We start from the raw sequence: 58,473 nt of genomic DNA, 5'->3' as shown, positions 1-58,473 counted from the left end.
TGAAAGCTTGTGAGAGGATAGCACATAGCCCGCAGTGGATTAGCACAGCTATGACGGGGGTTGGATCAGAACACAAGAATTAACGCAGCCAGGCCTGTGTGTGTGTCAGCCTGTACAGATTTGCTTTGCATGCAGCAAGGCGTTGATCGTTTAATTGAATTCGCCGTAAACCGTAGAGGTAGTTGTGTTTATGGTAGCCATATAGTGATTAAATTTTGTAAGGAAACACCCACAGAAACGTAAAGCAGGAACTGCCCTTTGACCTCACCCTAGTAGTACAGCTCCCTCGTGGGCACAGAGGGAAACTTACTCATCTGCTGGTTTCTGCTTGGATGACTAAGCTGTGACCTCTGGGGAATGTGGCCCTGCCCACCTTGCAGTGAACTTCAGGTGCCGGCTGCTATTGAGTGTGAAAGGCTACTCTCTGCCGGTCCTCTCAACTGCAAATCCAAGCGCAGTGGCTGAGATCTGTGCCAGACCCAGGTGTGTGGACGATTGCCATGGCAGTCGATACTCCTATTTTAGAAGACGGGTTAGAATGCAGTGAGTCCCTAAGATTCCAGAGGAGGGGGCGGGGAGGACACATATTCATAGAAACATACTGTCAGATTTTTAGGAGAGGCCGTGAACAAGGGCAGAGCAGAAAGAAAGGGGTCATCTTGATTGTAGCTGAAACATGACAACAGTGTCACCAGCACTGACTGTGACTCAGCCAGACTCTGATCACGACCAAAAGGAGTATTTCCCTTCGTTTGTAAAATGAAGAGACCAGTGCCTCTTGCCTTTTTGCCTATGAGATAGGGATGCCTCTTTATGTTCTTGACCACAGACTTCATTAGTCAGTCCTTCTGTCGAGCCGCCCAGAGATTAGGCATAAATTACATTTTCCCTAGAACCTAGATTAGAGAGGACTTGAGAAAATCCAGATCTGGATAACAAATTTAAAAGTCAAATAATGGGTCCCAGTGGTGCACTCCTACAATGCCAGCACTTGGGAGGCCGAGGCATTCAAGAGAACTCCTTCAAGGAGTTCAACTGGGACTACGTAGGAGACCCTGTCTCAAAGTATGTGTGTATGTATTTGTGTATATGTTTATGTATGGATGGATGTGTGCACATATCCATGGAGGTTAGCAGTTGATGTCAGATGTCTTCCTCAGTTGCCTTCTCCATCTGTGTGTGTGCATACGATGTGTTTGCATGTGTGTGCAGAGGCCTGCAGAGGAGGTTAGACACCCAGGAGCTGGAGTTAGCCGTTTGTGAGCTGTCCAACATGTCCTCCTGTATCCTGGAAGAGCAGCAGTACTCTTTAACTGCCAAGTGCTCCAGCCAATCCACTTAGTCTCTCACTGAACCTGGATCTCCCTCTTTGGCTGGGCACATCAGCAGTCCTAGGAATCCTTTACCTCCCAGGGCTGGGACTACAAGTGGGTGCGCTTTGCCCAGCCTTTGGCCTTTGTGTGAGTCCTGGGAACAGACATCAGACGCTCAACAACAAGCACGGTGACAGCCTTTTTTTTTTTTCCCCAGTCAGTAACTGAGTAGAGCTATGCCTGATCTCAATGGCACTTTTCAGGAAGCAGCGCCATGTAGATATCTACAGTTATTTTTAAATTATTTATGTACCAAATCCAAAATGGAGGCAGAAAAGAGATGAAATAATCTTTACCAAATTATTGTATGAGGAGGAGATAAAGCCTTTAGGATTCAGATATTATTTGTGTGTGTGTGTGTGTGTGTGTGTGTGTGTGTGTGTGTGTGTGTATGAGTGAAGCTGCGTAGATCAGGCTAACCTCAAGCTCACAGCATCTGCCTCCCGGTGCTGGGATGACAGGCATAGTGCTGGCACCTCACACACCTGGCCGGGGCGATCGCTTATGCTCCTCCTCATTGAGTGGCATAGTGCGCTCCTGAAGCGCATGCTCTCCCTGTCTCCCTCTCCTTGCTTTATACGTACAGCTCACTTTTTCTCCTAGGATGTGGTCTTTGTTGTTTTGGCGGTCATGACAGGTGAGTACTGGTCACCTGTCTCATAAGATATTCCACCTTAAAACATCCGAGTGCTTGGGTTTGTCGTATAAAAACCTCCCTAGGGGTCTGGGGGTCTGGAGAGATGGCTCAGTGGTTAAGAGCACTGACTGCCCTTCCAGATGTCCTCAGTTCAATTCCCTGCAACCACATGGTGGCTCACAACCATCTCTAATGGGATCTGGTGCCCTCTTCTGATGTGTCTGAAGACAGCTGCAGTGTACTTATGTATAATAAATCTTTTTCTTTTTAAAAAGCCTCCCTGGGGGTTATGTTTTGTTTTGCTTTGTTTTTACTTTAATTTCTTTGTTTGAGATCAAACCCAAGACACAGTGTCTAGTTAGGATTTTACTGCTGTGAACAGACGCTGTGACCAAGGCAGCTCCTATAAGGACAACATTTACTTGGGCTGGCTTACAGGTTCAGAGGTTCAGTCCATTATCATCAAGGCGGGAACATGGTGGCATCCAGGTAGGCATGGTTCAGGAGGAGCAGAGAGTTCTGTATCTTCATCTGAAGGCTGCTAGCAGAAGACTGGCTTCCAGGCAGCTCGGGCTGGGATATTAAAGCCCACACCCACTCCAACAGGGCCACACTTCCTAATAGCGCTGCTCCCTGGGCCAAGCATATTTAAACCATCACACACACTAAACAAGTGCTACTTTCTGAGTTAGACTTACATCAGTGGGTGATCACAGACCTCCCTCCCCACCCCCCAAAAATATCACCGTCCACGTTATGTAGTTGGTAGTGACCTTGATTATCTGGGTAGCCTGGTGGTAGCAGATTTATCTACTTTAAAATTATGTTACCCCGCCCCAACAATTCTGTCCTTGGAAAGATAGTTTCATGTAACTTACATTTAAAAGGATAGGGAGTTAAGCTCTCTCTGTTATAGCTTTAAAGGGAAGAGGGGTTGAGACAGGGTCTCATGGAGTTCAGGCAGACCTCAGATTTGTTATACGGCCAAGAGAGATCCTTAGCTGTTTTACTCTGTTCTTGCTGTCCCTTCCCAAGTACTAGAATTGTAGGTATGTGCCACCACTCCTGGTTTATATAGCTTCAAGGTCAACCTTGAAGCTTCATGCTTGACTGGTGTACTTTGTCAAGTTTGGATCCCAAATGTCTCCCTAAAGGCCTGTTTGTCAGGCTTGACCTCCAGCATGTGATACTGGTGAGACCTAGTATGAGGAAGTTGGGCCCTTGGGGAAGTGTCTTTGGGAGGTACATTGGGGCTTTAGCCCCTTCCCTTCCCACACCGCTGCTTCTTGGTCTCTAGGAGGTAAAAAGATGTCTGCTACATGCTTTTTAATGTGATGAGCTGTCTCACCACAAGACCAAGTGACTATGGCCTGGAAGTACCAACAAAAATAGTTCTTCCTCCTTGTAAGCCGTTCACTTGGCACTCTGTCACAATGGTGCCAGGCTGACTAATGTACTCTTACTATTTTTTAACTTGTATTTTGATACCTTCAAGTAAAGCAATTGGGAAGCCTGGTCCTAAGGTCAGTTTGTTGCAATGCTGTACCTAATGAGTCATCAAAACGGAAAGAACATTCTAGATAATGGTAGTAGTCCCACAGGTGGCATGTGTGTCAGAGCTTAGATCAGACACATACACATCTTACTGTGTTGGTGATTCTTCAGTGCTAGTCGCTTCTCTGTTGCTGTTATAAAGTACCGGGACACCAAACCACTGAGGAGAAAGGCTTTGTCCTTGGTCACAGTTGCTGAGGTGATGAAGCCCTTTGTGGTGGGGAAGGCATGGGTAGTCAGGAAGTAGAGAGCTGACAGATGTAGAGTCAGGTTATGAAACCTTGTGGGTCCACGCCTTTAATTCTAGCACTCAGGAAAGCAGGGGCAGATGCATCTCTGGTTTTTCAAGGCCAGCCAGAGCTACATAGTGACACTCTGTATCAAAAGAAAATCCTCAAGGCTTGATCCCAATGACATAGTTCCCTCAGCAACACTCCACTTCTAAAGTTCCTGTAACATTTCTATCCAGCACCATTACTGGGAGCCAAGTCTTCCACCACACGAGCTCATGGGGGCATTTCATATTTAAACACTCAATAAAGCTCTCTTATTTTTATGGCAGAAGAGTGCTGGTGATAGAACACTTGGGGGAGTGCCTGGGTTCCATCACTGGCACCACCACATAAGTCAGACACGTGCCTGTATTCCTAGAGAAGCCCAAAAGATGAGAAGTTGAAGGTTATCCTTAGGGGGCTTGAGGGTAGCCTGGGCTAGAGACCTTTCTCAAAAAAAAAAAAAAGTATTTTACAAAGATAAACTAGAAACGTGGCTCAGTGGTTAACACACGATCACACACTGCTCATGCAAAGCATCCATGTTCAATTCCCGATACCTGTACTGAGCAGCTGACAACAGTAAGATTGATTTATTTATTACATATAAGTACACTGTAGCTGTCTTCAGACACACCAGAAAAGGGCATCAGATCTCATTACAGATGGTTGTGAGCCACCATGTGGTGGATGGGATTTGAACTCAGGACCTCTGGAAGAGCAGTCAGTGTTCTTAACCACTGAGCCATCTCTCCAGCCCAAGGCTGGAGATTTCAAAAGACTTCATGGCATTCCCAGTATCCTCTCTGCCTCCTGCTTGTGGATGAGGAGTGAGCTCTTGGCCACTGCCTTGCTTTTAGAGCTCTAATGCTGTGGACTCAGGCCTTAAAGCACAAGCCCAATGAAGTGCTTTCTTTTCCAAGTTGCTTTGGTCATGGTGGTTTGTCACAGTAATAGAAAAGCAAGCTGAGCTCCTGGAAACTCAGCAACCTTAAATACTGCGTCATGAAATGACTCTGTAAAGTGTTTTCTTGGTCAAGTCCAATCTACTTTAAAAATATACTAAAGCTCTCAGGAAGCAGGTCTCTATGAGTTGGAGGCCTGGTCTATATTCTAGGCCAGCCATGGCTACTAGTGAGAATACCCCCCCCCTCCCCCGACTCCCATGTGTATTTAAAAATACAGAAATGCTGAGCTCTGGAGTGTTGACTTGTTAGTCGTAGCTACTTGGAACCCTGGGCAGGAGTTAGAGGCCACCCTAGGCAACTTAGATCTAATCACAATAATAATATAGAATTTATACTTTATTTTTTATGTTTTTGGAACTTAAATATATAAACCAGGTTAGCCTAGAACCCACCAAGAGCTGTATGTCTCTGCTTCTGAATACTGGGATCACAGGTGTGGCTACCACACCCTGAGGCATTTAATTATTAAGCTTATTAGTGACATTATTAGCCTCATTAGTTCTATGCACTTTCAGTGAGACCTTCAGTGGCTGCCTGAAGCCACAGATAGGCCGTACTAACTCCTTTTGAAAGTGCTTCCTCCACTCACATACCAGTTGCTGTTGTCTGGATCCTTACATCCCATCAAGGCCATGTGTCCCCAGCTTGGCAGTACTGGGAGGTGATGGAATCTGTAAGAGGGGTCTAGTGGGAAGCCCTTAGGTCACTAGGGGGTGCCCCTGAAGTAGATCTTGGGGTTTTGACTTAATCATTTACTCTCCCTGGCTTGTCATGGGTAAGCAATTTTGCTCCATCATTTTCCTTGTAAGTTGATATTCAGGTATTTATTACATCGCTAGAAAGCTGCCCAACGTACTTATCATTAAGCTCAGTTTATTAATTGCATACTGTAAGAGATTAACAGGAATGGAACCGTTGCAGCTGCTGTAGCAATGCTAATGTCTCATTACTGTGCTCCCCCTTTCTCTTGAGACAATGGGACACAGTACAGTGCCTATGTGGTGAGATGGAGTGAGGCAAATCTTGCAGGCACAGAGACACAGTGGCTAGGGGTTACTTTAACACAAGCCCTGAGATACAATGGCGCTTGCTCTGCTCATTACAATAGCTACTAAGTAACTTAATGGGAAAGTCGTACATATAGCATTGATACTGTGAGTCACAGGCTGGGAATGCAGCTAGGTTGGTAGAGTGCCTGCCCAGAATGTAGGAAGTCCTGGGTTCAATTCCCCGCACCACATAAACCAGGTGCGATGACGTGCACCTGTAATTCCAGCCCCAGAATGGCACTGAGAAGAAAAGCTGGTCACTCTCAGCCATAGAGCAGATTCGAGGCCAGCCTGGGCTATTTGAAACCCTATCTGAGGAAATAAAAATTTAAAACAAAAGGACTCAAATCCTAGATGGGATGGAGTAGAATAATTTGAAATTTCATTAAGCGGGGTTGGGGTTTAGCTCAGTGGTGAGTCCTTGCCTAGGCGCAAGGCCCTGGGTTTGGTCCCCAGCTCGAAAAAAAAGAACCAAAAAAAAAAAAAAAAAAAAAAAAATTTCATTAAGCTACTCAAAATGGTATACAACTTAAGATGACTTTTTGTTTGTTTGTATAATTTTCGTTTTTTATTTTTAGACCAAAGTTGACTAAGGATAACGGAAACATCTGAAAGTGAAATTGAGGATAAGGTGGGGCTACTATAAAGATAGCTTCAGGGTCTTTATGATTTAGAAGATATTTGGGGGCTGGAGAGCTGGCTCAGTGGCTAAGAGCACTGGTTCTTCCAGAGGACCTGGGTTCAATTCCCAGCACTGCCATGGTAGCTTAGAATTGTACCTGCAGTCACTGGGGACCCAACATACCCTTCTGGCCTCTGCAGGACTCCAGACGTGTTTATGATGCACAGATGTGGGGCTGGAGAGATGGCTCAGTGGTTAAGAGCACTGACTGCTCTTCCAGAGGACTCTGAGTTCAAATCCCAGCAACCACATGGTAGCTCACAACCATCTGTAATGAGATCTGATGCCCTCTTCAGATGTGGATGAAGATAACTACAGTGTACTTATATATAAATAAATAAATAAATAAATCTTTAAAAAAAAAAGATGCACAGATGTATGCAGACAAAACATCCACAAATACATATGTGGGGTGTGTGTGTGTGTGTGTGTGTGTGTGTGTGTGTGTGTGTGAAATATGAATTTTAAAAATTATTTGGCCATATTTTTATCAAATGGTAAGAATTTTAACCTAATCAAAGCATGTGAGTGAGTGACTCAGTGGACTTTGGTTTTAATGAAACCCCATGTGGCACTGTGGACCAGGCAGGAGGCTGGCTGTAGCCACACACACACTGCCCCAAAGGAATGATGATCTCGGGTGTGCTATAAGGAAGACGGGACAGAAGAGGCAGGGAAGGCTAACACCGAGTAGCCCAGAGTGAGCTGTGTTTCTAGATGGACTCTGAATAGCTCCCAAGCAGGCATTTCAGATGTGTTCAGTTTCTTCGCTGAGGCAAAGAGGAAGGGCTTATTTTGGTTCATGCTTTCAGAGCTTCTAGTCCAGCGATTCTCAACCTTTTTAATGCTCCAACCCTTAAGTACAATTCCTCACATGGTGAAGTCCAGCCATGAAATTCTTTCATTGGGTTGGGGATTTAGCTCAGCGGTAGAGCGCTTGCCTAGCGAGCGCAAGGCCCTGGGTTCGGTCCCCAGCTCCGAAAAAAAGAAAAAAAAAAAAAGAAATTCTTTCATTGCTACTATATACTACAATTTTGTTGCTGTTATGAACCATAATGTAAATACCTGACATGTGACACCCCCCCAAGGGGTCAAGACCTGCAGATAGAGAACCGTTGTTCTGGACCATGGTTTGGCTGTTGTGTTCATGGCACGTAGCAGCATGATACATCAAAGTAGGAGTGCGTGATAGAGGGAATCTGTTCCTCTTCACTACTTCCTGTTCCTGCCCTTCTTGCCTCTCTGACTCTGGGACAGAGTGTGACTTAGGGTCATTTAAATGAGAAGTGAGACTAGATGAATTAGATGAAGTGTGGGATGAGAAGGCAGGGTAGAGGAGAGAATATTGGGAGGGATCACAGACCCTAAAGACTCCAGAAAATGCCACGTGCAAACCGAATCTTGAAGCTTTCTAAAACACATGCATACTTACCCTGTAACAGGAAAACAAAGCCCCTCTTGGATACCATAGGGTACCAAATGAAAGACACAGCACGATAGTGGTGACACGACTTGAACCACTGTGGTACTTGGGAGGCAGAGGCAGGTGGATCTCAGTCGGAGGCCAGCCTTGGTCTACAGAGTGGTCTTCAGACCAACCAAGGCCACTTAAGATCTTGTCTCAAAAATAAAAGGTCAAGCACCAGAAATAGGTTGCTTATTTTCCAGCTATTGGCCCATGGTGTTCTGTAGATCCCAAACAGGCTACTGACATCCTGTGGTTTACCTTCCAGAACTTGATGGCCAGACCCTTTTTTTTTTTAAAGATTTTATTTATTCATTTTATATATGACAAGTACACTGTCACTGTCTTCAGATACACCAGAAGAGTGCATTGGATCTCATTACAGATGGTTGTGAGCCACCATGTGGTTGCTGGGATTTGAACTCATGACCTCTGGAAGAGCAGTCAGTGCTACTAACTGCTGAGCCATCTCTCCAGCCCCCCTCGACCCTATTTTTGCAGATACCAAATACTTGTATCATAGGACATTGAAAAATCAAACTGGTACTAACCTAGAAGCTTCATTCCTATTGGCCAGCTTTCATACACCCCTGGAGGAGAAAAGAAACCGACGGTCTTACCCAGATGTGAATTCTCTGAAGTAGAAATTGAACAACCTGGCACAGACCCACCCGTGGAATGGTTATTATGGAAATAACCAACTCCTTTCCCATTTGAATTTAAGACCCACCCTACAAGATGAAATTCGTATCTGTCGCCATTGACATGGTAAATCATAGGCCCTACAAGAGAACTACTACTACCAATTGCTAAATGGACATAATATTAAATCAAGTCCTAATGGCTTATCACTATAGCCATGGATTATTGAGTCTCACGACCCTCACCGGAGAAGCTTCTTCTGTAGTAGATGGGAATTGACATGGAGACTCACCACTGGTCATTACGCACAGAAGAAGGGACTTCAGAGTGTGCAGCTCTAATGGGACATCTATATTGTATACACAGAGACCTCTCCTAAAGTGCTGGAATCATCATCGAAAGGGGAGTGTAAAGGTTGGAGAAGCCAGAGGCAGTAGAGGGCTATTCCAAGACCGTGTTTTCTGGTCAAAGCAGGGCTAGTGCACATACGAATTCACAGCAGTTGTGATTTGCATGTGTAAGACCTCCTGAGATGAAACCAGACAAAATCTTGTAGAGGAGGGAGGTCATGAGGTCCCCCCATTGCTGAGGAGTTAGGTGGCAATTGATGTCTCCTAGGAGAGGGAGAGGCGGTTCCTCTCAGGGACACACCCTCCGAGAGTCTGCCCATGCTCAGTAGATGCCCCTACACCCGTGCACATATTGGCAGCATGAAGTGGACCCAACCGATTAAAAAACCAGACAAGTGAAATTTAGAGGGGAGAATACTGGGGAGGAGAGTTAGCAGAACAATTAGAGGGAAGGGATGGGGAATAAACTTGACTAAAACACATTAATTTGATGTATATGAGCACCCTGTCGCCAACACACCAGAAGAGGGCATCAGATCCCATTACAGATGATTGCGAGCCACCGTGTAGTTGCTGGGAATTGAACTCAGGGCCTCTGGAAGAGCAGCCAGTGCTTTTAAACACTGAGCCATCTCTCTGCCCCAACTAAAACACATTTTATGTGTTTAAGAAATACTCGGGGGCGGGCTGGAGAGACGGCTCAGCGGTTAAGAGCACTGACTGCTCTTCCAGAGGTCATGAGTTCAATTCCCAGCAACCACATAGTGGCTCACAACCATCTGTAAAGAGATCTGATACCCTCTTCTGGTGTGTCTGAAGACAGCTACAGTGTACTTATATATAATAAATAAATAAATCTTTAAAAAAAAAAAAAAAAAAAAAAAGAAATACTGGGGCGGGGGGGGTTGGGGATTTAGCTCAGTGGTAGAGCACTTGCCTAGCAAGCACAAGGCCCTGGGTTGGTCCCCAGCTTCAAGGAAAAAAAAAAACTACTCAAGGGGCTGGAGAGATGGCTCAGAGGTTAAGAGCACACTGACTGCTCTTCCAGAGGTCCTGAGTTTAATTCCCAGCAACCACCACAGCCATCTGTAATGAGATCTGATGCCCTCATCTGGTGTGTCTGAAGAAAGTGACAGTGTACTCACATACATAAAATAAATAAATCAATCCTTAAAAAATAAAAAGTGAGGCTGGCATGCATGAGAACTCGGTTAATCCCCAGTGTTGCTAGAACAAAGTCACGTGACGGCTCTCTGAATTACAGATAGAGTAAGGTGCTATTGTGTGTGCCTACATTGTAATCAAAGTCTCAATTGGAACCTGTGGAGGACCTCATTTCATCTAAGGTTCCAGCTTCCTGAGACCAAGGTTGCAATTCTGAGTTATAGCACACAGCTCAGCATGAGTGTGGCCCCCGGTTTGGCCTCTAGCACTAATATAAAATAAACAAAATAAAAACCCCTACCTTTCTTACCTAAAGTCCAAGAAACAATATCCGAGGGACCAAGGCATGGACTTTGACATTTCAAGGAAGGCGATGGTGGCTCGAGCCTTTAATCGCAGCACCGGGGAGGCAGAGGCAGATGGATCTCTATAAATTCAAGGCTAGCCTGGTCTACAGAGTGAGTTCCAGGACAGTCCAGGCTACACAGAAGCCCTCTCTCAGCGGGGGAGAAAAAAGACTTTGACGTTTCATTCTCAGGATATAGTAAAGAAATGGCTGATGGGTAGTGTCAGCCATGTACACTGTAAATGTGGAGTGTGAATGTAATGATGTGTAGAACTGGGTCAGGCGCCTTCGCTCCCGCGAGTGTGGAATGTATACGTAAGTATAGGTAAAGATGCCTAGGACAGCAGCCGAAAGCGAAACCTGTAAGCGAACCTCGCCCGCTCAAGGAGAAGATGGTTAAACGGACGTATGCTTCACGATGTCAGTGAACCAAGAAGACGTTTAAATCCCCAGAGTCCTACCTGTAAACGTAGCAGATCGTGCTGGGAGTGCAGCTCAATGGTGCAGCGCTCAAATAGAAAGCTCTGGGTTCAAGCCCCAACGCTGAAAAGCAAAAACAAAACAGTAAAGCCAAACGGATTAGTCTGCAATCGCTTGGCTATAAAGAGAGCCTTACGAGGCCGAAGCTCCATTGGTCCCGTTGAGAGGCAGGGCGCGTAGTGGCACAGGCCTTTAAACCCAGCTCTCCGGAGGCTGAGGCAGGTGACGCTCTGAGTCCAGCCTGGTCTACAGATCGAGTTCCAGGACAGCCATGGCTACACAGAGAAATAAGTCTCACAAAAGAGAAGTGGTGGAAATTTTAAGAGGTGGATCCCAACAGGAAGTTTCCAGTCTCTGGGGGACATGGAAAGATTGTGGGACTCTGGCCTTTTCTGTTTCTCTCTCTCTGACCTTGAGACGAGGAGTTCTGATCTACAAAGTGCCAAGCTGCTAGACTGTGCTACTCCAGGTCCCAAAGCAATGCGGCCAACTGAGCATGTGCTGGAACAGTCAACGTCTTTGTAAGCTGATTAGTCAGGCGTTTGGTCACAGCGCCCGAAAGCTACTTGATAACCTCAAAAGACATGAAAGAGTCAACCTTTTAAGCCAGTTAATGAGGGGAAATATGAGCAGACGTTTCCTTGCTTTCCCCTCCTGCCTTCCGTGTGTGTGTGTGTGTGTGTGTGTGTGTGTGTGTGTGTGTGTGTGTGTGCAGCATGTGCAGCCCGCACGATATATACACGCTCATGCTATTATTATTTTTTTTGGTTCTTTTTTTTTTGAGCTGGGACCGAACCCAGGGCCTTGCGCTTCCTAGGTAAGGCGCTCTACCACTGAGCTAAATCCCCAGCCCCACGTTCATGCTATTATAAACAGATGTTGTGAAGTCTTACTTTCTAAGTATTCAATAAGTCAATAAGCAGGAATGATGGGTTCAATATTACTGTTCCCACTTCCTAATGAATTTAGAATTGAGGTATAGAGTTTAGAAGACAAGAAGTAACCAGATAGGAGATCCATATTAAATATTAAAAAACCAAATCATCATCATCATCATCATCATCATCATCATCATCATCATCATCATCATCATCATCATCATCATCCCACTCCCTGTGAAATCAATTCTCTCCAAAGTAAAGGGAGCACAAGATGGCTCACTGAGTAAGGGTGCTTGCAGCCAAGTCTGGTGGACTGAATTTGATCCCTCAAACCCACATAGTGGGAAGAGAGCACAAATTTCAGTAAGTAGTCCTCTGCCCTTAACATGTGTGCCACTGAGGCAGAGCATTGCCCACACATACACACAAAGGTACATACACAAACGGATAAGGAAGGACAGAAAGAAAATAAGCCTTTGGTGAGTTTCTGAACAGGATGGTTTTTAAAGAAAAATCAGTCCTGGGAGCTCAGTAAAAAGATTCTAGCATGAGAGACATTTTGCAAAACCAAAATGGAACTGCAGGAGAGTCTGCACAGAAAACAATGGGGAAACTGTGATTAAAGAGTAAAGGGAAGGGTAAAAAAACAAGTAAGCCAGGCTAGAGTGGTGCACTCCTTTCATTCTCTGTGAGTTCGAGGCCAGCCTGGTCTACACAGTAAGTTCCAGGACAGCCAGGGCTACACAAGGAACACTATCCCGGAATAAACCTTGTCTTCAAAAAATAAAATAAAAAAGCAAAGGTGGGTGTTAGTGTACAGATATTCACATACAGAAGATTACTAAGCTAAGTAAAGCTAAAGAAGTAATCAGAAAAACTGTACAGCAGTTTCTCTCAGTGATATGAGAAAAGGTTACATTGTATGGCTTGAGGGGAAGTGATGAGGTTGTCAGGTTGTCAGGCATGGCGGCAGCACGTCTTTAATCCCAACACAAAGAAACTTTACTCCCAACACCCAGAAGAATCTGTGAATTCCAGGCCCGCCTGAGCTACATAGTGAGACTGCCTCAAACTCACTCACTCACTCACTCACTCACTCACTCACTCTCACTCTACAGGCCGAGGACAACCCTATTCTAAGAAAGAAAAATACATTATCAATATGCCACAGGTGGACAATTCCACACCCGGGGTAGACTACACATACACTAATAACGGTGTATAAAGTTACACTCAGCTACATAGATAGGATGTACACGAAAAGTCAGTGAATTCTGCCCTTCAGATGTATGCAGATACTCTCAAACCCCAGAGAATTCTGGGCCCAGGTATTCCCGATGAGGGAGAGAGGTGACCTGCATTTTCTCCTTCCGCTATCCCACACAGGAGTGATGTCTCTATCCGTCTTACGTCTTCTGCACTTTCACCACATTTATTCCTGAAAAGATAGGTGATAATGGAAAAACTGGAAAGTGTTTATTGTCATTTTTTTTGGGCACATTCACCTTCTAATAACAATGACTCATTGCGTGTGCTGGGGAGACAGATGCTAATCCTCGCCTTTGAGAGCTTTTGTGTTTTGAGAACTCGGACACACTCTGGGTGCACTCTCTCTCGGACTGTGATCCCAGTGGATTGGGACTGGGGATGAGGACTACAGCTCCGCTGACGTACAATACAAGATAGCGGGAGATTCCCAGCACCCCCAGGGAAACAAATGGATTAAGAGTGCAGCAGAGGGGTTGGGGATTTGGCTCAGTGGTAGAGCGCTTACCTAGGAAGGGCAAGGCCCGGGGTTCGGTCCCCAGCTCCAAAAAAAAAAACCAAAAAAAAAAAAAAAAAAAAAAGTGCAGCAGAATGGATAAAGAAAGTCTTCCGGGACCATCTTAGACGACGGTAGCTCGGGTGGGGCGTGGCAGAAGACCGAGCAGAGAGATGGCGAGCGTATTTTGGAAGGAGGACGGTCAGGGTGTTGATGAATGTGTTTGTTGTTTGTAGGTGGGTGGGGTCAGGACAGAAAGAAGTGAGCAATGCTTCTAGCACCGGATGATGGAATAGAAACCATTTAGCGAGAGGGCCATCCAAAGCCACTGCCCAATGCAAAGCCGCAGACAATGAGACTCTGCTCAGAAGTGCTGTTCTTTGTGCGCAGAGCAGCTCCGTAGCCCACCTCAGAGCTCTAGAGCTTTTGCTTTTACCTCATAGAACTGCATAGACGGCTTACCCAGGGAAGGCGCTCACGGGACAATCTGAGCACAGTGTATTCATTGGAGATGTCAGCCAAGGTCCCTCCTAGGGATCACTGTGCGGGATCAAGATATTGAGTACACTCTGTGCATGGCAGAAGTTTAGCCTTCCCTTAATTAAGTTCAACCCATTTGGCTTTAATCCCCATACAATTACAGCAAGCTTTTGTTTCTACACTGTAACCAAAGATCAACTCAAACACAGCTCGGGCAAGGGCTTAATACACCGATCGTTAGCTTCGCGGACTGTCATCAGGCAGTCCATTTTGCAACGGCAGTTTGAGAGTCAGGAGGAAAAGAAAAACATTTTAAAATCTCTGCAGCAGTTTCAGGAAGAAGAGATTTGTTTCTCTGGGGGAGAATGTCACAGAGGTGACGTGCCAGAGGACATTGGGTCTCACCAGGAGTCGGCAAAGTGGTTATGGGTAAACAGGGGGAGGGCTGGAGACAAGAAGATTTGACAGAGTGGCTTGCCAGAGCAGTGGGCTGTGAAGGGAACAAGGTCACTTTAGCATGGAGGTGTTTCGGGGTGGCGCTTGAACGTGCAGTATTACCACACAGGTCAGCTCGCACAGGTTAGCCAGTAGCACTGTGTCAGATAGACCCTTCTTACTGCAGGAGACACAGCTGTACGTGGCTGAGGGGACTGTAACTTGTTCTGCTCATTCTGAATCTCTCCTACACATCTGTACTGCTGCAGGGTTTTCCTCTTCCTTGAAGGAGTGGCCCTCAGACGTCCTGGTCCTGCTGTCTTAAGAGTCTTGGTGACTTTAGAGTTCAGGTAGGTCCCCACGCTATGACTTCTCCTTCCTTTGCCATCGCCAGCTTGAGCAGACGATTTAGCCGGGGTCAGGCCCACATATGCTCACCTAATAAGTGACTTACCCCAAGGACATGAGTGAGTTGGAGAATCCCTCGAAAGGTCCTAGGAGCGTGAATCCAACTTTCCCAGCAGGCAGAGCGTTCTGAGAAACCCAGGAAGAGCTGAAACGGTAGCCGGGGACTAAGCTGGTCCGGCATAGGGAGGCTCATGGTCATGGCAATCATGCAGTGAGGAAGGCATCTTGTGGAGGCTGGGTCATTTGATTCTGAGTTAGCCTTTTTCTGTGAGAGATGAGAAGGACTGAAGACTGTGTGTGTGTGTGTGTGTGTGTGTGTGTGTGTGTGTGCACATGTGTAATGCTGGGTATCAAATACATGAACACTCATATGAGACGTACTGTATCAGTGTGCTACATCTCCAGTTTTGGGGTTTGAGTCTGGCTGTTCCTGGGGTTCTTCACTGCCAATCTGGAAACAAGAGAACTTAGCATCATGTATATTTTTATTTAATTTATTTATTGAGGCAGGGCTCACTATGTAGAGCAGGCTGGCCTGTGTGTTTATCACCACACCCGCCTTATATATACTTCCTTTATAAGGATTAAACCAAACATGTTTATGTCAGCATAATTTACTTTGTCCTGTTGTTGGTCATAGGGATGTCGTGGGCATGCACACAGGGTATGCATGGCACAGGGAGGTGACTCTTCTACTGGATTTACAACAGATTCGTTGTAAATGACCAGATGGGTGCCTTTCACAGACAAGGTACACATTTAGCCTTCTGAGGTCAAGGATGAAACTGTAGGAAGCTGGGGAAGAAAAGGAGTCATTCTTTTCTCAACAGGATAGCAGGTTCAGGACCATGAGTCCCTACTGGTCTTTGACGCCTCCAACCCGGCTAACTTTCAGTCATTCACTAATTGAAGGGTGTTGTGCCCGTGGTAATCCAAAGTGGGGAGTTATTTTTTAGTGTGCTCCATTTGGCTTTGGAGTGAGTGCTTTGCATGCTGTACGGTGGCAGATTTATTACCCTGTGCGTTACACTGACATCGCTTACACTTGGAGGACTCCGGCCAGTGAGACACAGTAGTGCAATGAGAGGGTACAGAAAGACCCAGCCTGGGCTCACAGGGAGGAAGAGTCATCTGCCCATCAAGGAAGGATCAGTCTATGTCAGTAGACAAAACCATTATCTCTCTTTGGTCTAATGTTCCCAGAGTTGTTACGTCACTTATACCCACAACACACCAGCAGGGGGCTCTGCTTGTGGTAGCTGCTGTGGGACACAGACTCATAGGGATTATGTCATTTTAAGAAGGGGAGGGTTCTAGGCGCTGAGGGTTTTAAGAAGGGGTGGGTTCTAGGCGGAAACTTGGGGCTTGTTAATTTCAAAGCAGGGGTTTTCGTTTTGCTCACTCTTGTTACCCCAGAGCCAGGACAGCGCATACTCTGCGCTCAGTCGTTTTGGTTCACTATGCAAGTAGCAGTGGAGGAATAGCCCAGGTGATTGCTAAGGCAGAGGGAGCACTTTTGATGTCTGTGCTGGGAAGGCAGGTTTCCTTAAGGAAGGAAAGTATAGGCCCCGTAGGATGACTCAGCCAGTAAGGGCTCCTTACTGCCTAGCCTGATGATCCTCCATTCTTAGAACCTACAAGGTGGAAAGAGAGACCAGATATCTTGCAAGTTGTTCTCAAACACACAAATAAACACAACAACAACAACAAATTAAAGGAAGGGAGTGTAGAAAAAAGGGAGAAGGTTGACGAGCGATCCGAGCATCTAGGGGTCAGAAAGGATTACGAAAGTTTTAGAAAAGAAAAACCCAGAAATGGGATGTGCAGTATGTGATGCTGCAAACAGTTGGGGAAAGACTCTGAGGACCTGCAAGTTTTTCTCTGGGCACAGGCCACTGTCAGAGGCTCCAACAGCGAAGAAGAGGCTGCTACTGTCCCCAGGAGGGGACATGACACACGGGGAAGGCATGGTCTTACAGCAGCTGGCTACGGTTTTGGAGGGACAATAACGGAGACACGGGTATCTGGTAAGATGACTGATCGTAGAGAAAGGTGCAGGGGAGAGAGATTAAAAATTGTGTAAGACGTGGTGGAGAGATGGCCAGTATCAAAGGGTCGGGCTGAAGGGCAGTGCTCCAGGAGAAAGAGCCACCTATGACAAAGAGGAAAAGCGAGCCAGAGCTTTGTGGTGCTTCTATTCGGGGTTCTGGGGGGAGAGGAGGAGCTTCCCGGGGACATGGCGGAAGGCGGGACCGGCCGCAACAGGTGTGCGGGCGCCCGTGCTGGCTGGATGAAGGGGCGGGGCGACCGGGAGGCCACACCCTGAAACTACCTGCGCGGGGAGGAAGGATGAGATCGGGAGCCTCCGCCGCCGGCCGGGCGCGCTGGGCCTGCCCCGGAACTTGGCTCGTGCCTCCCCTCGCACCCTTCGTTCCTCGTGTCCCCAGCACCCCGCGGGTCATGGTAGTCGGCTGCCGGCAGGGACCACGCGTCTGAGACCGGCGATCGGGCCGCCGAGACCATGGGGAACAATCGGGGCCGCAAGGCCAGAGGGGGCTCGCAGGACTTCGGCGCCGGACTCAAGTACAACTCCCGGCTAGAGGTGAGCGAGCACTGGGGACCCCGGACCGGGCGTTCACAGTCCCGATCCGCGCGCACCGTCACCTGCGCCGGGCCCTCGGTTTCGCCCGAGCTCCGCTCTATGGCCCGTGGGTGGCCGGAGCTCGGGTGCACAGGTGGAATTTCCTGTTCGGTGGGTGCCTGGCCGCTGGTGGCAGGGCGGGGCCGGTCGGACCTCGGCCACCGAGGAGGCGGGAAGCCCTAGGGCCCCGAGGCGTCCTGCGTCTTGCCCCCTCTCTTCTTCCGGTGGCTGGAAAAAGAGGACCTCCGATAGGGGTCCCCATTGCTCTGGGCAATCAGTGCTCTGAGTGGGTGACCTGGGCTATGGCAAGGACAAGTTGGAGACTTGTCTGTCCTTGGCCTCTGCAGAAACTCGTTTTAGTCTTCCTGGTCAAAGGCGCTTGTAAGGGGTAAACTCAGAGCAGAGCTTTGTCCACAGAGTGTGGAGCCGAGGGCGTGTTGGCCCTTCAGAAGGTGGCTGTCTGGGTAGTGGTGAAGCCTCTGTCCTGAGCTTTCTGGAAGAAGCCTTTAGTAAATGGGAAGGAGAAGCATGAGAAGTCTCTTGAAAGACCTCAAGAAGTATTTCACTTTATAGTGCACAGTGGGAGGAGGGCGTTAGTTACCTTACTAAAGACAGGACGGAGTGGTGGTGGTGCAGTGCTCTGGTGGGACTAGCGGCCAGGCATTTTTCTGAACCGCAGCAAGAGGTTGGTGAGCGAGGCTTGTTGCCATCTCTGGCAGGGGCAGTTTCCTGGAGCCGAGCTCGCTTCCCCTTCCGCCACTTTTTCATGCGCTCCTTCTCTGGTGACTTGGAGAAAAGCAGATCTCGGGACCGCGAGCCGGGACTCTGCTGCCTTCACATTTCACCGCTTGTAGCCAGAGTCCCCACAACCTGCGCTTCTGTCCTGATGCCACCTGCTGCTGCCCTGCTCTTTCTGTAATTGGGGTGTTTGTGAGTTCTTAGTAATTGCTTACTTGGCGCTCGTGCTTCCTCAGCAGGTAGCCTGTTGTTTGATGTTTGGTCTTCAGGGCGACTTTTCTTTCATTCTCAGTTTGCCCTTCCTGACTTCCCTTTCGAAAAACTGATGCTGATACTGAAAGTGGGTTCTCTGGTGGTTGAACTCAGTCTCCTGCTTAGGCTGGGCGCACAGTTTCTCCCCCGACGGGATCCAGGGTGGGGCTCACCGCTCTGGTCCCTGGACTCCTGTTAGATTCCTATTCAACAGTAACTCCACTTTGCCTTCTCCCTAGGTCCTCATTCATCTTGTCCCCATCCCTTGGGTTGCTCCTACTCACTTCTGCTGGTTTCGTTCGCCTGCTTGGTTCACTCTGTCTTTTCTCCAGTTTGGTTGCCCGACCCCTGTATCAGTGTTGGGCCAGGCACTCACTGCCCAAAGGGGCTCTCAGAGAGCAATAGGATGTGTTTGGTTCATTTAAGGAACTTAGTCTTTTGGGACATGTGAACAGACGCACACACAAAGTTCGACACGATGCAGTGTGTCTTCAAAGAGAAGGCACAGTTCACGTTCGTAGCAAGTGTGCCTTCCACCCTAGGCTTCAGTGGTCCTGGTTGCACCACCCAGGAGGGTCTGTTTACAACTGGGGTCTGCAGATCTGTCTTGACGCTTTCTCTGACCAGTCTGTGTAGCTGCTGCCTCTTGGGTGGCTTCTGTCACAGAGACTGGGGTCATGCTGGGTTCCGGGGGCACCACTACACAGCTTTTGGGTTGTGACTTGTCTGCCTTCTTCCCAAGGTTGATTATGCTGGCCCCTCATGGCTCCCGCAGAGGGTAGGAGTTATGCATATAGTAATGATTTCCTTAGGTAAGACAGTGTTCTCTACAATAGTGAGACAGACTGGGCACTTATAGATGCTGTGGGCCAATATTAGGTGTTTAGGGGCTAGGCCTTTCAGCCTTGAATGTTTAGAGTCATCTGCTAATTGCTCAAACATTCACCCTTTCATTCAGTCACTTATTTGCATAACAGGTATTTACTAAGTACCCAGTGACCAAGCACTTGTCAGGTATTGAGAAGGATCCCAGTCACAGTCCCTGCCTTCTGGGTCACCATGGGTAGAATGGACAAGCACAGAGTGGGCATTTAGAAGGATATCTGTTTAGCCCAAGCTGGTGGCCAGGGCAGATGAATTGCAGGCATCTGTGATGTAGTAACAAGGGAGGGAGGACAACATGGAGCCAAGACCCAGGGCCACCACTGCCTAACCAGGTGATCTGAGACGTTATCCAATCCCAGTAAACCTGTGTTCCCAGCTAGGAAATGGAATAACGTGTGTGACCCCGGTTTAGCCCTAGGATTCAAAGAAGTACTCTTTGCTTAGGAAACCTTTGTGAAGCCATAGTGGTTTTTAGATCAAACAATCAGGGTTTTTTGTTTGTTTGTTTGTTTTTGTTTGTTTGTTATTTTGAGTTTAAAAGGCCCTGAGACCAAAAAGAAAGTGATATTTTTGGGGGTGCAAATTGGGGGCAATCCCTGCCTTAGGTGGGTTCCTGACTTTGCAGAAGCCCTGGGCTGCCTGGCCGAGCACAGGGCAATGATCCATTCATAGAGGGTTCGCTGGGGAGCCACACCCCCAGCCATCTGCAGTGTAGACCATCTTGTTGAGCCTTTCACGTTACCCTGTCTCCAGCTTCTGTGAAAAACACACCCTCCCTTTTTTTTTTTTTTTTTTGACAAGAAATGAGTGGCCTGCTGACCCTGATTTCCTCAGGTTCTTTTCTTCTCTCAGCAGGCAAAGTGCACCTGCAGAAACCTAAGTACTGGGTGCTGGGCGACAGACACTCAGGAGGCAGCGGGCAGTGGGAGTCTGGGAATGTTGTGTGGGTGAGGAACAGCTGCTGTCAGGGGACAGGAAGGCTGTTTCCTCCAGTGGGTCTAAGACCCACCCTCTAACTCTACCCCAGGTCCTGCTGTCCTCACTTCGGAGTCCGGAAAGCTGAGGCAGAGGAAGAGAGCACTAAACTTTTAAGAATTGCTTCTATGTGCCTGAACCTTCTGTTCCCAGAGGACTTGCTTAGGGCCACCTGTGGCTAAGGTGCTATTATCACAGGCTACGGAAGGAGAATCCATCTTGCTTCCTCTCTCTCCTGGTCTCTGTGGACAGTGGCCTCGGAGTGCTGTGGTCTCGGAGTTCCCCTGGTGTCTGTCTGTTCCCTAGTGTGTGGTTCTACCCAGGCTGTTGGCTCTTCTCTCCTGAATCATGAAGTGTGTTCTTGAAATGGGAGAGAGAACCGGACAGAGTCTGGAGAGAGGCCAGGTCTTAAAGATGTTATCTGGCTCTCCGTGGTGACCACAGGGCAGGACCACGTGCAGCGCTAGCTTTTGCTGCTAGTACTTGGTGGCTTATCCTATCGTCTCAGGGGTCACGATGTTCCTCTGTATCCAAGGGGGATTGCTTCCTGGATTTCGGAATCTAAAGTGTTCGTGTTCCTTCAGTGAGGCAACATGGTAGGGCCCTGATTGGATTCACAGCAGAGAGACATTCTGATCACTTTGTCATTAGGCAGTCTGGTCAGTATGTAAGCTGACATGTTGTAGCCTGCCACGTACTGGAGCTGTGTGTGTGTGTGTGTGTGTTGTATGTGATGGTTTTTGGTTTGTGGAGTGTGACTATTCATAAATAACTCAAACAGCCCTCACGCACTTCAGGTCATCTCTAAATTACTTATATAATACAACGTAAACAGTCGTTATATTAGAGACAAACGAGTGTCTCTACCTGTTCCCTGCAGACGCAGTTTTTATTTAATCATTTAGTAATTATTTCTATTTGCTGGTAGTTGTTTGTGGTGCTAATGATTAAGCCCAGACCTTTATGCACTGACTCTGAGCAATCCTCGGGTTCTGTGTAGCCCTGGCTGTCCTGGGACTCGCTCTGTAGACCGGGCTGGCCTCGAACTCACAGAGATCTGCCTGCCTCTGCCTCCCAAGTGCTGGAATGGAAGGCGTGTGCCATCACCACCCTGCCCGTCAGACAAGTTTTCCAGAGTCGGGTTCATACTGAAAGTGCCTCCAGGTCTTTCTGTTTTGCTCTTTCTGCCTGAGGTTTTCCCAGGGGGTTTTGTGACTGTTGTCTAACTGGTCGGAATCTCAGATCCCTCTGTCTGTCTGGGGTCCCTGCTAGGTTATAATGATCATCACGATGGTGATGAGGGAAAGGTGGAGGTTTCCTCTTCTACCCTTGCCTCAGTAAATAGCTTCAGTCCGTTGTCGACTGGCTGCAGCGTTGACGGGGAGAGACTAGAAGCATAGTTTACTCTGGGGCCCAAAGGCCTTATGTAAACTGCCCAAAGGCAGTGGGAGGTAAAGATTTCAGACCTTGATCTGTGTGACTTCAAAGCCCATGAGCTTAACCACAATGCTATTATAAAACAGGGTTCCAAAGACAGGGGTGATTGATGCGTGTCCCCAGCAAATCCCAGAACACATCATTAGGGCGTTGCGAGCACATAAAAAAAAAAAAAAAAAAAAAAGAAGAAGAGGTGATCACCAGGCGCCAGCCCAGTGCACCTAAGTCATCGCACTCCAAACCTGTCTGGTTTTCCTTTTGATGGCTGAGGTAGCTGGGAGACCAGGAGCACAGCAGGGTGATCGCAACGTGGCTTTCAACGAAATGTGCCTTCATTTATTATGTGCACCATTAAATATCATGGCACTATTTTAAACTGAAAAGCAATTCACCCAAATCAGCCTCGGGCCAGCCCTCAGCTGGTGTGCGAATGTTACCATGTAGTGCACAAGTCTGGCGAAGGCATAGCATTGAACCTGTCTCTGGGCCTCATGGAGGACTGGGGACTGGCAGTCTTAAGGTCTGGTAGGTTTGCGAATGATCACACATTATGCTAAGGAGTCCCTCTGAGTGGTGACCTTTGGGGTGCCCCGCATTTCCCTCTGGGTGTTGTGCCTTTCCCTCTTTAGTGACGATTCCGACGGGACATTCAGACTTGGGACATTGGCCTCTTGGCTTCTGGAGACGGCAGTAAGCCGGGAGAGAAAGGCCGATGCCACTGATGGTTTAGCAATGACTCAGACGGAGCTAGCTGGCCCTCTGGGTGGATTGTCGAAACAGAACGTGTCCATCTGGGTCTGGAGGAAAGACTGCCCGCATGACACCATTCTCCCAGATGGAAACAGAAACCACCTCCCTCCCTGGCTCCTCACCCCACCCCAGTGCATCCAGAGTTTTGAGGTGACAGTGATTTTACCACAGACTGAGCTTGTCATTTGTCCAGTGGCTGTCCCGAATCTAAGGTGCAAGTTGGTTTGTTTTTTTCGATCCCTCCCACACCATATTTATCCAGATGGGTTAAAGAATATTTGTGAGGACCAGTGAAGTAGCTCAGCAGGTAAAATCACATGCCAAACCAGCCATAGTTTTATCCCTGAAACTCATGAAAGCTCTACATGTAATGGCTATATCCTAGCATTCCTCCTGTGAGATGGGAGGGAGAGATAGAAAAGTTGCCCAGGAGCTAGAAAGACAGCCAACCCCCAGCGTATCACATAGCAGAAAGCCCTCAGAGTAACACATAGCAGAAAGGAAAAAAAAAAAAAAAAAAAAAAAGCAAAAAAAAAAAAAAAAAGATCCTGTCAAAGTAAGGTAGAAGGAAAGAACCGACCCTTGAAGTTATACTCTCTCTCTAACTTCCTCACACACCTGCACCATAGCACAGGCACATCCACACACACATCATACACCCCTGCACTAATAAGGAAAAAAAATAAAATATTAGAAGGCTAAGAAAGTTTAGTATACATTCAAAGAAAATATGCTCAACCCGGATACACAGTGTTTTTATTCTATTGCTCTAATTAGATGTGTCCTGTTTATTTTATGTATGGGTGTTTCATCAGTACGTATGTATGTGTAATGTGTGCAGGCTGAATGCCTATAGAGAGCAGAGGACAGCACTGGACTTACAGATGGTTGTGAGCCACCATGAGGGTGCTGGATGTTGAATTCCGGTCCTCTGTAAGAGCAATAGGTGCTCTTAACCGCTGAGCCATCTCTCCAGCCAGTCAGAATATATATATGTGAGTACACTGTAGCTGTCTTCAGACACACCAGAAAGAGGGCATCGGATCCCATTACAGTGGTTGTGAGTCACCATGTGGTTGCTGGGAATTGAACTCAGGATCTCTGGAACATCAATCAGTGCTCTGAACTGCTGAGCCATCTCTCCAGCCCCTAGTCAGTCAGAATTTTTAAATGAGAGGAAGTGCTCTGGCAAGTGGCTGCTGTTTATGCGAGTTCCGTCTCTCCTTCCTTCCCTCTCTCTGTTTTTGTTTGTTTGTCTGTTTTCAAGATGGTCTCACTATGGAGATCTGACTGTCCTGGATCTCACGATATAGACCAGGCTGGCCTTGAACTCACAGGCACCCGCCCGCCTCTGCCTCCACAGTGCTGGATAGTTAAACAAACCTCTTAAGGTTTCTTTGTGATGACAAAAGTTAGGGAGGGGTTTAAAGTCAAGAGGTTAGAAAGAAGATGAGAAAGTGCATTTTTTTTTTTCTGGAATTCGTTTGCCAGGGTAATGATTTAAAATTTTAAAAATGATTTTCATCTACGTGTATGTGTGTGTGTGTGCATCCCTGTGTATATAGACACGTATGTGCAGGTGTTCTCAGAGGCAGAAGAGGGCATCAGATCCTCTGGAATTATGGGTGCTTGTGAGCCACCCCATGTGGGTCTCACCAGTGAGCCATCTCTCCAGCCCCTGTTCCCTGAAGTTTTAATCCTGTAAGTAATGCTATGGTTGTTGGTACCCTCCAAAGGCCCCAATTTTTTTTTTAATTTTTAAAATTTTTCTGGGGAGACACTATGAAAAGCATATACATGGAGGTCATTTATGGGAGTCAGTTCTCTCCTACCACACGGGTACCAGGGACTGGACGCAGGCTGTCAGGCTCGGCAGCAAGCATCTTTAGCCACTGAACCACGTCACTGGCCTTTATTAAATATCTTTATTCTTTTGCTTTCGTTTTTACGTAAGTTTTTTCCCCTATTAATCTAGTCACCCACTCTACATCCTGATGGTAGCCTCTCCTCCCTGCTCTCCTCCCAGTCCCTCCCTCCCCCTCCCCTCTCTCCTTCTCAGAGAAGGGCAGGTTTCTTGTGGGTTTCAACCTGCTCCAGTCCGTCAGCTGCAGTAGGACTAGGCGCCTCCCCTTTCACTGAGCCTAGACAAGGCAGCCCAGCCAGAGGCAGAGGGTCCAAAGGCAGGCCACACAGGCAGAGGCAGTTCCTGCTCCAGTTGCCAGGGGACCCACGTGAAGACTAAGCCGCCCACCTGTCACACATGTGCAGGGGGCCCAGGTCCGTCCCATGCATGCTTTCTGGTCAGTGGTCCAGTCTCTGTGAACCCCTGTGGGCCCAGGTAGTTGATTCTGTACGATTTCTTGTGGTGTCCTTGACCCCTTTGGCTCCTCCAATCCTTCCTCTCCTTCTTCCGTAAGATTCCTTGGACTCCGCCTAATGTTTGGCCGAGAGTCTCTTAAGCCATAAGGAAATTGTGGAGCTAAAACCATAGTGCCTCTCCTTCCGGTTCCCATCAGTTGAGAGTCTAGGAAGGGATCTGTCCCAGGGAGTTCATCTGATGGGTCATAAAGGACAAGAATTACCCATAACCCTCCCTATCTGCTCTGCACATCTAACCAACCACTGATTGAAAATATCTGAAGAATTAAGTATGCCCATATAGGTTTTTCTTGCGTTTATTCTGAAACATATAACACACTGCCAGTTTGCCTATGTTTACATCTAGAGATAATTTGAGGTATACAGAAGGATATGCAAGAGCTATAGGTAAACAGTACTTCATTTTATTCAAGTGACTTGACTTGGGGACTTACAGGTCCTGTCATCCAATGAAACCTGGAATCCGTCTTCTGTGGGTGGGGACCAGGACCTATTCCAGATGGATATGACTTCTGTTTCGGTCTGTCTTCACTTTTCTTTGTTGGTTACTGACTCTTTGAAGGGATGTTTCGGTCCGTCACGCAAGCTTCCCCTTGGTGCTGTCTCATTCCTTCTCCTTTCCATTGATTGTTTAGGTGAGCAACTTGTGTTTTTGGACGATTGATGAAAACGCAGAGATCAGGTTGTGCTATCTCATTTAGATGCTGTTCACGAGAATATGACTGATGAGGAGGTTAAGCCGGGTGGCCAGAGGTTTGGAAACCATTCCGTTTGACTGATTGGGGGAATCAAGCATGGTTAGCTAGTGAGAACAGAGGAAGAACACACACACACACACACACACACACACACACACACACACACACACACACACACACACACACACAGACTCAGGCACTGCCCTGAGCCGGAGAAATCAGACTGGTTGGATGGTAGCGCTCACAGGGGAGTGATTTTTTCGAAGCCGATCCCACTGGAGAGAAGAAGGCCTTGTAATGTTGGTGTCCAGTGAGAAGGAGATTTCCCAGAGAAGCAGATAGCTCTGGGATTGAGAGCAGGGATGTCTCCTCGAATCTGCTAGCCTGCTCTGAGGATGAAACTCCGAGGATCCTCCGAGCTGCCTCCTGAGAGTCTGGCTTGTAATTATAAACTCGGCGGAAAGGGTTTCCCGGTTTGCATGTCCAACTCTTTCACTGTAGCCGATCCTCAGATCTGCAGCTTAATTAGGGGCCTGGGAGCCACAGAGCACATGTTTCTGAATCTTACTAATTTGCGGAGGCTTGAGGGTTTTGTTTGCACATCCCCCGGGGCCTCCCAAGGCACATGCAAACCGTGGTATCTATATGCCGTGTGTTGTCCCTCAATCATAGAAAAGAAAGTAATGAATCTTTCGGTACAAACAATGCCTTGAATGATTCTCCATGGATACACTTAACTTTGTGTAGTGAAAAAAGAAAAAAAAAGCCAACACTCCCCAAATCTTTCATGTTGTGTACTTAGATTCCATTTTTAAAATGATCCAGCGGTGAAGCTAAAATACATTAGTAGCTGAGGGACTGAGGAGCTCGAGGGGGCAGGAAGAAACAAAGTGTGGCTTAAAGGGACAATGGGCTGGGTGTGGTGGCACACTCCTTTAATGGACTCCCAAGACAGAGGCTGATCTCTGAGTTTGAGGCCAGCCTGGTCTACATAATGAGTGTCAGGACAGCCAGGACTATGTACAGAGACTGTGCCTCAAACCCTTCCCCCCTCCCAGAGAAAAATAAAAAGACAAGGGGAGGGACTTTGTGGGCTGGAAGCAGGACACAGCCTTGTCTATAGTGGGCACAGGAACCTACCCCAGCAGGAGAGCACATTGAAAGACCATGTACAAGTATGGCAGGAGACCTGGGTAGTGTGGAGACCATCAATGCCACACCAGTACAGCGTTTTGAAGTGCTACGCTATGGGGAACATGGGCAAAACCAACAAAACAGTTCATTAATTCTTACGTTTTTTGCAGAACTCTAAATTATCTCAACAAAAATTGCAATAGTAAATAAAACAAAACAAACAAATAAACAAAAAAACACTAGCCTCTAAAATAGGGATGTAGATTCAGTGAAAAGTCTAGAAAACTGAATGAAAAGACATCAGGAGATGCTCGCCACGCCTCTCCTTTCTGTTGACTAGTTTGTTTTTTGGGAGTGGGGTGGGGTCGGGTGGGTTAGATCAGCGGGGTTGTGCTGTTACACTTGGCCTCGCTGGGCAGGGAGGATGGTGAGGTGGTTGGGCCATATCTCATTCTCCTGCTTCTTCCCACCCTCCCACTCTCCAAATCAAAGAGTCAATAAGTCTCTGTGGGATTGAGGATGGAGGCTATGAGGGAGGGGAGGTAGGAGAGGCTCAGGAAGATGCACTGGGCTGGGGCTTTTTTTTTTCTTTTGATGAGCACCCCACACCACACCTGGGCTTGGTCCCCCCTGGGCCTGTCAGGTCTGCTCTGGACGGGTGAATGCATGGTGGGTGGGGAAGTAAAAATCAAAGGGACATAGTAGAGAGGCCCCTGTCATTAGCAAGAATTAGCTAATTATGTTCTCTAAGGGATCATTAGCCCAGTTTTAAGAGCGAGAGACTGAGGCCCAGTGAGAAGTATTTGCCCCAAGAGCTTAGGGGGCTCAGCCCAGAATCCCCATGTAGGTCACACCCACTGTACTCCACAAAAAAAGGAAAGGTTTATGTCAGGCAGGCCCTCCCCACACTGCGTTCCTTCTCTTCTGAGAAGGAAGGTGTCTTGTGGCTGGGATGTATGGCTTCTGTCCCCAGGCTGTGTTGGCAGCGGCCACCACTGTGGGCTTCAGTTTAGACAGGAGGCAGAGAGGCATAAGAGGAGCCTGCTGTGCCCTGTCAGAGACTCTCGTTTCTGTGTGTTGTGGACAGAGCCAGGTAGGTCCTGGGGACTTTCCCTCGTGATCAAATCAGGTATGGAGACTTTCTGTTTACTTTACTCAGTGAGAGCTACTGGCCTTCTGTTGTTCTGTTCTGTTAGGCTGTAGTTGATACCAGGACAGAAAGTCTGCATCCAGCATTCACATCTTATGGAACAGTGGAAGGAAGCCAGTGATAGGGTCAGATAGCAAAGATGGGGTGCTGCTGCGTGGGGAAATGGTGAAAAGGTTCGGGAAGCCTCCCTTCTCCCCATGTGGCTAGGCCTGAAGCTGGCTGGGTGAATGGGGAGAGTGTGTTTCCCTGGTAGCCCCAGGGAATTTGAGGAATGATGCCTTAACTATTACGGGAGGGTCCTATGCCAGCCCACTCCACAGGTACCTTGCATCCTGGGTGGCTTAAAATAGACTGGCTGGAGCTGGTAAGCCAGGCCGCTTCCTTCACCAGTGGTGAGAAGTGGGTGAGCCTGGCTGCCGAGAAACTGGGAAGCGTGGGTGGAGTTTCTCAAGTGACAGTGACCCAGGCACTTGTTAGAACCTTTCCAGGTCCCGGGTGCTGCCCCTGTGAAATACAGCAGGGTCTGCAGACCGGGAGAGAGGCTGGGAAATCCCAGTGCTGATGAGCAATGTGTTTGTTCTCTAGATCACTTCTTACTAGACAAGACTGGGGAAGGGCTGACTGGCATTCAACAGGGACCACGGGTGCCCGTGATCGGAGAGGCGGGCTTTTGGGTTGATCAAATGCTGTGACTAGTGGCTGGGTGGGAGGTTTCAACCGTGTGCTTTTTCTTTCCTTCTCTTGGGTTGCAAAGTTCCTCTTGGATGAGCGTTTGGGCCGGGTTCTGGGTTGTAACAGTGATGGCTGGGTGAAGTCTGATATCGGAAGCTGGCAGGCAGGTGGCCGCTGGTTTGCTGGAGAAAGTCCTCAGAAGAGCTATTCTAGCAGAAAAGTCTTGGGGGGATATCGTGGGTTTAGTTCAACTCCCTGAAAAAATACCAGACTGTCCCAGTAGACATTCTGGTTTCCCAGTACATATGAAGTTAATTTCCCTTTTATTCTGTTAAATCTTAAAAAAAAAAAAAAGCAACTAACCAAACGAAAACAATCAAAAACCAACATACCAACTTAATTAAGAGTAGTCTTGCTAAAAAATGTAACTGACAATATGAGCTGCTGTTAAAATGGTGCCCATGGATTGAAGGTGACCTTACCTTCGGTTTGTAAGCAGCACCATATCTTAAGTGGAGTGCAATAAAATGATTTATGCCAGTAATCAGCAACTTGACCTCTGGCTTTTCTCTGACTCCACCTCTGCTGTCTATCAGAGCTGCCCATGTCCCCCAGGTTCAGCTCCTCCCGTCTAAACAACAAACCCGGGGTTCCATTTCAGGATCCATTCTCTATTCTGTGGACTGAGTTGGCCTTTTGGCTCTGTGGTCATTTCTGGGGACTCTGACCAGGATGCCCAGAGCTGGCTGGCAAGATTATGGGGATATCTTCAAAGGGCTGTAGCCTGTCTTCTTGCCTTGCCGACCACCCCAGTGCTCAGCCGTCTCTCTCACACTTTTGTTTCTTGCTTTGAGAATCACAGGAAGGCTGGAGAGATGGCTCAGAGGTTAAGAGCACTGACTGCTCTTCCAGAGGTCCTGAGAGTTCAGTTCCCAGCAACCACATGGTGGCTCACAACCATCTGTAATGGGATCTGATGCCCTCTTCTGGGTGTGTCTAAAGACGGTGACAGTGCACTCACTGTTTATATTTATTTATATAAAATAAATATTTAAAAAAAAAGAAAAATGGAAGAGAAAAAAGAGTCCCAGGAATATTTTACAGTTTTCAGTCCAGTAGTGGTGATATCACTGAATTGAAATCTGTCCCACCCGTTGAGCTGATACACTGAGTCACAGGTTACATAAGTGAACACTGTCTATCGAAAATCAGTGACAGTTGGCGGAGGCTCATGCATCCGCTACCATTGACTTAGTCGCAGATCTGAGCCACACACCTGTGTCCCCGAAACGATGACATCACCACCTCTGCCCCTTGACCTTGATCTCCAGCAGCAGAGACAGGCTTGCCCTTATCATGTGACTGCCCTTCACCCTCTCTGAGAGTCTGAGTAACCGCTTCACGTTTCCATGATTACCTCTGTCTTACCATCAGGTCACACCCAACTTATAAGACATCGAGTCTGGAGCGAAGGTTTTCGTTTTCTCCTGTGCTTTGGGCGGAATCTCTTTAGAATCTTGTGGAATGTGGTGAGGAATTGACAGGGAGTGAAAGAATTCACCCAGATCAGACCAGCATAGAAAAGTTTACAGAGCGTACTGCTATGATGTAACAGTGGGGGAAACACAGTAACAGAAGAAGCACCTGCCTTGGGCAGTTGGCTGCACTGGTTGGTAGCTTCAGTTTGAGAGCCATCCTGAAGCCCACCAACCACCACCGGACATGCAAATGAGGGCACTCGTGTTTGGTTGGATATTTGACTCGGGGAATTCTGGGTTTACAGGGCCGTGCAGGACCGTGGTTAGCCTGGTTGACCACTGTTAGTCTGACCAGTTCCCATTTCTCCTTTGGCACTGTTAAGGGTGCTCTGCCGACCAGACATACATTATTTAAATTCCCTGATAGGGACATTCCTTTCTGATCTCTAAGTGGTGATACCCTCTCTACAGTTAGTAGTATTGTTGTTTCTAAATATAAAATCACTTTCTAGTTAGTTTCTTTCTAACAGGGACCATGCTGTTAGATAGCAAATTCTTGCCTTGCCTTTCTGGATCAGGGATACTGTGAACCTCAGATAGGCTGTACCCTTATGATGAGTCTGAACCAGGAGAGGGAGCCTCTCAATGAGAGGATCCTGAGTGGATTTGAACAGTGTTGTTGGTTCAGCATTTAGCTTTCGGCCGCGTGTTGTTTCCTACATAATGGAGTAAGGTGGTTGCCAGGTTCTTGTCTACATAAGCAAATAAAATATACAAATAAGAATTTCATTTGTTGTTTGTTTTGAAAACGTCATTTCCAGAGAGATGGGTCATTTAGTAAAAGTGCCTGAGTTTGGATCCTCAGCACCTGTAGCTGCGTGGGAAGGAGAAGGGCGGATCTGCAGAGTTTGGTGGCCAGTGCAATGAGACAGGTGAGCCTTTGGTGATTTTTGTTTAAAAAAACAAGGTGAAAGTGATGAGGAAGACACCTGATGTCTTCTGGGATTCACTGAACATACATGTGCACCCACAGGTGTATGCACCTGCGTGCACACATGTACATACATAGACACATCACCCACTCCAAAGAAACTATTTCCTTCAGGGTTTCTGTACTCTTCGTTCCTGGTTTCTGGATCAGGCTACCTCTCACTCCAGGAAGTTGAATGGGAATAGATACTCTGAGGTCATGCTTGTAACCTGAGCCCAGGGCTTTCCCCTTTCCTGCCCCCAGGGTCTGTACTGGGTTACACACTTCAAGCCACTCAGTTCTCTTGTTTTCCTGGAAATTATCCTGTGCTCTTTTGTCTCAGTGCCCTGGGGCCATGTTATGTTTCTGGCTTCTCCGGGCCAGCACCAAACTGGAGCTTGTGGGTAGGAAGAGGCCACCATAGTTACGAGGCTTCTGTTTGTGGTAAGCAAGCAGCTGGCTTCGCAGCCCGGTGTTCTGTTTGTACACCTGCAGATATGTTTACATCTAAGGAGTAGAAGTAGACAGGACAGGTGTACTTTCTCTTCTGTTGTCTCTGGCTGTATAGAGATTGTGTGTGAATTACAGCAGGGTGTATAAGGCTCTCTGCCCACCTCTTCCTCCCCATTTGGTCCCTGACACTGGACTCTGGCGCCAAGCATACACTTGCCGGAAATCCTGCCTCTGGTGGGAAGAGCTTGGCTCTTACCCCAGTGTTTCAACTTTACCGTCTTTGAGACCTTGGTCCGGCCGCTCCCTCTCATTCAGCCTCAGTTTCCTCTTCAATAAATTGATGGAGTTATGTAAGAGGATCTGTCTTATGCCTGAAAATGGAGTCAGAAAGCTATGGTTATGTTAAAAAAAAAAAAAAAAGGACCAGGCAAGTTATCTAAATAATATCTCTCATGTCTTCATGTATGTAGGCGCACATGCACATGTGTGTGTGTGTGTGCGCGCACGCCCACATGGATGTGTGAGCACATTCATGTAAAGTTTCAGAGGTCGACCTCAGGTTTCTTCCTCAGTTTTTCTCCAACTTAAAGATTTATTTAGTCGCATGTGTGAGTGTTTTGTCTGCCTGCATAGATATGCGCTGTGTGCATGCAGCGCCTCTGGAGGCCAGAAGGGGGCACCAGCCCCGCCTGAAAGCGGAGTTAGAGAAGGTTGTGAGCCTCCTTATGGGTGCCAGAAACCAAACCTAGGTCTTCCTCAAGAGCGGCAGTGCTCTTCACCACTGGGCCATCTCTCTACCCTATTTTTCGAGACAGGTTCTTCCATTGAACCTGCAGCTCACCGAGCATCATCTTGTCTCCTCCCCAATGCTTTTGTGTGGATGCTGGGTTATCCAGACTGGGGTCCCCTTGCTTACACAGCAAGCACACTGTCCACTGGTCCTCCTCCCTGGCCCCCGTTTTTCATTCGTGAACATTATTAGACGACTGATGCGCATCCTATATTTAATAGAAAGAGAAAAGTAGAAGTGAGCTAAACAAAGAAAGTCGTATCCTGAAAAAGAGCAAGAAGATAGTGACTTCGGATGATTAACGAAAGGTGTGCAAGTTGCTGCTCTTCAAGGAATAAAATATTCTTGGAAACGAGATGCCTGACTTTTGGAACAAAACTTTGCCTTTATAATTAGCCCTGACGCCATACCCTGGGAGCCCTCCAGTTTTGCTCTCTTTCAAGGGCTTTGCATTTGCATATGAATTTCACATCCAGCCAGTTAGTGTCTTTAGAAGACACACTGGGATTTTGATCAGGGTTGTATTGAGTCATGAATACACTTGAGATCAGACACCTTATCGATATTGAGTCTTCCAGGCCGGCAACAGTACACATTGCCCGGCTCGCTTGTCTCTGGAGTTCCTCCCATTGACGTTCTGTATTTTCAGTGTGCACCTCTTGAATGTCCTTTGTCAGACTTGCCCCTGAGGAGTTTGTCTTTGGGAACTATTGTAACTGATAACTTTCACTATCACTTTCCAACTGCTCCTTGCTGAAATACAGAAATACAGTAGATTTTTTTTGTTGTTGTTGTTCACTGATCTTAATTCTGCAGCCTTCTTGCTAAATGATTTCAATAGCTTTTCTTTAAAAATTTTTAAATTACATTGATCAGTTGATGTGTGTGTGTGTGTGGGGGGGTGTGCGTGGCACAATGGTGTGTGGAGGTCAAAGGATCAAAGGACAGATTGTAAGAGTCAGGAATCAGTTCTCTCCTTTTATTATGTGGTTCTGGGGATAGAACTCAGGTGCTTGGTCTTGGCGGCAAAGAGCCTTTGCCTGCTGTGTCGTCCCAATGGCTCACAAACAGCTCGGTAATCATACGAGGACAGCCAGGTAGCCTGACAGAACCAATTAGTCTGGAAATGAAGCTATAGCTAATTGCATGAGCATTTGACAAAGGTGGCCCTGAGGAGAAATGATAGTTTGTCCATAAAAGATGATAGATTTATTGGAGATCTGTCCGAGAAATGAAAAGGACTTTATCCATACCTTACATCTCGAAAACAAAGACTCAGGGGAATTCTTGGGTATATAGGCCCAAATGGAAAACCTGAAACTGTAAAACTTCTAGAAGAAAATATAGGGGAAAATCCAAGCCACAGTCAGTAAAGGAAATATTTGACAAGTTGGTCATCCTCAAATAAAAAAAGACCCCAAACTTATCAAAGAACTTGCTAAGAAATTAAAACACAAGCCACAAGGGAGGAACGTCTTTGGGAAGTGTATGAAAAACTTGCATCTAGAATATATGGAATGAATTCTCAAGTCCAAGGACAGGAACATAAGGAGGGCATTAAAAGAATGGGTAGAAGATTCGAGAAAACACCTTCACCCAAGTTAAAACAGACAGCTGCGGCCTATGTGAAAAGTCGCTCGGCGTTCTCAACCATCAGAGACAGCCATTTAAAGCCACAGCGATAAACCACACGCATCTATGAAAATGCAGAGGACTGGCTGCCCTAGTTTGCTCTCCACTGCTGTGATAAACACCACAACCGAAAGACACCACAACCCAAAGCAATGTGGGCAGGAAGAGGGTTGGTTTACGAGTCCCTGTCGTGGTCTGTCATTGAAGGAAGTCGGAAAAAAGAGCTTGGCTTTTTATGGCCGAAAACCGCCTCCTAGCTTTCTCCTCATGGCTTGCTCAGCGTGCTTTCTTACACAACCCAAGACTACCTACCCATGGACAGCACCGCCCACAGTGGGCTGGGTCCACTCACATCAACCAGCAATCAAGAAAACGCCACACAGACATGCCACAGGATGGAGGCATTTTCTCAGCTGAGGGCCCCTCCTCCCAGATGGCTCTAGTTTGTGTCCAGTTGACATAAACCAAGCAGCCCGTTGGCCACACCAAGTACTAGGTAGGGTGTGAATATCTAGAATTTCCACAGCTGCTGATGAGAGTATAAATGGCACAACTGCGCCGTGAAACATTGGCGGCTCCTCAGTTCAACACGTGCCTGTCATATGGATGCATCATTCCACGGTTAGACCATCACCCTACAGAGATAGATGTGTATTCTACGCAAAGATTTCTTACAGGGCTTTGTCCCTACTGAGTAATTCCATTAACATAGTGTGGTGATTTGAATGTGTTGTCCTCTGTTTTCTCAGGGATTTCCACGAGTGGTCCTCAGTTGGGAGTACTGTTTTGAGAGGCTGAGGAGGTGGGGCCCTGCTGGAGTATGCCCCTAGGGGCTGGGCTTTGAGGTAGCAAAAGCCATGTGCCATTCCCAATTCGACCTCTCACTTTGCTTCCTGCTTTAAAGTTCTAGCTGCCATGCTTGCCTCTATACTGCTTCTCCGCCATGATGGTGATGGACTCCTCTTATCCCTCAGAAATCCGAATTAAACCCTTCCTTTTACAAGGCGCCTTGGTCATGTTGTTCTATGCTAGCAGTAGGAATGTAACTAGTACATGTTGAACTCTAGAAAGAACAAATGAATCTTGAGTGACAGGAAATAGTGGTTGCTTGGAGATGGGACAGGGAGTCAGGGAAGAACGGGAGAGAGGGCAGAAGCAAGCTTTTAAGGGTGGGGGCACATTCATTGTTTTGACTGTGATGTTGGTTTCACAAGTATAAATATATGTTTGTATTTGCTAGCTTTTCATTGCTGTGGCCAGACTACCTGACAGAAGCCAGCTCCTAATGATGAGCTTCTACCCATGTTGATAAGCTCCATCTATCAAAGGTCCCATAGTCTGTCATCTGGGGAGCAACCACTGAAAACACAAACCTGTGGAGGGGGGCACTTCAGATCCAACCATAACAATGCTCCAAACTAGAAGTTTTAAACAGGCACCATCGATTGTATGCCACGTGGCCTCAGTGACGTGTCTTAAACACTCAAAAGGCTTGCAGAGGTAAGCTTAGAATGCCCCCAGAAAAAGCTAAATGATGTAAAACGTAGGGAGGGAGAACAAGACAGAGGTGCCATGCACTCCACCATTGGTGTTCTGAAGTGTCATCACGATGTATTGAGTTATTTATACCTTTGTTTTTATCTTGCTCACCATTTGCGGGTCCTGTGAACTTGAAGACTTATCATATATCTTCAGATCTTCCTTGGACATGGCCTTTTGTCATTTCATTGGCAATGTGTTCTCTGCCAGCTCAGAATTGGATGCCAGCTTCCTTCCTCACTGTGGTGTTTTGAATAAAAATGCCCTCTATTGGCTAGGGTAGTTGAGTACTTGCTCACCGGTGAGTAGAATAGTTTGAACGGTGAGTAGAATAGTTTGAACGGTGAGTAGAATAGTTTGAACGGATTATAAGGATTAGGAGGTGTGGCCTTGCTGGAGGAAGTGTGTCACTGGAGGTGGGCTTTGAGGTTTCCAAAACACATGCCAGGTCGTCTCACACTCTCTGGGACTGTGGGTCTCAGCTCTCAGCTAATTCTCCAGCAACATGGTGCCCTGCCATGATGATAATGGACTAAGTCTCTGAAACTAAGCAAGGCCCCAATTGAATGTTTTCCTTTACAAGAGTTGCCTTGATCATGGCAACTTCACATGCCATGATCATGTTTCTTCACAGCAATAGAACAGTGACTAAGACACCCTCCTTTCCTTCTCTTTCCCTTCCTTCCTTCCTTCTCTTTCCCTTCCTTCTTTTCTTTCTTCCTTCCTTTCTTCCTTCCTTTCTTCTTCCCTTCCCAGGATGCTATGACTGTTGAGTGAGCATTGAACCACAGAGTCCCTAGGCCTAAGTGTTAAAGAAGATATGAATGAGACTAGGAAATGTTTTAGTTCAGAATCTCAAAATCTTTACTTTTGCTCGAGTAAAGAGACATCTATCCCTCCAGACCTCCATGGTGGATAGGAAGGATAGTTGGAGAAATTTAATCAGAGAACATTTGGACTTGAGGACACAGGTCAGAAGAGGCTATATCGAGGAATGGAAGAAGGAAGATGGATTTATTCCCCCACCTGCTCCCGAATGCCAGGGACCACGTATAAATCTAGTTAGGAGAATAGAACACTGTGTCTTCTTTGGAGCAATGAAACTGTACCATAGCATGATTAAGATACTGTTGGAAGTGCTCAGGAGAAAGTCTGACTAGACATTCGCATGCAGAAGTGTGTACAGCCTTTAGGATCTCACTCTGTAATGGGAACGGACAATGAAGGATCCTTGAGTGTTTGAAGAAAAACATCAATATAAGGAAATGGTACTCAAGAGAAATATAAAGAGAAAAGCATACTTCTGCAAAACAAATACAAGATACAATAAAAGAGAAATAAAAAACCTTATTAAAGTTTTGGCAGCAAACATGAACAATCTCAAAATAAAAGGTTAAAGAATGAGATAGCTAATACAGAGAAAAGATAAGAAAGGATTAATATAGTTAGGAAAAAGTAGGTCATAAAAAATGAAAGAACAGGAAGAAAATATCACAAGATATATCATAAGAAAGTTTCTTAGATTGAAACATGGAAATTTCCAAATTCAGAGGCCATATGGTACCTTCAGTGTAATGAAATTCCGAGCCAATTTAGGGTTCATTTTGATGTTTTTCAAAGAAAGACAAGCCATTAAATAAAAGATAACAGATTTATGCCCTCAGAAGCAAAATTAGAAACAGTGTTTTCAAAGTTCAAAAACGAAATGATTTTTAACCATATAATTCTATACCCATCCCAACTATCAACAAATATGAGTGTAGAAAAAAGTGTGTGTGAGTGTGTGTGTGTGTGTGTGTGTGTGTGTGTGTGTGTGTGTAATTTTTTAGAGATAGGGTCTCTCTATGAGGCCAGACTACTGTAGAATTCACTATGTAGACCAGGATGGCCTTGAGCTCAGAGGTCCACCTTCCTCTGCCTTCTGAGTGCTAGAATTAAAAGTGTGTCACACACACACACACACACACACACACACGAAATAAGAAATAAAAACTATATTTTAAACTATGTAAACTATCAAAACTTTTCCTTCTTAGAAAGCTTTTTTTAAAAAATAATTTATTTATTTATTAGATATAAGTATATTGTAGCTGTATTCACACATGCCAGAAAAGGGCATCTGATCTCACTACAGATGGTTGTGAGTCACCATGTGGTTGCTGGAATTTGAACTCAGGACCTCTGGAAGAGCAGTCAGTGCTCTTAACCGCTGAGCCATCTTTCCAGCTCCTTAGAAAGCTTTTAAAAGTGGAATAAGCTTCAGACAGAGTGACTCCATGATTGCAATCCCAGAACTCAGAGGCTGAGGTAGGAGAATCACTGAGTTCAAGCCTATCCAGGCTAAATAGTGAGTTACAGGTCAGCCTAGGCTATGGAGTTATGAACAACAACAACAACAACAACAACAACAACAACAACAACAACAACAAGAAAACCCAAATGAAAGTCGAATGAACAACAAGAGATGAAGACGGGATTTTAGGGAACAGAGGCTTCATAGCCAGACAAGGCAAAGGATGTTCTTAGGTCATGGAAGGACAGTTCCAACAGGTATAAGAAAGGACAGAGAGCACTGGGACAGGGTCTCACAGGGAGAAAACGAAGTGAGTTATTTGACCGACTTCATATGTGGAAGGTTGAGAATACAAGGTCTTAGCAATTACGTTCAAACTTGAGTGTATTGACATAAACAAATTATTATGTAGGAGAGAAAACAATAATGAGTGGAATAGTCTAGTGAAAAGACCAAGGCGATTTATGTATTCATTTATTCACTCATTTATGGTATGCATGTTTGGTCATTTTTTAAAAATTGTTTCTTTGGTTTGGGAGGGTCGTCTTGTTTTGAGACATGGTCTTGCTATGTATATGAGTAGTTCAGGCTGGCCTGCTGTTTTCTATGTAGTCCAGGTTTGCTTCAAACTGGCATTCCTACTGTCCCTTGCCTGCCGAGTGCTAGGGTTACAAATGTGCACCATTATCCCTTGTTGTATATAAGTTTTTAAAAAAGATTTATTTATTTCATGTCTATGAGTACACTGTCACTGTCTTCAGACAGGCAAGAAGAGGGCATTGGATCCCATTACAGATGGTTGTGGGTGCTGAGAATTGAACTCAGGACCTCTGGAAGAGCAGTCAGTGATCTTAACTGCCGAGCCATCTCTCCAGCCCATATATAATTCAACTTTGATTCTACAACCTTGGGAGGGTGGAGGGAAAGAAAGGAAGGGAGGACGTTATGATTTACATTATCAAGCATTACATTAGTAAATCGGGGCTCAGGTGGAGAGAGCACTTGCTGCTTTTCCTCTGTGTGTGTGTGTGTATTAAATGAATCTTAAAAAAAAAAAAGCTAGGGGGCTGGAGAGATGGCTCAGTGGATAAGAGCACTGACTGTTCTTCCAGAGGTCCTGAGTTCGATTCCCAGCAACGAAATGGTGGCTCACAACCATCTGTAATGGGGTCTGATGCTCCCTTCTGGTGTGTCTGAAAACAGCGACAGTATACTCACATATATAAAATAAATAAATATTAAAAAAAAAAAAAAAAGCTAGGCATGGTGTGTATGTTGCATGTAGTTTTAAGCTACCGCCTTTGCTCCCAGCTTCCCTTGAATCCTCTGACAAAACACACACACACACACACACACACACACACACACACACACACACACACACATTCACAGAGTTTATTCCTTTACAACTTGCCTTCTTGGCACAATTGCTGGGCACTGCTATCTCCTGACTAGAAAAGCATGCCCTTACCAATTTATTATCTCTGTCTCTCCACCTGCCCTAAACTTCAGTGGCTACCCCTTCCCCCCCCCCCCCAGCCCCTGTCAAACATCCCTGGCCACCTGTCTGTAGTTGTGGCCACAGGCCCCAACTCCCCCCAAGATCTCACATAGTTGCTGTGTTCTTCTCCCCTCCAAAGCATGGCAGAAACTCCTCTCTCCTTCCTTGTGTCTGCCTTTTCCTCCTAGGACCAGGAAGTCCCGCCCGTATCTTGCATCCAGGAATTCGCCCCTGGCCTTGTTTACTGACAAATCAAGAACCAACTGGGGAACAGGACCTTAGCGTTAGAACCACCCCCTCCGGGTGTATGCCTTTAATCCCATCTCCCAGGAGATGCAGAGACAGGGCTATCCCTGAGAATTCGAGGTCAGTGGGTTCTGTATAGTGATTTCTGAAGAAGTAGAATGAAATATTTGTAAGTGCCTGCCTCTGAGATGTACATCTGTGGGATCTATTGAGTACAAGCTTGAGACTTTGAAATATAAATAATTTCATTGTGGCAGGGGGTGGGGCCAATCATACCCATGTTAATACTGCGACAACGTGACACATCAAATGTTGGTTCGGGCAGTGGTTGAGCGTGAAGACTCTTGCTGCTCCGGGAGCTGAGAGTAAGAGGTGGATGAGTGCTTAGCTCTAAGATATTTAAACTGCTCTCCTCTAAGTCCCAAGACCCAGGAAACTGAGTTAGAGGGGCGTGAAAAACCTGTCAGAGCTGGAGGAGGCCTGCCAGGTACCATCTTTAGGCAAGGCATACTCATTGCAATCAGTGGGTCCCCACAGTCAACAGTCGGCAGTCGGGCATAGATGGAGGAGGGGCTGGGGCCCTACTTCTCATTCCTGAGCACACAGCCAACAGTTTCAGGGAAGGGAGAAGTCATTGTCTTCATTTGTATGCCCACTGGTGACTCCCAAGTGTCACACATGGCATTGGGTAAAGTAAATGGGTCACAAAAGGGAAAGTCCTACATCTGGGAATGAGACGGTAAGGAAGCAAAGGGAGATGGATGGGTGGGAGGCAGAAAAGAGAAGGCGTGGGAAGAACGTCATCAGACTGTATCCTATTCACTCGTGAAATTGTTGAAGAGCAGCCATTGAGATGGCCCAGCAGTTAAACGCCTTTGTCACCGAGCCTAACAACCTGAATGTCATCCCTGGAGCCCACCTGGTGGAAGTGGAAGAGCTGACCTCTGTTGTCTTCTGACCTTCACATCAGACAGACAGACAGACAGACACACACACACACTTGGAAAGAAGACATATTTGTTGTTGCAGCTTGACATACAGTACATGAATGACAGCAGATGTGCCTCAGAGACCTGAAACAGTTCTGCAGCTGAGGTAGTCAAGATGAGGCCATTGTTTCTTTGCAATATCAGGGATAAAGCTGTTAAGTAGGTTGGGCAGTTTCCGTCTTGCCCACAGGCTCCTGGCCCAGGTGACCAAGGGGAGTGCACTGGGTACAGTTGAGGCTGGCCTTAGAAGTCCCTGCAGGGGGTCCACGATGCCACTGGTGTTCCTGGGCTGTTTGCTCTGCCTATACCTGGCAGCCACTTATGCCAAAGACATTTTTCACAAGCCTAGGACCGGGTGCAGAGACTCCTGACATCTTGTTTGGTTTTATCTTGAGCTATACCGTGTAGCTCAGGCTGACTTCCAACTCCTTTTATAGCCGAAGCTGGTCTTGAACTCCTAATCCTCTGCCCTAATGTCCCAAGTCCGGGACTTGTAGAAATAGGACCGCCCACCTTGCTCTGGGTTCCGTTGAGCAGCGCATGCCCGCCAGCCCATGGGACATGGATAGAAATCCCTCCACTTCTTCCGCAGGGGTCGTGATTTGTATCTTGGGACAGGTGGTGGCCCTTGTGCATAGAGGCCCCGCACTCTTCGGTGAAGCCTCTTCTCCAGTGCGTAGACCTGGTTCCCCCAAGCTCACGAGTGTCGCTGAACTTGAGTGGGAAGCCATTGTGAAAGCGTTTCTGAGTCCTGGAACCTTTTTGCGTTTAGAACATGAATGGCTTTGAGGAGGGTGTGGAGTTCCTGCCTGTGAACAATGCCAAGCAGGTGGAGAAGCGAGGCCCCAGGCGCTGGGTGGTGATGGTGGCCGTAGTGTTCAGCTTCCTCTTGCTCTCGCTCATGGCCGGCTTGCTGGTGTGGCACTTCCATTGTGAGTACCGTGGCATCGGCGGGCGAAGTTCTCCCCCTTCCCTCAGTGGGCGGGCCAAAGGGCCACCTATGAAGGAGAGGAGGGGGTCAGGGATGAGGGGGGATGGGAGGAGAGGGATATGTGGGAAGGGTCCAGTGCACTGTCTCCCTCCCGGAGGCATTTCAGACCATGGCGGTGGATGATGGGGGCCTGGTCAGATCTGGCCCCTCTTGGCATTTGTCCCTCCCAGCTGAGGGCAGTGGGGTGGGCCTGGTGGAGTCATGTGATCACCACCATCATTCTTTACCTCTGGCAGACCGGAATGTGAGGATCCAAAAGGTCTTCAATGGCCATCTGAGGATCACGAATGAGAACTTTCTGGACGCGTATGAGAACTCCACCTCCACGGAGTTCATCAGCCTGGCCAGCCAGGTGAAGGAAGCGGTGAGTCTGCTACCAGGGGAAGTCCTTTGTCCTGCCTGCCCCAGCACAGTATCATGTACAAAGGACTCATCTCTGCTCCCAGATCCCTGGGCCGGGGATGGCGAGGGGCCTGGAAGCAGTCTAGGGAAGGGGCCGTGTCTGCTGTTTAGCCAGCTGTAAGCCTCGTCTTTCTCCCCCAGCTGAAGCTGATGTACAGTGAAGTCCCTGTCCTGGGCCCCTACCACAAGAAATCGACTGTAACTGCCTTCAGGTGGGTGCTGGAGGTTGGTGTGTGGTGTGGGCCTTGACTGCCCGGGAAGAGGGTCAGTGTGTCTGTCCTTTGTGCAAGCGACTTCTGTCTCCAAGGCAGGGATTGATGGTGCTGGCTGGGCAAAGTCCCCAAATACCATTTTCACAGGAGCTGTCCCATGCACTAAATTCATAAAGACATCGATTTTCCAAGTTTGGGTTTGATGGAATTGGGGTGTCCAGGAAGGCTGTGCGCAAACTTCATTTGCTTTCATTGGGGGTAGAATCCATCTCCTTACACATGTTGGGCAAACCACCAGTGAGCTACACTCCATTTCCCCGGCCCTCCATATTTGAGACATGCTTTCACTGTGTTACCTACATGGGCCTTGAACTTGTGGACTTGGGTGATCCCCTGCCTCAGCGTCCTGAATGCCTGGGTCTGTGGGCTTTAGTCACTGTGCCTGGTTCCCAGTGTACATGTGTGTGGTCCTGAGGGTTCACCACGGGACCTTACTGGTACTAGTAAGGTCCCAAGCACTCTGTGGCTGAGCCAACTTTTGCTCTTTTTGGAAAAATCACCTCCACAAGTTGCTCAGGCCACCCTCAGACTGGCTGTCCTCTTGGCTCAGTATCTGGAATTGGAGGTGTGCACTACCACACCCAGCTCCAAAGGTCTTTCATTTTGCTTGTTCAGTCGAAGCTTCCGTTAATTCAGGGTAGCAATCGGATTCTCATCGCTGTCTCAGGTCAGCAATCAGAGCCAGGAAGGTTCTACTGAGCATTGCGAGCTCAATCCTAGCCCAGGCTTCCTCCTCACACTTAAACTTGAGCTGGCCCCAGGATATGTCTGCTCAAGGTTTGAGACCAAGAGAGCAGAGGGCCAAGGGCTATGGTGGGTGGACAGCACATAGAACCCGAGGCAGGGCTAATGTCGCTCGGAGCAGCCTAAGCTGTCGTGTGTGTGTGTGTGTGTGTGTGTGTGTGTGTGTGTGTGTGTGTGTGTGTGTGGAGAGAGAGAGAGAGAGAGAGAGAGAGAGAGAGAGAGAGAGAGAGAGAGAGAGAGAGAGAGAGAGAGAGAGAAAGAGAGAGAGAGAGAGACAGAGAGAGACAGTGACAGAGAGAGAGACACGGTTACGTGTATGACTGTCATGTGTGTGTGTGTGTCTGTCTGTCTGTCGTATACAGTGTAGGACGACTCTGGAGCTCCCCATGTTCGTCTCTCCCCTGTCTCCCTGCAGTGAGGGCAGCGTCATTGCCTACTACTGGTCAGAGTTCAGCATCCCCCCACACCTGGAGGAAGAGGTTGATCGCGCCATGGCTGTGGAGCGAGTTGTCACACTGCCACCCCGAGCACGGGCACTGAAATCCTTTGTGCTGACCTCTGTGGTGGCCTTCCGTGAGTAAGGGGCAGACCAGGGTGGGACTGTGTGGGCCAGCCTGTAAAGGGGTGGGGCCGGGAGATCACAGGCCCAGGAGTCCTGGAGGACCCTGCTCACCGACTGGCACTTCCCTTCGGGTAATAAGGAGACAAGAGTAAGGAAACCGATTGTCTGGGTAAAACGTTTGCCTTCTTGTTCTTCAGCCATTGACCCCAGAATGCTCCAGAGGACTCAGGACAGTAAGTATCATGTTGACCTCCGGTGGAGAAGAAAGGTGTCTTGCTAGATGCCCCTTCAGCCATGGGGTCCCCAGAAGTCAGAGGGTACTGATGGACTTTTTCCCTTCCCCTCGGAAGCTCCCTTTCTTGTGTCTGCCTGAGCTTGCAGTGATTTGAGATGTATCTGGGGTGGAGCTAGGCCCCAGGGTGGGGCCTGTGGGGTTCATGGCTTCCTTCTGTCTTGTCTCTCCCACAGACAGCTGCAGTTTTGCCCTCCATGCCCGTGGCAGGACAGTGACGCGTTTCACTACCCCTGGCTTCCCTAACAGTCCCTACCCAGCTCATGCCCGCTGCCAGTGGGTCCTGCGGGGGGACGCGGACTCTGTGCTGAGCCTCACCTTCCGAAGTTTTGATGTCGCACCCTGTGATGGGCACGACAGTGACCTGGTCACAGTGTATGACAGCCTGAGCCCCATGGAGCCCCATGCTGTGGTGCGGTGAGTGTCCCGGAAAGCAGGGGAGGCTCTGGCTGAGGAGCCTGGCTCTGGCTGGGGTGAACCATTTCAACGGATTGTGGTGTAGGTTTGAGATAGAGTTGGTGACATTTGGCCACAGGCCACCGTGAAGTGGGCAGTGGAGGGCAGGCATGGTAGGCACCTACATGAGCTCCAGAGAGTGGGCAAGGAGATGCTTGGCTTTGTCGGTGTTAAAGGATGGTGTCCGTCCTGCAGAGAAGTGTGGGCTTCCCTAACTGCTGCTGGAAAGGCAGGACTAGGGTACAGCAGGTATGGCCAGGCCTGCAGTTCAGGAGACAATTCCCACCGAAAAGGTTTGTTACAGTTCCCAAGCAGATGGGACACGGTACAACACAGCTCAGCACAGCTCAGCTCACCTATGCATACGGAGCAACACCGGAAGCTCCAGGTCGGCTGGGAGGCGGAGGGAGTAAGGGAGACTGTGAAGATTCATTTAAGAAACGAAGCTGGGCTGGAGAGGTGGCTCAGTGGTTAAGAGCACTGACTGCTCTCTCAGAGGTCCTGAGTTCAATTCCCAGCAACCACATGGTGGCTCACAACTACCGTAATAAGATCTGATGCACTTTCTGAAGACAGCTACAGTGTACTTATATATAATAAATATTAAAGAAAAAGAAACGAAGGTAGCACGGGGAACAGGCCTCTAATCGGCTCAGTGGGACCGTCTCAGCAAACTATGGAGCCAGGGTTGCCCCTAGCTCTCTGCCTCTGGGCCCCACATGTGACAGCCTGGCGGGAAGGGTTTGGGGACTCTGATTGGCTGGCAGGCATCTGAAAGGGATTGGTTGGTACCAGGAAGGCAAAGTAGAGGCCGTGAGAGCATCAGAGTTACAGAAAATGAAGGTGTCATTAATATTCCTGTTGGGAGGGCTGGGGATAGTCCAAGGTGGGTGTCCCAGAAAGCCTGGAGGGAGCTGGTTACATTGTATCCACAATCAAGAAGCAGAGAGTGATGACTGTCTGGTATCGCCCCTCCATTTTGTACAGTCCAGGAAGTGGCATCACAGCCGTCCCGCCCCCACTGTCACATGTCCTTTGCACATCCAAAGGCCCACCTCCTGGGTGATTCTAGATTTTATCGGGTTGATAATTCTAATCATCAGGGGACCCCTCTTCTCCCACCGATAGGTTCGACCTGACTTGTGTGTGTGTGTGTGTGTGTGTGTGTGTGTGTGTGTGTGTGCATGGTTTTAGAAGGGGTTATACTGTATTAGCTTTCTTGTTTGTTTTTGCTTTTGAGACAGCAGCTCTCTATTTAGATGGATGGTTCTCACTCTGCAGCTTGCAGAAGGCACCCGATGCCCCATCTGTGCTGTAGCCACTAAAATAATTAATATTGATTAAATTTATACCTGATAAATCATTTAGATCAATAAAATAGAGGTTTTAGCTTGGCATGGTGGGTGCGTGCCTACGACTCCAGACTCTGGAGACTGAGGCAGAAGGATGAGAATTTGAGGCTAACCCGGGCACTATGCGAAGAGACCTGTTTCCCAAAATGGTCTTACTTGGTAGCACAGGCTAGCCTTGAACTCAAAACCTTCATACCGCCCATTGCTGGGGCTTCAGGTGTGCACCACCATGACTCTGTTACTGAAAGCCTTTCCACCTTGCCCTTGTGTGTTCAGGTCCAGGTTAGGAGTGGGGTCCTCTGACCTCTCTACTTGGGAGCTAAGCTGCGTGTGAAAGGTCTAGTTCATCTCTGTCACTAACTCTGTCTCTCTGCCTTGCAGGCTGTGTGGCACCTTCTCGCCCTCCTACAACCTGACTTTCCTCTCCTCCCAGAACGTCTTCCTCGTTACGCTGATAACCAACACTGACCGGCGACATCCTGGCTTTGAGGCCACTTTCTTCCAGCTGCCCAAGATGAGCAGTAAGAATGGGTGTGCTCTGAGGCTGCAGGCAGGGGGCAGGCCTTAGAGGAATTCCTGGACCCAGGGGGCTGGCAGACTGGCCCTTCTGTGGATAGGCTGGAAACTGAAACCAATGGGCATTTTGCCTTCTTTTTAAAATTTTTTTAATTTTTTTGTGGGTTTCTCAGTGTGTAGCTCTGGCTGTCCTGGAGCTCAGTAGCAGGAAGAGGCTACCACAACTCACAGAGATCTGCCTGTCTCTGGGATTAGAGGCACGCACCTCCATGCCCAGCTAAGGGACCACTTCCTTTTTTAAGTTCTATTTATTTCTACGTGCATCGGTGTCTGCTCGAGGGTGCCAGATCCTCTGGAACTGGAGTTGTAGACAGTTGTGAGCCACCATGTGGTTGCTGGGAATTGAACTCAGGTCCTCTGGAAGAGCAGCCAGTGCTCTCAATCGCTGAGCCATCTCTCCAGCCCCAAGGGACCTTAAAAAGCAATTGGCTTTAAGCACTTGCCAAAGTACAGTGTGAAGACAGGTGGTGAGAAGCTCGAGTTCTCCCCAGGCTGTACAACTCTTCTCACACCGTGTGGCTGAGGAGGTCCTTAAATCTCCCGCTCTCTCCTCTCCTTCCTCTTAGGCTGTGGCGGCCTTTTGAGTGAAGCCCAAGGGACGTTTAGCAGCCCCTACTATCCAGGCCATTACCCGCCCAACATCAACTGCACTTGGAATATCAAGGTAGGAGGGGGTGGCGGTGAGTGCCACAGGACTTGAGGAAAAGCAGGAGGGGAAGATGACGTTAGCGACCCAAAGAGCCACGTTAAGGGGACCCACAAGACTAGGCTAGCTGCCAGCCACATCCAGACTCACGCCCTAGCTCTTTGGTTGGGAACGGAGAGGATGTGGGCTACTTCCTTGTCGTCTCTGCGTCTGCTTGCTGCTGGGTAGAGTGAGGCTGAGGCTCTAAGAGGTGTTGTCAGGACGACCTCTCAGAAAGCGAGAAGAGAGCAAGCCCTCGCATAGCGGCAGTGCCTCTGGGTGCCGCTCGCATCCTCCAATCGGAGGTCTTTCTTTAAAGATGCTGAGACACTATCCTAGCCTTTCAAAGTAATGGAGTACAAATCCCCCACTCATTCATTTCCAAGTTGCAGGTACCCGCGGAAAGTGTCAGGCGGAGGACTCCAGGAATAAACAGGGGCGGGAAGAATGTGTCCAGTTGCCCACGCTCAGTGTTCTGCTTGACTCTTAGTTCCTTAATACCCTTCGGGCTGTCACACTCACCGTGTGTATCCCAGGGCTTGCATTCAAGGAACTCTTACTTAATAATGGACCCCAAATAATAGCTCTTTTGGATAAACCACAGAAAAGCTAGAGAGTCCTTCCTGCGGGTGAAAAATGTAAAATTTTGGTATCACGATTATCGTGATAAAACCGCTATGTTGAGGGTATTAAGACTTGTAGACCATTGTGTTAGTGAAATAAGCCGGGCACAAGAAAGACAAGGGTCTCATGACATCACTCATAGATGGAATCCCCAAAGGTTGGCCTCTTAGAAATCGAGAGAGTAATGGTTACCAGAGAGGTTGGGGGAGTAGGGAAAAGGGGTGGGAGAAGCAGATTAAGGATTGGGGGGATGATGGTCAGTTAGACAGGAGCCAGGCGCTCTACCGTGTATCACAGAGGGACTGACTAGAGGTCCCGGTAACTACTGTAGACCTCAAAAAGCCAGAGGAAAGTCTTTACTATTTAAAAAAAAAAAAGAATGTTTGAGGAGGTAAACATATTTAATCTGATTTAAGTATTAGGCAGTAATAATGTATATAATTTTATCATCATTATGCCAGTTAAAATAATTAAAACTTAAAAACAGGAGAGCAGGGCTGGAGAGATGGCTCAGTGGTTAAGAGCACTGACTGTTCTTCCAGAGGTCCTGAGTTCAAATCCCAGCAGCCACATGGTGGCTCACAACCATTTGTAGTGGGATCTGATGCCCTCTTCTGGTGTGGCTGGAGACAGCTACAGTGTACGTGTAATAAATAAATAAATCTTTAAAAAAAATAAAACCAGGCCCCTGGGTTCGGTCCCCAGCTCTGAAAAAAAGAACAACAACAACAACAAAAAAAAATAACAATAACAAAAACCCCCAAAAATTCTGAAAAAAAAAAGAAAAAAGAAAATTAAAAAAAAATTTAAAAAATAAAACCAGGCCAGCCGTTTATCATATCTATGTATGTATATATGTAAGAGAAGTCATGGTGTGCATGGGGTTCGTTCAGGACCCCATTCCCCTCCCGTGACTATCCCTTGTGTTAAGAAGTACCAAAGAGGCCAGGGTCCCCATAGCATCTCTCTGTGCAGGTGCCCAACAACCGGAACGTGAAAGTGCGCTTCAAACTCTTCTATCTGGTGGACCCCAACGTACCAGTGGGACGCTGCACCAAGGACTATGTGGAGATCAACGGGGAGAAGTGAGCCCCTAGGGGTGCAGCCACCATCCTGGATGTTGGGAGGGCTGGTCCCAGGCACCCCCAGTTGTCTGGTTGCCAACTGAACGTCCCTCAGCCTCACTCTTGCCCTCTAGGTTCTGCGGGGAGAGGTCCCAGTTTGTGGTGAGCAGCAACAGCAGCAAGATTACGGTCCACTTCCATTCCGATCACTCGTACACGGACACCGGGTTCCTGGCTGAGTATCTCTCCTACGACTCCAATGACCGTGAGTGATTGCGACTGCTGATGGCGGGCGGTTGGCGGGATTGGCGCAGGAAGTACTCTCTGCTCTGTTCTGTCCTACGCTGTGCTTCCTCCGAGAGGACGGAGAGTCAGATGCACCTCACTGCGGTAGCTTTAGAGGAAAGCAAGTCTGTTTACTCCAAAAAAAGGCTGGGCTAGGGGTATTGCTCTGTGTTAAGAGCGGTTGCGAGCCTCTGGGTTCGATCCGCAGCACGAGAACCAGAGAATGAGAGCAAACGCTGGTACATCCTGTGCTTCTCGGGGCTGCTTCCCACGGTGCTACAAAGGAGCCCTAGGACCCTTCTTACCAACTTCCTGGGGCCACAGTGACTTTGGTAATCTGTGCTTCCCCTGAGAATCTATTAGCATTTTAGGATTAATTTGGAGTGTTGAGACATTAGAAAACACTATTAGCTACGTGAACAGCAATTCGTTGGCCTACAGAGCACTGATTGAGTCCCATATCTAAAATGCGTGGGACTAGACGTGTGGTGGACTTCAGGTTTAAACATTTCAGCACGTACATCGTGGGTCTTGGAAATAGGACCCAAGTCTAAACGTGGAATCTGGGGCTGCGGAGAAAGCTGAGATGGTAGAGGTCTTGCTGCCTAGCATGAGGACCTGCGTTTGGATCATCAACACCCACACAGAAACTGGGTTGTGTGCCCATAACTCAAAGCCGGGGAGGCAGACACGGGAGCCTGCTTGCTAACCAGTATAGCTGAATCGATGTGCTCCAGGCTCAACAAGAAAGCCTGAACGCCCCCCCCCCCAATAAAAAGGTGGAACAGGATTGAGGAAGACCTTACATTGCCTTCCTGCCTCTGTGTTCACAGACGGATATGCACCCATAGGCACAGGAATATGTTCACGTGTGGCGCACACACACACACACACACACACACACACACAATGAAGCTCAGTGCTCAGTTTTTTCCTTGGGCCTCATCAGAGCATCACATCAGCACACCTGTGTTTTCTCTGGTCACATGAGGTCACATGGGGTCACATGAGGTCAGATATGTGCCTTCCCACCTGTGGCATCATGTCAGCTCTGAAAAAACCTCAAGTTCTGCGGCCTTCTGGGCCTGGGTGTTTTGTCTGAGGGATGTTCAACGTGCAGGTTTTAATTTCAACCCTGTATCATGGAATAACCCTTTGGAAGGCATTTTAAGTACTGAAAGTCACGTTTAATTTAAAATGTAACTGCAGGGGCTGGAGAGATTGTAAGGGCCTCAGAGTTGGATCAGGACACCCCAAGACCAAGTTCTCATACCAAAGGGGATTTATTTGCCCCAGAGAGATAAAGGGCAGGGAGTAAGGACAAGGACAGCTGATAGAGGATGAGGAAGAAGGGAACATGGGAGAAGGGGAAGGGATATTTGCCCCAGAGGGACAAAGGGCTGTCCCTGGACTGAGAGGAGACAGATGTAGCCCATAGGCAAATGGTGGTTTATAAAGGTCCAAGGGGAAAAACCCAAGTTAGGAAGAGGTGTTTAATTTTAATTGGCCATATTAATTAGGTGAGCCAAAGAGGGCTTTTGAGTGCTAGACTTCAATACTTTTATAGCTGGACCTTGTGGTCAGCCTCAGGAAGAGGAAGTAGCCCAGTGAGGGAATAGACCTTTGGAGCTAGCTTTAGGAATGTAACGGTTTTTAGCAACGGAGAAGGAAAGGGGTAAAAGGGCAAAAACCTGTCTTCAGGGTCCGCCATGCTCAGGCCTGTCTGTGTTTGTCCTCCTCTGGCCTGTTAGAGCCCCCTCAGAGACGGCTTAGTGATTAAGAGCACGTGTTGGACCCAGGTATGGTTCCCAGCACTCACAAGGTGGTTGGTTAACAAGCACCTGTTAACTCCAGTTTCAGAGGATATGCCGCCCTCTTCTGGCCTCCATGGGCACTGCATGCAGTTAGAGCATAGCCATGAATGCAGGCAAAACGAACAAACCTAAAATGAAAACCAATAAACCTTAAAAACGCAATGCAACTGGCTAGCTTCCAAAAGCCTTTCTGGATGACCAGATAGCGCTAATGTCAGAATGTACTCGTGACTGAAGTTGTGTTTGTGCGGGGTCAGTGACAACTGCTCTGTTCTCCACCCAAGGAATAATTGTCAGGTTTCTCCCAGTTTCGGGAACTTCAGATCAAGCGTTAGCGTGAAGGAAATGCTGATGTCCTTTTCACTTGGCTAGGACATCAGGATGCACGGCTCTGTGTCCCCCTCGGCTGTACTCAGTGCAGTCCGTGGTCAGTGCCACCCACCTGCTGCTACCCATTCTGGCTGCTGATACAAAAGTTCCCCTTGTCAGATTTGACTCTCAGTGTCTACATCTGCTTGCTGGCTGCTAGGGAAAGAGGGGGCAGGCATGGATTTCATCCCTCTCTCTCTACACCCCTACAGCGTGCCCAGGGATGTTCATGTGCAAGACTGGACGGTGCATCCGCAAGGACTTGCGCTGCGACGGCTGGGCCGACTGCCCGGACTACAGTGATGAGCGTCACTGCCGTGAGTCCTGCTGTAGCCTGCCCCAGCCCCCTCTTTCTCGCACTGTGCCCTGTCCCCTCCTTCCTCCTCCTACTCTCTCCTACCCTTTTCTTGTCCAATGGCATGACCTTCTCCTTCCCTGGTTTTGCACTGTCCATCCTGGCAAAAAGACACAAGGCAATGAGACCCTGGTCTCATCCTTTTGTCCCCCTGCCTCCCTGCCTCCCTGCCTCCCTGCCTCCCTGCGTCCCCCCCCCATGCCATTGGAAATCTTGGTTAGCAGTCACGTGTCTGTCAGCACTGACAGCTAGTGGTACAGAGCAGCTCAGACAGCATCTCTGGCAATGGTGACTGCCCAGGCTGCCCCCGGGAGCCTCCAACTGACTCTGGCTCTCCCATTATAGGATGCAACGCCACCCACCAGTTCACGTGCAAGAACCAGTTCTGCAAGCCCCTCTTCTGGGTCTGTGACAGTGTCAACGACTGTGGGGATGGCAGTGATGAGGAGGGCTGCAGTGAGTATCTTGGGGTCAGGGGCTGCTATGGTTTCCCCAGTGCCTGTTCGGCCCAGTGAGTTAGGGCATTGCTGGAGGTTGCTAAGGATCTGCGTCTCCATAGGTTGTCCTGCCGGGAGTTTCAGGTGTTCCAATGGGAAGTGTCTCCCTCAGAGCCAGCAGTGTAATGGGAAGGACGACTGTGGAGATGGGTCTGACGAGGCCTCATGTGACAATGGTAAGACCCAGTCCTGGCTGCTCTCCCATGGGGGGAAGGTCACTCTTCCCACTAAAACCACACCCTAAGGTAGGAGCAGGTCTCAGGCCCTACGGAGTGTTCGCAGAGATTATCAACCCAAGTTTCCTGTGTATTAAGCCTGGGGAGAATCTTCCAGAAGGTAGAGGACCTGTAGCAGGGCTGAAAGGACAGTGGACACGGGTGTGACGAACGGGGCCAGCAAGGTGGATGGTGGCGACATAACATGTCCGTCCTCTCCCATAAACAGTGAATGTCGTCTCTTGCACCAAATATACCTACCGCTGCCAAAATGGCCTCTGTCTGAACAAGGGCAACCCTGAGTGTGATGGGAAGAAGGACTGCAGCGATGGCTCGGATGAGAAAAACTGTGGTAAGCTGGGCAGCTGTGCATGGTGGGCCGGGTGTTTATGGTGCATGGCGGGCCGGGGTGTTTACTGTGCAAGGTACGCAACTGGGAGAGCAGCCAGGGCTGGAGATCTTACCAGAATCTCACTCACGCAGCCTGGTATCCACTCAGAGAGCACATCTGTCTGGAGGAAAGGAAGGCTTCGCCACTTGGCACAAACACACAGCATGTCAGCACCTCGGGGACATAGCTGACATACTGGTTGCTCCATAGACAGACAGATAGCCATGGGCAAGTGGCTTGGAGGAGAAAGAGCCCAGCTGCCCAAGCTTCATCCTCACCCGCCCGTGCCTTAAGCCTGTGTGTCCTAGGAGAGCTGGCTGGATGCCTTCAGGTTTCTCCGTGCACTGTGCTCTGAGCTGTATCCCTTAGCAAATGGTAGCACATCAAGCCTGAGAAAGCAGCAGGTGTCTAGGATGTACTCGTGCAGTATAGCATGGGGTAGGGAGAGGGGGATGGAGGAGGACGGGAGATCTGTGAGAGATAGGGACACTCTGGCGCTAGTGTTGCTGTGCACACCCAGTGGAGATCCCTGAGCCGAGTCTCCCCGTGCATAAGGAACGCCCCTTCGATGTTGAGTGGCTGCACTTTGGTTCTCTGTCCCCTCTCCAGACTGTGGGCTGCGATCCTTTACCAAACAGGCTCGAGTGGTTGGTGGCACGAATGCGGACGAGGGCGAGTGGCCCTGGCAGGTGAGCCTCCACGCTCTGGGCCAGGGCCACTTGTGTGGGGCCTCGCTCATCTCTCCTGACTGGCTGGTCTCTGCAGCTCATTGCTTTCAGGATGAGAAAATTTTCAAGTAAGTATCCAGGTGTGCAGTGAGGTGTCCTGTGTCTGAATTCTTGCCAGATAAGTTGGCACCAGAGCAGGGTGATAGAGGAGTGGGCATCCCAGATAGGACTTTCTACATAGCTCGGGTTGTTTTGGTACTCAGTATGTAGACCAGGCTGGCCCGGAACTCACAGAGAGCTACCTGCCTCTTGCCTTTCCAGTGCTGGGACTGAGGGCCACCCCTCGACAGTTCTGTATCTGCCCCTACTTTACAGGTACTGCTTGGAGAGAAGAGGGCATTTGTCTAGGTTTGCACAGCTCGGTGGTAGAGCCTGACTCGAGCCCAGGCATCGACTCCAAAGCCTACTTGGTTACTTCCTGCTTTTCATGGCTCCTTGGGATTGGTCAATGAGGAGCCTTGATTCAGTCTAAGCTCACAGTTGGCTCTGGGGCAGGTTATTCCCTCTCTAGGCCCTGACGATGTGAGTTCTCACATGTGAGTCGGGAGAGCTAAAGGTGATAATTTACCTGTGGCCCAGCACCGTATGTAGCACACAGTAGATCTGTGTCTACAGGGAGGGCTCAAATTGGTCTCTCAGGACAAGGCAGGCAGGTGCCAGAGCCTTCGAGGTCAGAGAAGTAGCAGGAACAGGTAGGTAGGTTTGAGGCTGGGGCTACCCGTGCCTGACCCCAGGCTCTCTGGCCATTGGCCACAGGGGTCTAAGAGGAGACAGACGCGGGGGAATTTCCTAATACTTGTCCATCCTTTGAAGGAAGGTCTGGTTTTCCTGTCAGCAGCAGCACACTCTTCTGCAATAGGGGGAATGTGAACCCTTCCCCCATGGCCATCCTTTTGCATAGAGGAGACTTCCAGCAGGAAGTGGAATCGGCCCATTTCCACATTTAGTTTTATCTCCGAAACCATCCCTTTGTGCTTCATGCCTGCTCACCCCAACTCCCACCCTGCGGGGTTTGGCTGGCAAAACTGTAGCTGAGTTCAAGGCCGTGCTTCGCTCTCTCCTACCTCCTGTGCTGCGTTTGTCACCATCCTGTCCTCTGTGGGATGCTCTGATTGGTTCTCACGTCTCTCCTCTCTGGTACACTCTGAACTTGACACAGGCCCTAGAGCTTTTCTCGGAAGTCATAGATGTCCATTCATGATTGAGTGAGTGAGTGAATGAACAAACAGGTGGATGAGTAATCAGAAATAAATAGATATGAGAATAAAGATAGAATAGAAGGACATTAGAAAGAGCCTTGGGCTGCAGCCCTGGGCCAGTGGTTAAGAGAGCATACTTCTAGAGGACCAGAGTTGAATTCCTAGCATCCATATTGGGTGATTCACAACTGCCTATGACACCAGGTCGGGGGGATCTGACACCTCTTACTAGTAAGAGAGCTGCCCTCTGCCTCCTGTTCCGTGGCAGCTGCCTTAAGTATGGTGGGTAGCCTTCTCAGTCTTTGTGAGAACTTAGAGCATTGCCTGAGGGGTCATAGCCACCCACGGATTTGTGACTGCTCTGCCTCCTGTATGCCGTCCCAGGTACTCAGACCACACCATGTGGATAGCCTTCCTCGGTCTGCTGGACCAGAGCAAGCGCAGTGCCTCTGGGGTGCAGGAGCACAAGCTCAAACGTATCATCACCCACCCTTCCTTCAATGACTTTACCTTCGACTATGACATTGCCTTGCTGGAGCTGGAGAAGCCGGCAGAGTACAGCACTGTCGTTCGCCCCATCTGCCTGCCTGATAATACCCATGTCTTTCCTGCCGGCAAAGCCATCTGGGTCACAGGCTGGGGCCACACGAAAGAAGGAGGTGAGTTTCAGGCCGGACCAAGACCTGCAGAGGGTTTCTGTGGGATTTTCGATGTTCTGACATTTTCCGTCCAAGATATACCTTGCTGTATATCTGACCCATCAGCAGCCGCCATGCTGTGCAGTCTGGTTACTTTTAATTGCTACACAGTATCCTGCCATCTGTTGTCAGCTACTGACCTATTTATCTGTCAGCCGCAGGCTCTTGGGTTATTTCCTAACATTGCTTGTAAACATGACCAGTGGGGAGTATCTCCAGTGAGTTTTCCCCATGTAGACTGGCCTGTCCCAGGAGCTGCCTGCCTCAGTCCCTGGCTTACTGTCCCCACAGGCACTGGAGCACTGATCCTGCAAAAGGGAGAGATCCGGGTCATCAACCAGACCACCTGTGAGGAACTCTTGCCGCAGCAGATCACCCCACGAATGATGTGTGTGGGTTTCCTCAGTGGGGGTGTGGACTCCTGCCAGGTGCGTGGCCTTACAAGGGAGAGGCAGATCTGGAAGGGGAGGGATCTTAAAAGGCTGGGGAAAGGCCGGACCTGGGAGAGGAAGGGCAGTGCAGAATGCAAAGGGAAAGGGGCGGGGCTAGGGAAAGAGAAAGGCGGGGCGGGGGAAGGGGAGAAGGAAGCTAACAAGGCTGGAGCTGGGGATAGGAGGGGCTGGGGAGAGCCTGGGCAGGGGTAAGCAGGAGTCAAGGGGAGGTCAAGCTGCTGGGAGAGACCAGTTTAGCTGAGGCAGCTACTAAGAGTTTAGGTAAAGGCCTCATGCACAGGATTCGTTTTTTGCGCAGGGTGACTCCGGTGGCCCCTTGTCCAGTGTGGAGAAAGATGGGCGAATCTTCCAGGCTGGTGTGGTGAGCTGGGGTGAAGGCTGCGCTCAGAGGAACAAGCCAGGCGTGTACACAAGGATCCCTGAAGTTCGGGACTGGATCAAAGAGCAAACTGGGGTATAGAAGCATGGACAGACAACCCACCATGAACTCGCACAGGGATGCCCCCCACGAGTACCTGGATACAGCAGAGGATCGCTGAGGACATTTGTGCTGTGGCCTCTCCCCCACATCCCAGACTGTGAACTGCTTCCCTAGGACTCAGAATCCTTCCCTGAGCTTCCAAAGTGGGACCCCTCAGGAGTTGGCCAGAGATCTTCTGTGCTGGTGGCCCAGCCCGGGGTGGGGCAAGGATTTGATGGCAGCCTTCCCCTCTAACCCTGAACTGGGTAAAGACGATGCTTTCCTGGAGAACTGCTTCCAGACTCTAAAGGAAAACTATCGTCGCGCTCCTGGGGGCCCTATGGGCAGAGGGGCTGCAGGGTCTTTTCAGGAAGCTCCAGCCCTAGGAACCCCAGAAAAGAGTGGCACCTATGGCTGAGTTTGTTTTGCTGGTGCCAGGGGTTGGTATTTGAGAATAAAACATTTTATTTCTTTTTAGGTAATTTTGTTTTTCTTGCTATACTTCTATTACACCCCCCATCCCTTCTATAAATAGTTCCCTTTGCACTAAACTGGGACTAAATTTCCCTAGCATAGACTCTGTTGCAATATTGGGTGCAGACCCCAGGGCCTTGTCTCCCCTAGGCCAAGGGCCGTCTGTCCTTGGTTACAACAGGTGCTCACTTTTAAGCCAGGGCCCAGACTGTGACAGATGTTTGGTCAGGAGGGAGTTTGGGGAAGAGGAATCATGTAGAGAGAGGGCCCCATGACTGTCCCAGCCTGGCCCTACCTGGGGAGAGAGGACAGGCTGTGGTAGTCATGGTGACATGTCAGAGGAAGGGGAAGGTGCAAAGTGTTGTGCTTTCAGTGCAGAGGTGGTTATACGGCTGTGTGCACGCACATGCATGCATACACGGTACGCATGGACACAGGGTCCAGCATGGGGGTGGGTGGATGAGTTCCAGTTGGGGGAACCGATGCTACATTAGCAATGGCTGCCTAGACCTCCTCTGCCGTCCTTTTTTTTTTTTTTTTTTAAAGATTTATTTATTTCATGTATGTGAGTACACTGCAGCTGTCTTCAGACACACCAGAAGAGGGCATCAGATCCCATTACAGATGGTTGTGAGCCACCATGTGGTTGCTGGGATTTGAACTCAGGACCTCTGGAAGAACAGTCAGTGCTCTTAACCGCTGAGCCATCTCTCCAGCCCCACTTCTTTTTACTTTATAAAATAGTCTCTCCCTAGTTGAAGTGGCCCGGGGAGGTAGGGCTGTAGATCTGGGGAGAGGTTAGAGATCTTTCGAAAGACCCTTAGAAGGCTCCTGGGGCCCTCCCTGTGTGGACTGAGGCTGAAGAAGGGGTGGCCTTTGGTAGACGTGGAGGTGTGCGTGTCAGCGTCATGAAGGAAGCCAGCTCTGCCCATCCCTTTCCCCAGCTCATGCCTCCCAACCGTGCTCCTGGACGATGCTGTTACTCGACATTGGGCTTGGTTAACACGAAGTTGAGACAGTCGCTCTGACTGCCCGTGTGGAATTAGCATTGTGTCTCTGATTCTAGCTAGAATATTCTCCAGGACGACTCACCATGTAAATGTCCTTCCTGTCCTCCAGATATGGTTGCTCCTTCCATATCACTAATATGGGACAGAAGGATTGAGTCAGGAACTACATGTGCGAGCTGATTCCGTGTGTGTGTGTGTGTGTGTGTGCACGTGTGTGCATAGCTAGCTCAGACACATGTGATGTCAGGGATCCTGGTGCAGCCTGGGCCACCCACATAGCACCTCAGCTCACACTGCCGTCCACAGTAAGAAGTCACTCCCCAGTAGCAAACGAGTAGGCAGGGCTGCCTGACCTTGCTGTCTCTAGCCGGGCTGTCCTAGGTTAATGGAGTCGCTGGACTACACTTCACCTGGGAACTCGCTACCCTTCAGAGCTACTCTCCTCTCCAGTGGCTCTCAAAGAGTGGTCCTTGGGCAGGAGCTTTGAGATCCTGTGGAAGTCACAACTTCCCACTCTTTACACAGAGCTCCTGAGACCTCATTTTGGGGGTGCCGGCCGCAGCAGCTCACTCTGGAGGCCTCCGGAGGGTTCCCAACGTGGGTCAGAGCTGAAGAGATGTTGCTAGCAGGGGTTCATGCTACTCTGACTTGCTACGCACTAATGGCCATTGAGGGTCCCACGTAGTCCCTGAGCAAGGTCTGGTGCTCTTGATCCCACGGTGCTGGGTCAGTCCTGAAAACCCTCTTGGGACGACAGCTACATTTAATCCCTAGGAAATGAGCCAAACGTCGATGCCTCCAAAAGCGATTCTGGAGGGCCGGCAGGACGGTTCAGTGGGAGAACGTGCGTGCCGCCAAGCCTCGTAACCTGAATTCTGTCCCTAGGATCCACATAGAGGAAGGGACGAGGACACGTTAAAAAGGAGCAGGCCTCCCTCGGGGTGTCCTTTGTACGA

The 58,473-nt window shown here is 48.6% G+C and overlaps 1 protein-coding gene across 1 annotated transcript; it reads left to right on the top strand.

The window, feature by feature from the left end:
- The first annotated feature begins 17,262 nt into the window (after positions 1–17,262).
- On the top strand, positions 17,263–56,515 carry St14 (suppression of tumorigenicity 14). The gene is made up of 19 exons (XM_032909822.1): positions 17,263–17,550; positions 41,323–41,482; positions 41,778–41,905; positions 42,085–42,155; positions 43,375–43,532; positions 43,719–43,754; positions 43,990–44,230; positions 46,003–46,142; positions 46,764–46,861; positions 48,482–48,591; positions 48,705–48,835; positions 51,251–51,355; positions 51,739–51,849; positions 51,953–52,066; positions 52,335–52,457; positions 53,106–53,292; positions 54,808–55,082; positions 55,413–55,549; positions 55,872–56,515. The coding sequence occupies exons 1-19, from the start codon at positions 17,470–17,472 to the stop codon at positions 56,031–56,033; spliced, it is 2,568 nt and encodes an 855-aa protein (XP_032765713.1). The 5' UTR covers positions 17,263–17,469; the 3' UTR covers positions 56,034–56,515.
- Positions 56,516–58,473: the final 1,958 nt, after the last annotated feature.

Source organism: Rattus rattus, chromosome 8, assembly GCF_011064425.1.
Source record: "Rattus rattus isolate New Zealand chromosome 8, Rrattus_CSIRO_v1, whole genome shotgun sequence".
NCBI classification, from domain to species: Eukaryota; Metazoa; Chordata; class Mammalia; order Rodentia; family Muridae; genus Rattus; species Rattus rattus.
Note: the sequence above shows the minus strand (reverse complement) of the source record. Positions and strands in the feature narration are given on the sequence as shown.

Coding starts and splice junctions, on each gene's coding strand:
- St14 (XM_032909822.1), top strand. CDS start 17,470: ATGGGGAACAATCGGGGCCGCAAGGCCAGAGGGGGCTCGCAGGACTTC. Junction 41,906..42,084: donor CCAGCCAGGTGAAGGAAGCG/GTGAGTCTGCTA, acceptor TTTCTCCCCCAG/CTGAAGCTGATGTACAGTGA. Junction 46,143..46,763: donor CCAGCTGCCCAAGATGAGCA/GTAAGAATGGGT, acceptor CCTTCCTCTTAG/GCTGTGGCGGCCTTTTGAGT.